Raw genomic sequence first — 60948 nt, forward strand, 5'->3', positions numbered from 1 at the left:
TATATAAAACAAACAATACTTTCAATGTGCAATATACCAGCTGTCAAAAGGCATTTAAATATTGTTCAATTCTGGCTTCAATGCAAGACCAAACTGTGCATTGCGTAGGATGTTGCATCCCTCAGCACCATGTTCACTCACTCCATGGTAAATTGGAGTGCCACTTCTTGCTCTGGCAGTGCTCCGGCTGGAGACTCAGCTGACCTGAGGACAATAAGCCCCACCACTCACACCTGCAGTGCCTACACACAGATTCACCAGGATGGGCAGCCAGGGGTTCACTGAGAAATCCCTAGGACTAGAGGGAAGGCAATGCCAGACTAGAGAGGACAGACAAGACAGGTCCAGAGCAAAGCAGGGGAACAAAGCCAAGCTATAACAAGACGGGGACGAGCCAAGTGCAACAGAAGCCAAGAAGCTCTGAGAAGCCACTCTGCTGCAGCCAGGATCAGCTGAAGCCCTCCAAAGGAGGCTTTGCTCCAGAAGTCCTGAGAGTGCTCTGCCATGCATGGGTAAGGACTGCTGCCCTTTCCCACTCTCTGGGAGGGGAGCTGCAGGTGAAGCTTGCAGTGACTCTGGTTTTGCCAAGCAGCCCGATATCAGCAGTGCCAGTGCTCCCAGGCTGTGTGAACAGACTTAGGGAAAAACATAAAGCACAGGTGCTCTCTGAGGGAATTTGGAAAAATAACATCAGAATCCCCTCTCCAGTTCACATTGAGCTTCTGTGCTGGCCTGTATCCTGGTCCCACGCAAAAGAGCATGATGCACTTCTCAGTGTGCAGCAGTTGCACACTTTCCAAGCCCTGGACAGGTTTGGGAAGCCACTCAGGCTCTCTATGGTGTTCCTCTACTTCCCCACTGTTTGTTACCATACCCAGAACTGCACTGGCAGAGCAGTAGTTTAATTTCTTCTCTCATCCACTTCCAGCAAAGTCACACCAGTTTAGTTAGAGAAGCGAGGTGACAGGCAGGCACTTTCTTCCAAATTCAGCTGAAGAGATTTTTGTCTTCAGATGTCCCATTCCCTTCCCAAGACAAGTTAGCACCCCATAGCCCATTGCTGGAATGGTTTGAGACAGTTAATAATTCATGTCAGACAAACTCCAATAATCTACAACCTAACTGAGACTTGTGAGTAGACACTGTCTTACAATAAAGGGGTAGAGTTGAGGATAAAAACCATCTCAGCTTTCAGGTACACAAGTCTGTCTTCATGCCTGAAACAAAAAGAGCAGTTTTCAAAGGCAACTACAAGGAAAAACCAAAACAGTCAGAGTTCAGTACGTCACAGAATGGGCCAAATATGTGTGTCCTAATCACTGTGCTTCACTTTAAGTAAAATAAGGCACACTCTCAGGAAGGAACTTGGCACTGCATGGAGCTTTCCTTCATAGTGATGCTGAGCAGTTGCTGGTGGCAGCATTTGGTACAGCTGGAACTGGCAAGGCTGCCTAGTCATACCCTTCTTCTCCTTTTTGTGCACTATCCATTTGACTTGCCAAGATAAAGCTATTTAGAGATACAATAGGTTAAGAATGGAGTGTCCAGGGAAGGAGGGGAAGAAACTAAACACTTTAATTGAAGAAAACAATACTCTTATGCAGGATAACAGAAAACTCAGCAATGAGATATAAACTGGTTTGGTGCAAGCACAGCACACATGTAATTCCTCATGACACACACCTTATTATAGCTGACAGAACTACAACATGCCTCAAGGTGGTCAGAGTGCAAACAACAAACAGAAAGGACTTCTATCATCTTTAATACACAAGCAAAGCCTACAGAGACCACAGTGTCCTGTCTCAATATAACTGGGTAAGTTACCACAGAGATATGTTCATATTGGAGACAAAAAACAGCTGCAAGTGTCTCTACAGCACTGTTGGCCAAATTTATCTTGTGGGTTACACTTGGTAAACTCTGATTTAAAAATCAAAGCAGGTACATTTCCCCCCCACTCTAATATTAAGTAATAGATTTATTGAATTGAGACATTACTGGCAATCCAGCAAGTGTGAAAAAAAGAGGGTACTCTTTTAAAAAAATACATAGAAGACAAATACATAAGACACAGGCCCCAAATTTCATCAGTACATTGGGGCATACATGCTTGCAACATGAATTCCATAAAGCTGTATTTTATACAGCTGCATTTTAAAAACTGCTGAACAGGTGACTCTCCTTGGTGGCCTCCAAGATTCAGTTCAGTAGATTGGCAGCTACACAGTCACACAGATTTCTCTTTTCCACCTGAAGAAGCAGAGTTTCTGTCTATAAGAGAGGGGAAAAAAAGCAACATCAAAAAACAAGTCTCAGCACTGTAAAACTAATTAGGTCCCAAAGAAAAGTCCATTTTACTTTCATTCTAAGATTTGAAACTGGTTGTATAAGATGAGGCTTGGGGTAAAAATCAGAGTTGTTGTTTACTGCTCTGCAAAATAATTTAGCTTTTGTGGGATTAATTGGCATACCAACATGGCAATACTTCTGTGACATGGAAAAATTCAGGGCAATACACATTCATGTTTTTCACATCAGTCCATTCAGTATGTGTCTGGGTGCTGTTATTTTTGCTTAAAGTTATTTTTCTTTCTTACAATCTTACTTCAACAGCACAAACTGAAGCATAAGCTCAGATGTTCATTAGAGGCTTAAAAAGATCCCAAAAACCTGTCAGAAATTTTCTTTTACTTAGAAACAGACTCAAACATTAAATTTAGAATATTACAGGCTGGACTCACTGTTGAAAGTTATATAAAAAAAGTAAGGCATACTTTAATTATAGAATATCTCAGGTTGAAGGGACCCATAAGGATCATAAAGTCCAACTCCCTGCTCCTCACAGGACTACCTAAAACTAAACTGTATGACTAAGAGCATTGCCCATCATCCAGCCTGAACTCTGTCAGGCTCGGTGCCATGACCACTTCCCTTGGGACCCTGTTCCAGTGACTGACCACCCTCTCAGTGAAGAGATTTACTTCTGCTTTAACTTCTCCTGCTTCCCCATTGTTACTGTTGATGTGCCCAAAACAGAGGAGAGGTGCCAAGCTGGCCTGCAGCCATCACAGCTCACACATGGGATGTATCTGAGAACCAGTCTGATCCAAGAGAGGACTTCCTCCTTATTGTCATGGGACACAGTAGCTGTGGGAAGTCCACTCCCCAAATTATTTCCTACTGGTGCAACCAGCTACGCAAGAAAAAGGGTATTATGGAGACTACCAGCTCTAAATGCCAATCAAATCCATCCTTAATCTTCCTGACTTGTGATTTTTGTATGAGATGGAATTGCCATGTGATAAAAGACTGTATTTTAAATCCTGTGTTATCCATTGACCCACATCAGCTAAAGGCACTTAGAGCAGAGACGGGCTGAAGCATCCTGCTTTCCACTTTCCTTCTTAGTGCAGAAAAAGCTATCTGCTGCTCAGGGGTTTTCCTCAGATGATAAATCACTAGACACAGCCCTGTGGTTCTATATTAAATCAGGACTAATTTTTTATCATTTCAGCTACCCTGCAAAGCTGGAAAGATCTGATCAGGCTTTGCTCATCATTGAAAAGACACTCAATCACCACCTTCTAACCACCTCTTTGACATCATTTGCAATGGTTTGAATAAGGGAGGTTGACAGCATGCCAACATCTTTGGAGCTGAGGCCCAAGGCTGCTTACCATCTTATATACCTTTAATAACATTTTCAAGCCTTTATTTTTATTTTCAGGGACACATCTAGCTTAATGTGCTTTAAACATTCCAATAACCATTGACAATTTAGAAAGCAATAAAGAACAAAATGAATGGCACTGAATACAGATTTGCTGACTGTTCTGAAAGCATGATCACAAAACTGTTTTCACAGAGTTTTGTTGTTATTCCCTGGTAGGTTAAGGCATGTTTAAAAAAAATAAAACTAAACCAAAATAAAAAAACCAACCAAACAAACAAACAAGAAAAAAAACCAATCCAAACCCACCAAAAAAGTCAAACAGGTTCCAGATTCTAAACCTACAAAAAAATCTGTTAAGTTGCAGCTAAAAATGCAGTTCCTGAGCTTTTCAAAGTTGTAATGCCATGTCCACTGGTTAACTCTGAAAAATGAGCTGGAGTTCTGAAAATAACTGTCTACAGGGCAGACTTAGAGTGAACTGTGCAGCCCATGGGCTGGATTTGTTTTCCAGGATTTGTTTTATGGCCGTCTCCCTGCTGGGCTCTGTCTTGAGCAGCTTTTAGTTGCTGTGGGGAGCTGGCTGTGAACTGGCTGAATGGTTGTGATGGCAGCAGCTTCCTCCCAGCAGTATGCGACCCCTCTCCCCAGTTCCTGATCAGAGCTGCACCTGCCACATACGGCACTTTGGCCAAGTGGTGAATCACAGATATCCCCAGAAAATGTTGCCAAAACAACTAATCCAGCCTGCAGCCTGCTCCAAGGGGCCAGCAGCAACGAAAGGGTGGAAAACAGTTACACAGAGGGGTAAACAGGTCTGGTATATGTATGGGTAGAAGCCAGACTCTCAAAGGTGGTCTGTGACCCTTCTCTTGCTGAGAGAGTAAAATCCAGCCAGCCTGACAATCAGTAAGGGATCTTCACATCAGTTTAGGTTACAAACACATCTAGTTTTGTAAAAGGAAGGAGATAAAGCCTATGGCCTCCCTAAAGGGGTGTGTGGGTGTGTGACACAGTTTGCTTTGTGAGACACCATGTAGATCAACACAGGGCCAAATTAAGTGTGAAAGCTCTTGAGCTGTGCAATAAAACTATATGGTTTCCCCTGTACAGAACTGCAGAATGAGATGTGCAGGAGGAATTAAATGAGAAATTCCTCTCTTTTGGCAATCCTTGTTCCTCCAACACAGTTAGAAGCTGCTTAGTCATCTTCTAACAATCTTGCCTGCAAACAAAAGAGGGTTTTTCAGAAAATTAGTGTATCCAGTGGGAATATTAACAAAGGGAATTGTATTTTCAGGGACAGAAATATTTGCCCCACAAAGCAACAAAACAGACTAAAATAGTCAAATGTGAAATATCTATGTAGCTGAAAGGAACAGTCTTAAAACTCTCAGTTTGCATCGAATTGGGCCACAGCTGAATAATAAAAGTAAGAATTAAAATACTCTAGAAGGCTGTTCCAAGAAGTCCTCAACTATTAAATGTTTCCATATCTTTTGAAGATGTAGGCAGAGCTCCTAGCTTAATGACTGGAATAGGCCTGTCCTAGTCCAGGGGAACTGAAGGAGCTCAATATGGATTCAACTCCTTAGATTTTAAAGTTATAAGAAAGTGAGAGGTTTGTTTTGGTGAGAATATATAATAGAGCCACATTTTCAGGCTTGCTGTCAAATCTACAACTGTGAAAGTTAATAGGACATTAATCTCAACTGACTTTTTTTCTATCCTCATTTTATCTCTTTTGCCTTCTTTTACTTCTATTTTTTGAAAAGTATTAAAATAGAGTTGCTATCTTTGGGGTTCTTATGGCTACTCCTACTTTGGATATCTGTGTTTCATGAAGTTTCTTTCTTATCTACAATCTGAAGGTTTTATAAAGGTCACTGCTATAGCCAGAGAGCCAGAGAAGATTTTAGGAGTTGAGATATTTTTGAATCAAGTTGAAGAAATCCTGGTGAAAAGTTCAAAGGTTTGTAAAGGAAGGAAAAGATGTACTAGACCCACTTTACAGCACAATCTGAACATCTTGTTTGGGCTGTATACAGTGTTCAGAAGATCTATTCATTAGCGAGATTTCTTCATGAAACCCAAAATATATTTGACCTGTAATTATTGAACAGATTTTGTTTAACTGTAAATGTGTTACATACCAATCTGGTTCTGCTGGAATGTTTGTTTATCTTTTTGTAGTATGTCACAATTCAAGGCATCTTCATTCCTGCCCTTACATTTTCACCTAAATGTCAGGGACCCTGCTCGAAGTTACCTCAAACTGTTCTTCAAAGATGCCAGTTCACAGGCTTTGAACTGTGAACAACCTTGACCATAGATTAGAAAAACAAAAAAGTTTGAGTGCCTTCTGTTGAAAAATCTGTGCAAGAGTGTAGATATAGCACTTCAGCTAAAGGGTACACAGGAGGTGGGGACAAAGCCACCCTCCTGGGACACCTCCATCTGACAGCAGCTGGGACACAGCCACGCACAGATTGCAGGTTGCAGCAGCAAGAGAAAAGATTCCACTTCTCTCACAGAAGGAAGATACCAACTTTGGCAAATTCTGCACACTGACTGCAAGCCAAACAAGTTTCATTCCCTATGCTCTTCTACTTTGTGGCGTTTTTCATCATTATGAAATCGGAGAAATGTAAAAACTATCTACGGATGATGTTTCCTTCCTTAGCCTCTCCCCAGGGGTAAAAGCATGTGCAGGGGAGTATTTTATTTTAGTAGACTTTTTGTTTGGCTCCCTCCTTTTGGGTAATAAATATAAATGATACTTTCACCTTATGCCCCCTAACATAAAAACAAAGGTGTGTGCTCAGCATTTGGAATGAGAAGAGCAGCACTAATGGCTGTAACTTTGCATGTGAAGGATAGAGGGCTGAGGATGGTCAGTTCACTCCTTCCTGTATTTCTTGGTGTCCTGGAACCCCCAGGCAGAAGAATTCCACAGATTATTTCATAGAGAGGTGAAATGGAAATGTAATTAACCATCCTCACCTTAGAAGACAGGACAGTACAGTTCACTGAGTGCTTGTGCAAAATCCATCCACCTTATCTACTTTTATGCACAGCATATTCTTCTATATAAAAAAAGAAGTAAAAAGAAAGAAATTTAATGTTTCCTTACCCGTGTGTCTAGGTTATATGCTGTCTTCTTTAAATCCTGCAGAGCCCTCTGCATGAACTCAAATGCATGGCAATCAACACAGGGACGGCCTAGGAGAGCATTTGGTAGACCATTTAGTAGAGAATCATGACTATATGGCATGAAAAGTTAACTAGAAGGATTAAACAGTGATTTTGAGTATCTGAAAGAGCTACAGGAAAAAATCCACAGAGTCTATACTGGTGTAGGTACCCTTGAACAATCTGGGTTATTGTAAATGGTCCATCAGGATGGTCCACCAAGTCTCTCAATAACAAAATAATTACTTCAACAAATTTGCACTAAAATTTTTCTTTCTCCTTTATTGCTGTGCCACTCTTCCTTGTCACAGTTCATAGTATGAAAACACTAACCCCATAACTTGAGTTTTTCATTTTGCTTCACTAACCTCAAACACATTTTCAACCTTATCTTCAGATTTTTCAGAAAAGACCTCTGAAGCCATGAACCTGTTCCCTGGAAAATCTTATCTCCTAATCTCACAAACTTGAGTTCTAAATAGAAAGCTAATGGAATAAAACTGTCTGCAATATCACAGACAGACCACTTAGCCTCTAACTTTGAATATGATACAGCTTAGTCTAAACAAATGCCCTGTCATTAGTGGGCATTGCTGATAAGCAGAACTGCTGCAATCTGGACTCACTGCACTGTTTAAGAGAGCATTCCCAGATCCAGACACCCAGACTGAAGGCCACATCATCATGTGGATCATCATGTAACACAAAACTGTGCCCCAACAGATAGCAGTACCAAGACAGAACAAATATAGACATGATGAAACGTCTTTGAATCATCAGGCTGTACATATGTTCTTATTTCCCTCTCAGTGGCTGAGCCTTGCTGACAACTTCACTGGAAATACTGTGCAAGTGAGAAATTCTGAGCGCGGGTTTAGTTTGCTCTCTGAGGTCTGGTAAGGAAGAAGGGATGAAACCTAGACTGATGCTGGAAAATCCTGCAGTGTCAGCCCATTTTGCAAACACTTGATGTTGGACTGATTACTACATGCCTCTAACAAGCTGGAGTATGAGCTTCCAGCTCATGATCTGTGTGCTAACCAGCAAACAGAAATTTTGCCTGCTGGAGGAAAGGAGCCTGCCAAATTCTTTAACCAGCTATGAAAAAAGAGAAAAAGAGATAGAAAAAAACCCATAGAGCAGTATTACAGACCTACTCTCTCATTGCTGTACCATCACCCAACTTTAGTGTTACTATATTCGCACTGGACAAAAGGAAAGAAGTCTTCACATCAACAATTTCAGCAGCTTTCACATCAACAACTTGATGCAAAGACTTGTCATTATGTTTATGATGTAAAATAAACTCAATACAAATCAGCAAAGGAGAATTAGGTGTTGAAGGCCACAAGGCTAGGTGTTTAAAAAATGTTTTCTTGGCATCTTCACTGTGGATTTTTTAAATAAAAATAATTACTTTAATATAGCAAACATTCTCAAGAATGAAATATAATGAACAACCAATGTCGGTTGAAAAAGAGCAAGTTCTCAATAATGTCTCTGAAAAGCAAACAAGGTGTTTCCTGGCATAGAAAGGGCTAACACATTGAAAGGGATATAAAAAAGAAAAAGTGAAGAACAGTGGTAGATTTCAGGTAGAAGCAAGACAGCAACAGGCAAAAGACAAGGATAAGACAGTGGAGAGCCTTGGATGCAAGAGCAAAACAGCACTGGTATGCTATCAAGCTGTGGTTTTAAAACAATATACACAAGACACATCCAAAATAGTTTGAATTATGTGGACAAGCTTCAGTGATGTGAAGTTCTGCAACATGGAAACTACAGTAGGGGCTGTAGGGGAGGGCTGCAGGGTGGTACATACTTTCAGCTGGTATGGCTGTTCCTGCTTCTTGATCAGCTCTAACAGGCTCCATGAAGAGTAGTACAACCACAAAAACTAAAGGAACTGTAAGGATGGCTCTTCTCAGAAGGCAGGGTGGCAGCATCTTGGGAGTGGGTGCTTCTCTGTTTATCAAGAGACATAAACAAGTTAGTGAGGAACACTGTGGATACAAGGGTTTTGTTACACAGAAATTAATGTTCCTGGTGGCTAAAGCATTGGCAGGCTTCCTCTGAAAGAAAACAAAATAGCAGATCTAGAGCATGGACAAAACTTTTCTGTACTTTTCCAGCAGTGCCAATAAATCCCAACTGGGAAAGAACATCCCTAGACATGAAGGAGAAGATCAGAAGTCCCTAGACAGTTTTTGGTTTCATTTGCAAGCCGGGATGCCAACAACTTTGCCTGCTCTGTGACTTTTTTCTAACTACACGGTCCTAGACTAGCTGGTCTGGAGAGCCAGACTAGCTAGGTTTGGAGACCAAAACTGCAGAGATTATAGAGCTGGCTGAAACAGACCAGAACCTGGAACTGAGCTCTTTACCCTCTGGCTTGCTTTACTGATGCACCATTTTTTCTCACAAATAAAATAACTAAAGGTAACCATTAGCATTACACACCACACTGATTATAAAAACTTACTCCTTTATAAAAGTAGATAAAGAAAAGCCTTTCGTTAAACCTCCACAAATTCACAGGTAGAACTTCTAACAGCAAACACATCAAAACTGTTTGACCTTCTGTTTCCCCTCCTAATCTGGGCTTCAGACTGTTATTTGCAGCCATCCGTTTGTTCCTGAACACCACAGCCAGGCCACACCATGCCCTGAAGCTGGCAGAATCTGTCTCAGCAACAGCTCCCCTTCACACAGAGGTAACTTTTTTTAAAAGTACACAGGTTTCAAATTAAGTAGTTTCTTGACCTGACAGGTAAACTGTTCAGATCAAGAGGGCCTGGCTCAAGCTGCAACAGTCTATTAGAGATTTCAATCCAAGCCTCAAGGATTCTGGCAAACTGCTAAAGAGGTCCTTAGGTACCTTTCATTCCTGTACATTCAAATGGAAGAAAGAAAGAATCAAATAAGACTTAAGTTATGGCAATACAATAAAAGTCACATGAAAAATATCTTCAGCTAAACGTCAGAAAGCAGGACAACGTTCTGCCTCTTTCTGATTTTTAAGCTGGTGCACACTAAGCAAAAGATGTTGCGTAAGAGCACCAAATCTGCATGTACTGAATGTGAGAGTACAGCACTCCCTAGAACAGATTGTATTTCACATTTAGAAAGGCAATAGAGGGAGGCAGGAAAGGAAAGGGTTTTCCCATCTTGCCACAAACACAGAACAGAAAAAGCTTGCTCTTCGATCTATGCGATCCACCTTTTCAGATGCAGCTACTCTGAAACTGTAAATTCTGCACAAACACTTGCAGCATGTGCAAACCAGCAATTCATCCAGGAAAGGAGCAGCCTTATACACATCTCCTTCCTGTGCACCTCAACCTAAACATAAGACAGGGAGTGGTTCAGAGGCAAGAGACAAACATGTACGTGTAGAGTCACAGATGTATTTGAGCACACAGAAAGAAAAAGATCTGGTAATGTAATTTCTATAACCTCATAACTGGGTTTCCTACCCCACCCACTATTTAAATCTGATGAGATCCTTTTTCTTATTTTTACAATCATTAAAATAAAGGGATTGAAATTATAACAAGTGGCTTGGGTTTTCTGTTTTAATTAATGGTGATCTGCAATCAAAACCAGTAGAACCAAAGTCTTTGCAACAGGATGCAGCAGTGTCTCCAAGTAACAGTAAACTAGGATAATACCAGCCTCTTTTGAAAGTACCTGATGAAGAAGCCTCCTGATCAGTAGGAGCGGAGGCTATTCTCATAGTTGACTGAGTACTACAAAGGTTCATCCAAACAAAGCAGGCATGCTGGTAAACTTTTTAGGGTACCTTTACACATCACCCACCCCAGAGTCAGCTCAGCTTTGTATGTGAGCCCCACAGCAAAACAATTGCTCCCCTAGTGCAGCAATCACCTTAAATCACATCTAACTCCTGCCTCTTAGTTATTCCACGAAAAATTGCAAGGAATAATCATGACAGGCTTCAAGGGTGGTCTCTCTCTGCAGTGCAACTGGGAACGGAGATAGATCTGTGCATGGACTACTGTGAAAGAGAAAAGTCATCCCCTCTAACAAATGAAAAAATATCAGTACCTGATCTTTCTCTTGTCTTTGTGATGGTTTCTTTGAAATGGCCGCTGCAAACTGCTAAGAGAACAAGTGCAGCATTTCTGAGCATGTGCACTGTCTCTTTTTAACCTTCCCTGAAAGAGGTTATTACTACGGGGAGATTTCTGCCATGGCAACAATGCAGAGCACTGCAGCACACAGTGCAGATTTAAAGAGCCACAGGCTGTGTCTCCCAGGTCTGGGGAAGGATGTTTCTGGTTTGACATGCAAGATCCAGTAGCGACCTACCTGCTCTGGGGAAGGTTTTTAGAGCCAAGCCATTTGATCCATCTCTGCTGAAGTCTGCTGAATGGCTTTCCTGAAGTCTGCGCAGCTGGATGTCGTGTCTGATTCAAGCAACTTGCTTCCCTAGAGCCTGAAAATAACCATGACAAACTACACCTGCTTTATGTGAAATGAGGACAAACCATGGGATTGCACTCAGGAATTGTTCGGTGCACTATCTGTTGTTTGAATGGTTCTGAGTTACAGGGGTCTTAAGCCCTCCTGCTTGCTTTCCTGGGAATTTCTGTGATTCCAGTCTCAGGGTTGTTAGGAGCACATGCAGGAGTGCAGGCACTTAAACTCTAAATGGGGACTTGAGTCTGAACTCAGAGTAAATTTCACCCCTATTTTCCAGCCTGCATCTCTGTTCCCCTTTCAATGCCCCATGAGCTGTGCTCCAGGACAACACTGATGGCACTTGAGCTGAATGCAAAAATATAATGAAGTGCAGATTATAAAAGTGCTTTTGTCTAAGCAAAGCTAAGTTCAGGAGTTGCATCACACCCCCTCCCAAAAAAAAAAAAAAACAAACACATTTCCCATCACAAATTAAACACTAGCAGTTCTTGTTACAGAGAGAATGAACCCAGCTGAGGGCAGGCACAGCACTGAGGAGCATGCACAGGACTTCAAAGGGACTGTGCACCGTGTTTGCTTTAGCAGGTTCAGTGGGGACTCAAATCTTCAATGCCATCACAGTGAAAGTTGAGGGCACTCCATGTCCAGGAAGGTCAGGCACACAACCTTTTTTCTTTCATGATCAGAAAGTCTTTCGGAGAATTATGACTAAATTGCTGGCTAACATTCTTCTTTTCAACATGCTTTATAACCTGTCTCTCCTGTACAGCCCTAGAGGAATGGTTTGCTCCCATTAACTCAAGTAAGTAAGAAGCTAAAATGTCAGGTTGTTCAGTGTGTAACTATGCTGCTATATGAAGTTACAGCATCCATGAGCAGAGTCAAGAGGGAATTAATTATAGTACTGGTATCCTTATACATCACAAAAAACAGAAGGCAGGGTAAAATAATTTTTAGAGACTGTTCTTTTGGGAAAACAAAATTTAGCATTGCTCTAGCAGAGATAACCATAAAGGATTTGGTCTGATTTAGTATCTGCCTATACACAAATTACAAGTGCAGAACTTTATTCATGATCATTCTCTGCCCTCTAATCTCACACCTTGGCCTCTCTTCCTGATAAATAACATAGATATTCATATAGACACCCCCCCTCAGACATGCACACCCCTCTCTCTCTATATATATGTCTTTTTGTAATGTGATCATTCCCAGTAAATCTTACTCTGTTCTCCTGAATCCTGTCCTTTTTCTATCACAACAGTAACACCAAGCAGTCAGCTTTGGTACCTCAGGTGTTATCATGGATTCATTCTTCTAGAAACGTGCAATGGGCTTCTGACTCCATTAGTTAAAATTATAAAAATCCATTTCTGCCATTCTCAGATGTCAAATTGCTTGCTCTAAGCATCTCATACAAGGTACCAGAATGTCCTTTCTTTAGCCTTGTCTTAAATCCTGCATGGAACAACTTCTATTTTAGTGTTTTAAAGACATTTCCTTTTCATTCACTTTTCTCCACTCTGCACTATGTTAAGCACTGGGTTTTTTCTCTTCACTGAAGTTAAAATTTTCTTAGCTGGAAAATATCAGTTCACCAAGGAGGAGGTCTTCCACAGAAGAGTTAGAGATCCCATTTTGGGATATTTTTCATACAATCATAGAATGTCCTGAGTTGGAAGAGACCCACAAGGATCATCTAAGTCCATCTCCTGGACCTGCACAGGACAACCCTGAGAATCCCATCACGTGCCTGAGAGCATTGTCCAAACACTCCTTGAACTCTGTCAGGTTTGGTGCTCTGACCACATCCCTGGGGAGCCTGTTCCAGTGCCCAGCCACCTTCTGGGTGAAGAACCTTCTCCTGATACTCAAACTAAACCTCCCCTGACACGACTTTGAGCCATTCCCTCAGGTCCTGTCACTGGTCACCACAGAGAAGAGATCAGTGCCTGCCCCTCCACTTCCCCTTGTCAGGCTGTCGAAGATCGCAGTGAAGTCTCCCTTCAGCTTCCTCTTCTCCAGGCTGAACAAGCCAAGTGACCTCAGCTGCTCCTCACACGGTTTTCCCTCCAGGCTCTTCACCATCCTCGTGGCCCTCCTTTGGACAATCTCTAACAGTTTCATATCCTTCTTATATGTGGTTCCCAAAACTGCTCACAATATTCAAGGTGAGGCCGCCCCAGTGCAGAGCAGAGTAGGACAATCCCCTCCCTCAACTGGCTCGTGATGCTGTGCCTGATGTCCCCTAGGACATGGTTGGCCCTCCTGGCTGCCAGGGTACACTGAAAATTTTATTTTGAAAATTTTGAAATTTTGAAAATTTTGAAATTTTTATTTGAAAAATTATTTGAAAAATATTATCTGGACAATTTTCAGATTGATAATTTCTGGCTTTCTGCTTGAGAATTATTTCCTTTTTAAACTAAGCTTAACAGAGTAAAATATATTACATAGTCTGTTCATGGGACTGCAGAGTGGGAGCAGCTCTTGTGTTAAAGATATTTAGGCACATCTCCAACAGAACATTACAACCCCAAAAAAATCTTTGCTTCTCTTATTTCCCTCAAGCACAAAGCATGGGTCATACAGATGCTAGCCCAAGGGCACCTGAAAACTGGAAGTACAGACCAGGACTGGGACTACACAGCACCTGCACAACAGCCTTCAGTGGTGATTTCACTGGTGTGCCCCAAGTTGCAGTGGTGGGTATGAGGAATCCATGGGATGAGCGTGAAAAGTGACATTTGGGCGAAAGCTGGAACATGCTGGCTCCCCAGCTGCCCTGGGGGACCATTCATGAGGAAAGCAGAAAGAATTTATAGCTTCTTTTCTATAATAAAGCTGAACACAATGGATTTTTTTTCAAGATTCCCACCAGCTAAAAAACATCAAAGCGCTGTTACTGAGATTTCATTTTTTCATCTTGATAGCACATGTTTTGATACTATAAATATTTCTGTGGGATTGGGAGAAAAGCTCAAGCCTTTACCTCTAAGCCTCTTCACTGCTTGGTATCTCCTTGGTTCTTAAATCTAATACTCTGTCACAGCAGAAAACTTTCTTCCCTCACTAAAGATAACAGATCCTGTCATTTCTCCTGGAGACACTTTTATGTTTTCTCACAGCCTGCCCTCTAAATCATGGTAAAAATCTCCCCGCAAGGTGCCATCTTGTCTTCCATCAAATCCTCTTTTATGCTTTACCTCTGCCACGAATCCCAGGAAGTGCCACTGGCCGGCAGAGCCTGGGGAGGAATCTGGCTGGGGCTTCGGGCGGCATGCAAATGTGTTTGTCACACCAGTATCTCCCTGCCTCACACCTCCGGATGAGTCCCCCCCTCCTGAGCCTGCAGTAATCCCAAGCTGAGATAGCTCGAGGGCAGGGGCTGTGTTTGCACTTGTTGGCACAGCACCACAAGGCTGGAGTGTTGATGGAGGCCTCCGGGCAGATGTGATGAATTAATAAAGACAAACTACCTAAAGCTGATCTCATTCTCCCCCCACTCTGATATATGAGCTATTCATAGAGCAAGCCTCTTATTCTTTTCCTCACAATGTAAAGCTCTTGGGACGTGTCAGAGTAACCAGATTAAGAAATGAAGTCTGCATTTGTTCCCTGAACAGGTCTCACCTACGTTGGTAGCAGCAAATAATCACAATTGTTCCTTCTTCCATTTTCCCCACCAGTAATTTTAGGAATAATTTCCTTGTCGGGAACTCCAAATCCTGCGGTTCCCATCTGTCAGGGTATGGATTGCCTGAAGTCATTTTAGAACCCAAAAATCTTGCATTTCAGCACAACACTAAGGCTCGGCTCACATCCAAGTCTGACTTTTCCATACAACTCTCAGGGAGATCTGCACTGTCAGAACTACTTACTGCTTTTTGGATGAGATGTTGAACCGGGGTCATATCTTTCCGCATCTCTGCAGGAGCTGAGTAGCATTTAAAAAATCCCATGGCGATATTCAGGAAGGGTTAGTGTTAGATGAGCTATCCTTGGCTTGCACTGTCCCTATCCACCCTCCTGCACACACAGCTTTGGGGAAAAAAGCTGCGTTCCAAGCTGTGCTTGAGCTATTTCAGGGTACACAAGAGTTGCAACTTTAACTAGTTTGGGAAGTCCACAGGGATGTCTTGAGTACTCTGCAGCAACCAGACAAATATATAGGCACACGAATGGGCTTTGAACTGGAGGGGAACAAACCACTACCTTCCCAAGCTTCCCAGTCTAGAACAGACTTTAGAGTCCAGGGGTCTCTTCTAACACAAGTGGCCTAGGAAGGTAAAGAGAAGATCTCTCAGCTGAGAAGCAATGCACTGTTAGCCAGGTTCCTGGCAAAGGCTGCTTGGAAAATAAAGGAAGTGAGATTGCTAACACTGGAAGTTTATTGTTGACCCTTTTTTTTCACCAAAAGATGTTTATTATCCAAAGTCTGTAGAAGGGCTCCCAAACTTCAGAAATCAGAAGACTCACATTCAGAGGGCTCCAGATCCATTCTCTGCTCTAGGAATCAACTCCTCCACAGCTAGGAGACTGATCCAGGATGACTTTTATGACACTGATACTTGGATCTCATTGATAATCAATATTCTGACATTATAATCTCTATGATTTAATGCTGTAAAGTTGGATCCACCTTCATATATTTATGTTTGAAAACTGCCTCTCTAACCTGGGATCATGTTTATGAGAGATTTGCGAGCTGACAGATATGACTTTTCCTTTTTGCAATTTTTTTCTCCTTTCTACAGTGACAGTGCTACAAATTGCAAACTGATTAGTGCAGTACTACCCTGATGCTGCACTAGCTGTGACTGCACGGTTTCCAGCTAAAAGCTTACTCATGTCTGCCTTCAAAATATCTTGTAAATTAATTCCTCATTTGTGATCAAGGGATGTTTTTAGACTGAGGCCAAAGACAAATAAGCAATTAATATTCCTTAAGTATCATTAGTGGCCATAGTCTTGGCTGAAATCCTGGAACACAGACCAGAACCACCACTGTTAAAATCATGACTAGAGTAGGAGTAACCGAGTCAAAAATCAGTGATCAGAGCTGGGACAGACTCCCACCCTTAGGAGGTCTATAACTTGATCTAGGCAGGGATCAATTCTAACACACACTCATGAACAGATTAGAATCCCCAAGTCCTCAAGCTCATCTGGCTTTCTAGAGGGATACACAGGGTAGAATGGGTTACCTGTTCCTTGGAGAACTTTTTTAACTGTGACCAAAAAAGTGTAAATCTACAACACTCAAACCTATGTTAGTCTTCTTATTTACTAAGTTACAGTTAGTAGTAGTAACTACTGTCAACCTGTGTTAGCACCCCTAATGCCTTGTAGGACACGTCCCACACAGGAGGTGATTGCCTTCCTATGCTCTGACATCCAGTCTCAGTTTCTAAGCAATGTGTCCTCTCATTTCTATCACCCAGGGAAATATCTTGGCTTTCTTCCACACTCATCCTCCTGGTTATGCTATTGTGTTTCATTGCACACTGTTGTAAATCACATGTGTGCAGAAAGATAGTGTCCAGGGTCGAGATACCCACCTGGTTTTAGGCAGACAAATGCAGGGTAGCTCTGCTTTAATGCTGTTCATTCCCTGTCCACTTCCAACAACTGCTAGAATACACAAGGCAGTTGAGTATCTCATGCCCCAGCAATATCAAACTCATCCTATAAAGCACAATGGAAGTTCTGCAGCTCTAAGATTATGCAGAATGCACTTTAAGAGAGCAGAGAACAGACCAATCCTGTTGAGGACATTTTTCTGCACAAGGAGCTTCAGAAGAAATATGGTGAATGCAGAGTCTGGCCAGAATTAGAAAATGCTGCAAAATCTTCCTCTCAATAAAAGCCTTTCAATAATGAGAAACCTCCCAGGAGGTTGAGATGCTGAAATGTTCCGCTGAAATGTTCCACTGAAATGCTTCTTTTTCTCCTGAATTTCTGATCTTCATATCCACCCACTTAAAAAGCAACAAAAATCCCTACCATGGGAGGAAAAAAAAGTGTATTCTAAGGGGGTGAGGATGTAGAAGGAAAACAAATATGCCACGGTGACAGGTGTATTAAAAAACTCTGAAACAGATGGCCTTTCAGTACCTAAAGGTACTTCTTAGCAGGACCTCCTGAGGCAGAAAAAAGGGGTTATGTTTTTAAACTAAAAGAGGGTAGAATTTGATTAAATATAAGGAAGAAATTTTTTTTATGAGGATGGTGAAACACTGGCAGAAGTTGTCCAGAGAGGTGGTAGATGCCTCATCCCTGGAAACATTCGAGGTCAGGTTGGACAGGCCTCTGAGCAAATTGATCTAGTGGAGGATGTCCCTGCTTATTGCAGGGAGGTTGGGATAGATGGCCTTTAAATGTCCCTTCCAACACTCTGATGCTATGATTCCATGAACTACGAAGTGTTGCTCACTTTGTCATGTCCCACTGCCATGACTTCTGTGGATTACTGGTTTAAGAAATTTAAACCTCAGCAAACCAAGAAAAACAGGATTTTCACTGTTATGTTGGAACCCAGAACAGTCAGGAAGTCATAAGCCTGTCTGAGAGGTGAATCTGCCTGCCAAAACAGATGAACACTTCCAAAATTCAGCACGGCCTGAGTGGGAGTTGGACAGGTGCTTATACAATTTTAATAGTTTGAAACAGTGCTTATGCTTAAAAGCAGGAGCAGGTTATTTGCAGTGCAGCCAAATTTTCAAGGTGAAGAGGAAGAGAACTCACAGAAGATATTTTACTAGGTGCTTAGAGATGCACATAGGACAGTGTGGCAGTTGAGATAAAGAGATATCTGTCAGCCAAGGTCTTCCTTTTCTTACTTTGCCTCTGGTCCTTTCTTATGCTGCTCTTTTCTCTTATACAACTTCTGCAGTAATTACTCATTCTCGCTTTTAGGTCTTTGTCCCCATTTGACATTTTTTGTTCTCTCAGCCCCTGATATTCCCCTGCAATCCAATGCTCAGCTGCAGTGTGTGAATGCTGACCCTGGTGTGGGCACTCAGCTCTCTGAGTACAGTTTAACAACCCTCCAAAGAAATAGTTCCTTGTGCACCTCTCCACTCCCTTATCCCTCTGCCAGGATGCTACTGTTCTGTAGGAAGATGGCTGGAACAAACACATTGGCTTCTCATCCCCTTGCAGTTGATAGTCTGGCATCCTATGCCACAGTGGATCACAGGGTGTGTTGTAAAGGGCACTGTGGAGTGTCACTGAATGACTGCACTTGTCCCATCTGCCAGAATTAGCATCAGCTCAGCTGGCTTGCTGCTCCAAACACAGCTAGTGCAGACTGTAAACAAAGATTGAGATGAATATAAAACAAAGAGAGACTCCTGTTTTTAAAAGTCATGTAACCACCCTGAGAGCTTCAGACGTGCATGGAAGTCTTTCAAAATATTGTAGAGATAAAGGGTATAACAGGTTCCCTGAGATAGTCAATAAATCAGTATGGGTACTGGGATTGTGATGAGTCAGTGTTTAACAGCTATTTGGGGACAGACATACACTTTTAAAAAGAGGAATATTACAGGCAAGGTGAGGGCTGAGAGAAAAAGCTGCCCAATCCATCTCCCGAAAAATAACAGCTGGCTTCAAGTTGAGCCCTCAGCCATCAGCAGGAGACTGTACAAGTGCTGTGAAGGCCTGACTAAAGGTTTTCCACCTTTTTTCACTCTGAAGCCCATTTTGCCTTTTCTAGGACTTTCTACATAATTTTAGGAATACGGGAAAGACAAGGCAGTAACCACCTAGTTATTTCTCTTCATTGCTTCTGGGTGAGGAGTCTGCACCTGGGACAACCACCCTATCCCCAGGAACGTGGGCAGTCCACAGTACCAGCCTGCATTATTTTAACTGCTTTGTTTGAATCTGTGATAATGCACTAACTACTTCTCATCTCCACATCCCAAAAAAAGCAAAGAGCAAGGCAGAGCTCTCAGTTGCATAAATATTTTTCTCTTGCCAAGGAATCTTCTCTGGGCAAGCATCCTGCATTTTTATCCAGGAAAGCAGCATCCTCTCTTCAGAAAACAGGTATGTTTCCCACTACATTCTGGAACTTGTATCAGGAGGGAGAAAAAGGAGATTATGTGAGAGTTGAAAGATCCAATTTTGCAAAGCATAAACTCCTGCAATTTCTATGCTAATGGTGCACCTGTGATAAGCTGATGTTGTTAACATGAACAACCTCTCAAGAGTTACTGTTTAACCTAATATGACCCTGAATCACTATGGGGCAGTGGGTTCACATCTAGGACATGTGGCTGTTATATGAAGAGATTTTTTAGTAAGCAATTTGAAATAAATATTTTTCAAGATTTAAAAAAATTCTAGTGGATTTGTATCAACTTTGAAATATAGTTGAGGCAAGTAAAGGTTTTCTAGTAACATTAGATGAAGTATCCTTTTGACAAAGAGGTACCAGGGTTTTCTAGAGTGTTTGAAAAAGCCTGCACTATGCACAGCAGATAAACGTGGCTGCAGCGTCCTGGGTTGTTAAAGCTGAATTACAACTTTTATTGTGATCCTCACTTAACCTCTCCAATTGCTAATTTTTTCCTACACTGTTCCAGAACAGAAGTTAATTTAGGCAAAGCACTTGAAACAGAATTTATGAACTGGTGTGAGAACAAAACAAGCCTACCATTCCCCATTGGCTCCAGTGGGTTTTTTTGAGCCTGAAATGCTCCCACTTGGCTCAGCTGTTTTTGTCTTTAAATTTGAATGGTTTTGAGTCAAAAGCAAAGAACATCTGTTTGGCTGTTTTAAAGCTAGAAGTATTTAACATTTTTCTCTTGATGTGCACAATTTGATTCACTGCCCTGCTGTGTGGATGTTACTGGAGGGGCTTTATGCATGATTTAGAAGCCAGATCGGTGATGCAGGACACCCAGGATGGCCAGTGGCAGACAAAATGATGTTGGGCTGGGGCAGGGCCAGGGCCAGGAGCCACAGCTCCCTCACAGAAGCATTTGGGGGAGGCAGTGGCTGTCGGCTCCCAGTTCAAATCGAGTTCTGAGCTCAGCAAGAGCTCCTGCCTTCCAGAGAGGCAAAGTACCACCCATTAGCCAACCAGGAGCAGCACCTTGTTTCCTTGAGAGACAGGTTCCAAGCCAGGTTTGTGCAGGAATACATACCCTCTTGTTGAGGACAGAAAAATGAAGCACTTCCAGACCAGTGGTGTAACCCTCTTTATCTTGAACTTCAGGAATGCCTCTCCTCATCATTATCACTTAGACCTGCAAAGCTGCTTTTCTGCTTCAGGCTTGCTGAAAAGCAAACAAACAAACAAATAAATAAAAGCATGTGCATATTCTGAAATCTAAAACTTCTGAAAGAGAAGAAAATTTTTGCTAAAATAGTCAACTATTTTATTTATTGGAGGAAGTGTCAAATGTATGCTTTTTAAAGGCTGTAATTAAGCAGAGTCAGGAGTTATTAGATTATTCAAAAAGTCTGCTACTTCCCATTAACTAATAGGAACTACCAAAACAAAGAGGGGTTTTTTTTATAGACCAGACCTAGATCTAAGTGTAAAACTATCTTGGAAAGCAAAGGCTCATACTATACTTAGAGATCTCACATTCATGCTATAGAATTCCCTACTTGGCTGTTAATTCTTCCAAGCTGGAGTTGAAAATTGCCTCTTTCCAAACACTGAAATTAACAGAGGATTAAATTGTCACCTTTTGCATAAAAATGGGCTTGGAAGATTGATTATGCCATGAGTCACATTTTATCTTGAGATCAGCTATTTAAATTTCGTGCAGGTTGCACTTTTTTTGCTAGCATTTTTTATCTAGGTGGAAAAGAGACTGGATATTGTGTAGGGGGTATTTCTGAATCAGTGAATTACGGCTCTTCTGTCTTCTAACCAGTGTTAAATTGCAAATGTCACTGGAGAAAAAGAGGAGGGTATAAAGTAGCAGAAATCTTAACTCTTCAGAATAAAGAAAATATTGTCTTTAGACCCCATGTTCATCTGAGACAGACAAATGTTAAAAAAATACCTTTATTGCACCAGCAAAAAAGAAAAAGCCGTAAGGAAATGTTTGGATGCTGTTCATGTCACACCATACTATGTTGGCATTTCCATTTGACACGCAGACTTGTCAGCTTTGAGCGTAGCTGTGAACTGCAGATGCTTTTAAAATACGGTATAGAGGAAAGTAGATTCCCATTCAAAATAGAACCTGTGCTGAGTGGCTATTCCAGGTCTGAAAAGGACTGAGATTTGCTAGTCATACAATTTTCCAGCTGTGCTAACACTGAAGGAGAGGGAGAATACTGAGGTGCTCTCTGTCCTTTATCTTTCAAGATGGTTTTGAAACCTCCAAAACAGAAGTGTTTCCTCTGTTTCTAGAGACCAGCTGTTCAACAAGAGGTGGGAAATGGAGGAAGCAACAGACAAGCAGCTTTGAAATCTGCTCATATTGGCATGGCTGAATTGCATTAACTCATCACATGGCTGAAAGCATTTAAAATATAAGACAATTCACACAGGGCTTTCCCACCTGTGCATTTTTAAGTACATAAAAGAATATTAATTACAGTATATTTTTTCTGTCTCTCTGATGATTGATAGACATAAACCCAAGTGTGATTAGTGAGGGGCATCTTTGATCTCTGAGTAACAGACTTCCAGTGGCTGGGGCTCACCAGAGAATCAGAGAATAGTCTAGGTTGGAAGTGACTTTAAAGTCACCACATCACAATCCGACAGCCTCCCTCAAAGGCACCTGTACTTACGACAGACTCAGACCACTGCCTGGAAATCCTCCTCCATATGTGCTTTTACATGTCCTCATTGCTAAGTGTATTTTAGTACCTTGCATTCACATGCTGGGCTAACATCACGTAAAATTTTCATATAAGCATTTTTATTCCTCCTCTACTCTTAAGAGGGGGAATGTGATGTTTGGGGAGCCTTTTTAGCTAAATGAATGATGTTTCTGTGTCAGAGAAATCAGGCCAAAACCGACCTTCCAGTTGGCTCTAAGCCACCTAAGCAACCTTCCCTGCATCTGCATCTTGCTCGTCAGCACCAGCTTCCACATCGTTCTCCTTAATCTTCCATCCAGCCCTGTCTACAAGTTGTCTTTCTCCATTAAGTCTGATCTCTAGTTATGGACAGAAAGACAGGAGGTGCAGTGCCACGTGGGATTGCTGCTCACCACTGTCCATATTCGTGAGCTGCAGTACCCTGATGTACCAAGTATATCATATAACTACAGAGGAGCTTCTGGACTCACACTGGATGTCTGCTGAGGCCTGTACTTAGCACACTTTGTTATAGCCATCTAATGAGTTGGAGATTGAAAGTGACCCTAAGTTTTCTCTAATTATCAGACTTGTTTTTATCCTTTCTGCACACCTGTTGTCCATCTGGGGCTAAGAGAAGTAAGTTCTCAGCTCTCTCGAGCTGAAAGACTTTGTTTACCCTTGTGGTAAAAAGCTCCACAGTGCCTCAGGAACAGTACTGTTAACTCCAGCCAACACCCCAGAGCAGTGGCACTTACAGCTCCCAGGCCAGGACAGGGAGCAGCTGGGAAATCATGACTGAGGCCTGGAGTTTGAGTATGGGAAGCCAGTGCTGAGAGCAAGAATCAGTTTGACATGCACGTGGGTGTTTTGAGTGGTTAAGGACACGCACTGCAGTGCTCTGTAGCCGCTGTGTTTCCTGAGGACCTGGGGCATTGTGCCAAGTATACAATAACCCTGTAGATCTGAGAGCAGGTTGTGTTTCAGAATGCTTTCCTCCATCTCCAGATCTCTTTACCAGCCAAAAGGGAAATGGGTATCTCTGGGCATCTTCCCAGAAGCCTCTGAGCTGACACCTTCATGCAGCAAAACTCCGTGGGTATATTCATGTCCTTTTCACCTTGGTATTTGCACTGCATTAAGTATTTGCCTCACCTTTGCTGATCCTTTGGATGCCCCTGGCCTTTTGTCTATTTACCAATGCAGGAAGTACCTAAGTAGGAACAAAACTGAGTTCAAGTCTGACACAGCAAAAGTATCTGGCAGATACTATTGGCTTTGGCTTTTTAACAGTCATTACTGTTAGTAAAAATGTTATGCTCTATAGGTATGTGTCCCTTCTGAATTTACACCTGAATTTAACCCTTCTTCACATTTCCAAAAGTCAGTCAGGCTGTTATTGAAACAATGGAATAAAATCACCAGACCTTGAACTATTCCTGTTTCTATTTAAAGGTGATAAAGAGTTGATTTTACATAAGATCCCATCAGCGTTCCTTAGTCAGCATGATTGTTCTGGACTTCCTGGCGTTCAGACAAACTGAGCAAATAAGGTTATTTAGGAGCTTAGAGCTGGGATGGATGGAAAGGGAAAGCAGACAATATGCTGCCACCTTTTGGTTAAAGAAATGAGAACAGTTATTATCTGGACAGATCTATCTAGTGGAAATTAAGACATCTATGCTTGTTTTCTGCAATAAAACCACCTGAAAGTCCATATGGTGCAAGATGTGTCCCTTCATGTTCTGAGCTGTTGCTATGAGCTTAGCTCACATATTTCACATTTGTTCAGTCTTGTTCGAGCTAATTAATAATTATCAATCAATAATTAATAACTTATCTCATTTAAAACATACAGGGTTGAGTTTTCTCTCCTAAAACTACTGCTTTGCATCACTAAACTGGTTTGAGGAACAGAGCTGCAGAAATAAAAGGTACAAAATCTCATGTATTAGTAGCTTGTAAAGGTAAGTGACTGCATGTTGTATCTCCTGTTGGGCTGTTTATATGGACACAGGTAATTAAAGCAGCCTGACACTTTTCATTACTAGGTTTGTTATCATTACTTTACAATTCTAGCCTTAACTGTTTGAATAAGATTTTCTGTGCTTGCTGACTGCTTGTTTAATAAAATATTGGTTCAGCTGCCTATGAGAATAAAAGATGGAAGAATGCCTATCCTAATAAAAGGAATGCAAGATTTCTCTGTTAAAAAGTTTGTGAATCTTCTAGTTTGATGCAGAGCCTCAAACTCTAACAGAGGAACTATCTGTATCAGAGACGTGCTTCTCACTGCTCCTGTGAGTCACAGCACAAATTTGGGCCAAGTGATAAGCCTTTGAAAATCCCAGTTTAAATATGTTCTGTAAAAACTTATGGGAGCTTTTGAGTTGAGGTTCATGAATGTTCTGTAACTCTCTGCTCCCATGAGCCAGAGGATCTTTAGATTTACTGCACATACAGATTCACTGAGTGTTCCCCATGCTCATGCACAAAAATCCATCAAACACTTGATTTCCTGTTTCTCAGTGTTGGCACTGAGTTCTCAGTCAGTTCTCCTGACATAAGGGTAATGTAAACGGGGCTCCTGTCTGCCTATACTGCAGAAGGGACAGGAATTCTCTAACCACCATCAAAGCTGTGTTGGTAGGCCTGTAATACCCTATTCCAGCAACACATGGGTTCTTGAGACCCGAAGCCCTTGATAGTCAGCAAGATCTTGCTTTGGGAGCTGAGGGTGCTGAGGATCCCTGGAGTGGAACACCAGGACAATATAATCTAAGGGTGTCTGCAGGTGAGATCACCTTACAGGACACTGCTCATGCAGCACTTGGGTGCAGCTCCCACCTGCAGTGGCCACAGTCACCCAGCCATGAGCAAAGCTGTGCAGCAGACCTGAACCTGGCCCTGGTGCCACACCTGCCACACCACACCATTGTGACACTTCACACATGGGTGCTTATGCAAAATGTCCCTGTCTCAGGAAAGACTCACAGACCTGTAATATATCAATGGTGTCACCCTACACTGTGTGCTGCACCACACTCCACTGCACCTTCAGGAGTTCTAGGCTCTCCTGCCAGTTGGAAAAGTATCCAGATGACCACAGACACGAAAAAAACCCTAGGAAACATCTTGCTGATGCACTCATCACTCACTGACAGTCCCAGCAGAGGCACTCAACAGCTCCACAGACACTGCCATATAAAAATCAAGAAGCTGAAGGAGACCTGCAAGAAGGCTGTTGGTAGAGATTTTGAGGCAAAACAACCCCTCCCCTATGTGTTATCACTTCTTCAAGGAGTTTAGCTTCATGACCCATCAGGAAAAGGAAGAGAGGAACTGATTTTATCTTTCTCTTTTTAAGGAGGGAAGTGGTACATTGATTTACAGTGCTTAGCCTCTCAGGGTGAGGGGCATCCTGTTACCTTTCACAGGTAACAATCTGCACCAGTGGTGGGAAACAGCAAGACACATCCTTCCAGAGCTAAATGAGGCCTCCTTTTCCTACCCGTAAATTTCCCTAAGCCCCTTGGCAACCAGAATTCCTTCCCTCCATCTCAGCACTCATAGTCCACACACCTCATAAACTGTTTTTAACCCATCTTTCAAAGGAAGTTTTTTTTATCCCTTTACCCTACAGGCTCAGCACCAGCACAGACACACAGCTGTACAAAGCAGTTACTGAAGCCACATCAGTTTAGACATAGAGGCATACCAGGACCACTGGGCCTGCTAGAAATACTTGCAGGGACAGCCTTTTTCTTTTTTTTTTTTTTTTGCTTTTCTCTTCTGCTGCCACTTTTCCATCATTTTTAGGGAAGTGTATCCAGTTTGTTCATATAGAGCTGTATGTAGCTCACAGTGCACAGAACGGACCGTGGTATGGAGATGAGTCAGGATTGTGTGATGAATCAGATCTTGTCCAGAGAATCCTGGCTCTTTTGTTGCAGAAAGTGAACACAATGACTGCAGGAGGAAAAAAGTGGTTGCAGACGAAGGCATTTGTATGCGGCTCAGAAGGACTGGATTCTATTTTTGTCTTTCTCACAGACTACTAAATTAGCCACTTAAAAACCCATTTTTCATGGCTGACCATGAACTGGGTGCAGGGTTTTGCTGAAAGCCTAAATTCTAATCTTGTGCTTTTATGGCTAAAAATGTAGCTTCAATATAATGCAATTAGCTGTAATGCTATTTTCTGCTTACATAATGACAATGTTATCAAAATACATTGAATTGTTTGTGAAACTCTCAGCTCCTACACTGTTTTGTACTGCTGAAGAGTGCATAACAAAATTGGTAAGTCTGCCTTCACAGCAGGATTTGAACAGTAAGTAGCAAGGCATGGAGTCCACACCAAGGATCAAAAAAGAACAAAATATTGAATAGCTCATTAAGTGACTACCATCCTTTCTGTCCACTGAATGGGCTTCTGTCATTAATTACTACCTTGCAATCAAATACAAGGGAAGGCAAAGTTCTGCAAACAACACAAATTCTGGCATTTTCTAACTTCAGAATGCTTGACTTTGCAGCCTTAAAAGCTTTTATATGATTTTTTTGTGTGGAATTTAAAGATAGGTTATGCAAAACAAAGCACTAAGAATGTAAGAGGAATCCTTGTAGATTAAAAGTGCATTAAGACCCTGATTATTGTGGATTAGTTTAAATCTATGCAAGCTACATCATAATACTGGAATTCTAAAAAGGTTTACAGAATTTTGAACTAGTTGAACCAAGCTGTAGCAAGGAAGTGCAACTACACTACAGTCAAACTGTAGCAAGGAAGTGCAACTCTGTGTACAAACAGACTTAAGGTAACAATGTGAGAGACATTTAAAGAGATAAAGTATGAATTAATATAGGGTTTTTTGCTATTTTAGCTAATTATTCCCTCTAGGACACTACACTGATGAAATCACACCTGTAGCTAACAGGTTTGACTGTGTCCCACACTTCTGCATATAAAGCTGACTTGGCCCTGGGTCTGTGATGCTGCAGTAGGTTGGTCTTGCAGCTTCTGCTCCATTTTCATCAGAACACGGGTTTTTGAGCTGTCAGTAACAGATCCTGCCTCTTCAATTCAAGCTGTAGGGGGTAAAACACAATCCCAGTACATCAGCTGAGAGGATCACACCTGTAAATCAGCTATCAGAACACTAGGAATTTTCAAGTTTATGGTTTTACACAGCAGATCCTTCCCTATGCCCTTGTTCATCCATCTTCATACCTCATGCAGCTGCCAGATACAGGCTTTCCAAAGAACTTTAAGTGAATTCACTTGATGCAATAATCCTGTCATCTCTGCACATGTGACTGAATTGCCCTCCCTGGATTCCTGCAAGCACTTCTGAAAAGCTGGTTCTGGAATCAATTTTGTAAAGGTTTGTATGTGAATGATCAGGACCTTTATAATTTCATCTGTGAACACTTTAACAGTGGAAAGACAAATAGCAAATGTTAGTAAAACAAGAAAAACTTAAATCCACCAGTTTTCGGGTTCAGCACCACCTCATTCTTGGCTGGGATCAGCTTTCCCTTTGCTTGCTCATTTCCTGTTCTGCATTTTCCCACCATGTTGTCAAATGTTCAATGAACTGTTTTATCTCTGCCCCACCAGCATCAGCATTTTAAAATGTTATTCCCCCAATTACTGTGGAAAGATTCTGTGTAGCCTGAAGGTTAGGAGGGTTAGGACTGGGATGTTTCTATTTAATTTTCAAGGCTTGCGTTTTAAGTGCTAGGATTAAACAGATCTTTGCATGGTACCTGGCAGCTTTGCATTGGCAGTTTCCAAAGAAGCTGGGTACCCAGTTCAGTGCTGGAGTTGCTTTCCTTGCTCTGTAGCACTTGATAAGTAATTAAGGTACAATTGCACTACCAAGCTCTTCACATGTTGGGGTACAATGTACTCCATTTAGTCACAGTAAACGACACACTCATCGTTACCTTATGAAACAGCACAGAATCAATGAGTCTGTTATCCCTGATGGTCAGACTGCTCCATGTTCAGTGCCTCCCTACTATGCCTGATCTCCTTCCCATTAAATTCAATGATGGTCTCCTAAGTAGGTTTTGAAGATATTTTAAGAAATAATGTGAAAAATTGCCATAATTACTTTTTCCAAAACATTTACTGAAATTATTCTTTTGTGTTCTGGGGATTTTGTTTTAATTTTTCTCCTTGTTCTGTCTTTCCTCTTTTTACTCTTCTCACTGCCCTCCTCCATCAATTTGAAAACCTAAGTCCATAATGTTGCCTTTAAAAAGGGCTTTGAGAGCTGTAGATCAAAAAATCCTCTATGAAAGTGTCAATACAACCCATTTCAGAACATCTTCCTTCAACCTAATTTACATCGCCCAACAGCAAGAAAGGGATTAACAGACTAAGCTGATTTAAACATCCCCTTCATTAATGCAACTGTAAATTGGGAAGAGTGCAACATTATTTTTATCTCCAGGTTTCTCCTCCTTGGTTTAGCCCAGTTAAATTTCAGAAGAGTTCAGTTAAATTCCAGAGGGTGGAATTGGAACAGGCTGCCCAGAGAAATTGTGGATGCCCTATCCCTGGAAGTGTTCAAGGCAAAGTTGGACAGGGCTCTGAACAACCTGGTCTACTGGAAGGTGTCCCTACCCATGGCAGGGGGGTGGAACTACATGATTTTGAATGTCCCTTCCAACCCAAACCATTCTATGATTCTGTGATTCTTTGAAGAGGGAAAAATATAGAGTAAAAATCACCAGTGAGATGCTGGAGAATCGAGTTAAAGACCTGCCTTGTCTAGTTTTCTTACCTGGCCCTAAGCATAGAATTCCATCTATCCTAGTCCTTAGCTGCCTCTTTGTTAAACAGGGTAACATATGTATGAATCTCACAAAATGGTGAGAATCCTTTTTATCAGGGATTGGGTCCATACAATCCAATGGCAATTAGAACCACACCAACTGATACAAGTAGCACATGTAAACCAGATTTATGCCTTTTGAGGCTCCCTGAAAATCTGTCCATCAGGACATCACCTCAGTTACTAGAAGACAGTAAAAGTCTTGCTAAAGTTATAATAATTTTTTAAAAAAAAAATAGAGCAAATACTCAGCACATCATAGTAATCCAAAATTAATGAAAAAGAAAAAATTTTTAATGAGTTAATTTGCTGGGTCTACAATGGATATGCAATATCAGTTTGCACAGAGAGTAGCAACATCTCAATAATTCATAAACAATCACATACAAATACTGTAAGTTTGCCTGCAAAACCTGCAGCTTTGTAAGTTCTTACTACAGTTCTGGAGGAAATCTAGCCATGCTGAGAAAAGAAAGTTTGGAAGGAGAGGTAATATGTTTTATTAGATGAAATCAGACCAAATACAAGGACTGTAATCATGAAAGCTTGTTTATTTTTTCAATTATATCTGATAAAATATAATTGTTTTTCTACAAGCCCAACCTTTCTTATAGATTACAGAAGTATTACTTTAAAAGTAAAGCATTTACAAGAAACACTTGTACAGCAAAGCCAATAAAGCCTAAGATAATTTACAAGTGAAAAAAATTAGAAGATTTATACTAATCTACACCGCACTCTACATAGCTCTAAAACTGTGTAGTGCACCAGTAATTTTCCCCTGCTTATTTGGATTTTTCTCACAGCAATTAAAATAGCAAAAATAAATTTTGAAGTGTCATTGTAAGAACATAAAAATGGGTTGAGAGAATTCACTGGCATAAAAAAACTTGAAAGGCTTCCAGTTAATTTTAAGAGACTATAGTTCAAGTTCACAGTATCCCTTAAACTAAGAGAAATGTTTTGATTTCAGCCAGACTCCTCAGTTATGTAAATCTTGTCATGGTCTTTAGAGGTCTCAGTAATTTTTTTCCTGCTGTAAACTGTGATTTTCAAAAAATACTCCAGTCCTTAAAGCCGTGTCTGAACTAATACCAGAGATCTCAACTTCCAGGCACTAACTGACATTCACACTTAATTTGGCCATTTGGCAGCATATGGGCATTTGGAATTTATTGTGGGTGAAATTGTATAATTTTTTGATTAATGATTTCCATCAAATGATATTGTGTGAATTCTCTGTATTTATGTTCAGAACTTAGGCAAATACTGCCATAAACAATCTCCCTTTTAATTATGAGAATAAGAAATACATCAGCAGTAACTCTGGAAAGCTCACTGTGTCAAGAGCTACCACTAAAAGCAGAAAATTTTGCCTGTGAGAGTTACTAACTTCTAAATTCAAGTACTTTTATCTTGTGTTGCTACCTATGTTGATACTAACCAGGACACAGAGCAAGCAGAGATGGGCTGTGAAATTCAGGTTCTCCGCTGATTCATAAATATGGAGTTTCATGCCCAGATACCTACAGCTCCTAAATCACACCTAGAACATCCAGCTGTATCACACACGGAGTATCTCAAACAGTGGAATAAGGCATATAACACATAATATTATAACACATAATACAACTATATGGTAAGACTTGGATACCACAATTCCCATCCAGATATTTTACTGTCCTTTCTGTGTCCCCTGGGCTTTTAAATCTTCTCAAGTGCTCAGTGCGGGATTTATGCCAAAAAAAATTCAGTTATCTTCTATTTTAATTTGTACAGTGACACAAAAAAATGGTCTTTTTTGAGAAAGCATGGGCTGGGCTGCCAGTCTGTCAGATGGTTTGAAAATTTGAGGATTAGGCCAACAAATACCTCAGGCTCAAGAACTCCAGGCATCAAGACAAGTGGGAACTGGCTGAGCATCAGCCCAGGAGAAGGACCAAGGAGTCATGGTCATGCCAGGCCACGCACAAGCCCATTTAGGCCAACAGTGCATTCTCACTGCAAATAAAGCCAACTGTACCTGGACTCCATCGAGAGAGGGGCACCAGGGAAGGTATTATCCCACAGTCATCAAAACAGAGAAATTAGGAGCAAAGAATTTTCACAGAGGCCAACAAATTCTACTCTAAGTGTTCATCCAGTTTGCACAGAAAGGAGAACCTTTTCATAAAAAGGGGTGTAGTCTAGCTGGGAAATTAGAAGGTAGCAATCCTTGCCAGAGCAATGAGCTTCTGGAATACTTTTCTACCTTCAGAAGCAGGATAAAACAATCAAGCCAGTTGCAACATGGAGCTTAATTGCTTATAGAAAGACTGATGTAATAACGTGGCACGTGACAGCAACTGGTCATGTAGGACATCTCATCCAATCCAACATTCCTGAATTCCACATGCATGTAGAGTGATAAAAAATGTAGGAAAATAAAAGAACGGTTTCTGAAACATAATAAAGAGGGAGAGAAAAGAGGAAAGAAACATGTGAGTGCTGGCAAACAAAGTCCCTGGAGGTAATGAAGAGGGAAGGAATCTTCCTTGAAAACTTGGTGACTTCCTTGTCAGAGATCCCAACATTGTCTCAACACGACCTGATGTCTTAACCTTTAATACCCCTCATTTCACAGCACAATTTCATTGTGATGGCTGCTGAAAGCATTATGCTTCTCTCAAAACAACAATATGATGTTTTATACAGTACATGCATGAGATGTCAAGTAACAGATGATCCTGAGTTAATTCCCTTGAATCCCTTACCTACAAAGCAAGGTCTTTCTAACATTTGGCCATATTATCATAAGCAGAGACAATTCAAAGCACCATGCATGAATAAATACACACCACAGCCGACACAAGAGGTTGCCACAAACAAGCTTTCCATTTGACAGGAGGAAGTGGGATAATCTGGTTTAGTTTGAGTAAATTCTCAGCCATTGTTTCCTTTCAGATCACATTCCTACAGCAAAGTTTTAAAATGGGTCAAATAAACTCCCACACAAAATGATACACCCACACAAATGCATGAACTCATAATAAGCAGCGGTTTAGGAATTGAATTAGTATAAAAATGTATAATTGTATAAATGTATTGACAGATGTTAACACTGACAGTAAATACCATTTTATAAAACCAACTACTGCTTAATGATTACTAATAATGTACCTTAGACCCAGTGACAAACCTCTGTTATCAGTTAACACAAAGGATATTAGCCTGTTACTACTACCAGTTATTCCATCAGTGCCCCTGACAGCTCTGAAGGTTTAACCCCACAGACAACTTATGTGCCAACTCGATACCACAGGATAAAATTTATCCTCTTATTACACTTTGAAAACCTAGGAAACTACACTTTAATATCATGTTGAATGTATTAAGGAGAGGTGGTGTTTAGAACACCAGCTACAAACATGAAAGTAAAAACAAAACTGCAGAAAAGCTCAGTTATTCAATCTTGATGGCAATGCTGGGGGGGCAGGAGGGTACATTATACAGAAATACACAATCTACTGCTTTGTCTGCCTTCCTGGGCTGGCCCCTGCCATCGTGGCATGAATCACAGCCTAAAGCCTTGCTGGCTCAGGCACTGCCACAGTTTCCATTGCAGGATGAGACACCAGTGGGAACTCAGTGCCACTGCTAATGCCAACGTTGTGTTCATTGCACAGGCCTCAGTGCTTCCCAAAATTCAGTAGAGCAGCTTCTTGTTCACTGAGAGCACAATGCCAACACAAATCTGAGACCTCTGCCTCTCAGTGTCCTACTCCTCGTTGTGGGTGCCCAGCTGAGATGCCATCCTGCTTTCCCCCAAACCAGGACAGCTCCATGCTCTACCCCTGGAATGTCCTCCTGACTACACACGATTATCCTGAATCTGAGATGTGACAGGACTAATTCACCCCAGCGTACACAGGTACATCTTTCAAAAGGTAATGAGGTAAAACTGCAGGCCAGAAATTCATGGAACACTGGGTTTGGTGTGAGACAAAGTTGCACCTTTCTTAAAACAATTATAAAACTGGAATCAAAGAAATGAATCCTTGCCCATGTCTGGCTTTTATTCGAATACTGCTACAACTAAGTGAATCTAAGGTGTCTCCCCCTCATCTATTTTGTAGCTCCAACTCTTCTCAACAATTTAATGTTCAACATCGCCAACTTTGAGAAAGGGACCTGCAACTTAAGGGAGAAAACATCTGCAAATAGTTACATCTGCAAATAGTTATCTGTGAAAAGCAACATCCTCTGGGATATAAGGCATTCCAGAGAAATCAAGTATGCCTTTTCCAGCTCCAAGAATCCCTGAGGAATGAGAACTTTTTTATTACTCTGAAAATCACTACACAAGCTAAACAAAATCTAAATTAAAAAAAAAAAAAAAAGCTTTATTCTTTTCAAACAGAAAGTTAAGGTACAAGTAACTGTCAGGATACAAGCTCTTACAGCACTTTGTCTTATTCTGCACAGTGTCTGAAGCCCCTTCAGTTAACAGCTGATAGGGACAAATTTGCAGGTGATAGGACTGGAGCCAAATTGACAATGCAAAGCCTTCTATTCCAGATACATATCACAGAATAGGCTCCCCTTGCAAGTCACACTTCAGATAAGAGCACAGAAGTGATCAAAGTAGCTCAGATTGTGCACAGTACAGTGTTTTAACACTTGACAGTGTCCAAAAATAGATACCTCGAGGAAAGCACAGGAACAAAGAAAACATGTAATAACCCTTCCTCAGTTTCCATCAGCATTTGGCACTGCCTGGAAAAGCCAGTGCCTAATCCCACACAAACTTTACTGAAACAGAGCTACCCTGTCCAAAACGTCCAGTCCACCTGAACTGGTGGAGTTTGTGCCATCTCACAAACCAGGTTAAATCTCTTTTAGCTACTGCTTGAAGACAACCAGCTGAGCAAACATGTTCTCTGATTTACCTCCCTCAACTCGCCTATAAAAGGAGGTGGTTACTTTTCTCCTCACATTAGAAGGGGAGAATATCATTAGTTTTCCTTGTTTAATTAGATTTTTTTTTTAATTACCCTATATCATGGATTATACATTTTCAAAAGTAGCTGACAGCAGAAGGCAGAGCTAAGGGTGGAATATTAAACTGTGTCTCACCAATAAGTTTGGGTTGGTTTTGGTTTGTTTTTTTTTTCCACAATTGTGCCACTTTGCACTTTTTATATTTCAGAATGCTTTCTCACAGCAGAGTCCATACTCTTAAGTAAAATCAGACCTAAGTCTATGAGGGACCATGGAAGGTACAAGAACATACACTCTCTACCACGGGTAATTCAAAGCTCACTCTCCTGCCATGAAACAAATAGTTCCAGTGAACTCAGTGGGATTTTGCACTACAGTTAAGCACATACCCACGTGTTACCTGTATTGGTGCCTATTGTAAAAGGCTGGGTAAAGGTTATAAGTGATACTTACATGTTAACTGTATGTCTAAACTAATACAGTTCCTTTACAGCTATTTTTTAAACCTTTTGCTTTAACTAATTTCCTGTTTTGTTTTTAATTTAATCATTTATCGCAGTCGCTTAGTTACAAATTTTTTTCTGTATAAAATAACAGATAAATAGCTACTTGTGGATAAATAATTCCCCCACAGCTACGTACTGAATTAACATACCAAGATAGAGGTCAACTGAAATTCTGGATGTTTATGTGCTGCACAAACTGCTTCAACTTCGATTTTGCTGTTCTAAAATGTCAGCTCACTTCATACAAAAGGTTTGTCTTAAATCAGATTTCAGTATACATCGATAGTTCCAACTAAATGCATGATTAGCTGCGGAAAAAATTCCCAGTGTACTAATATATAGTTTATTCACACAGAAACCCTTTGCTTTAAAACACTTCCACACTGACAGAAGTCATAAGCACCTAAGAGCTGCAGACACTCAGCATTTTGGACATTACTTAAAAGTCAAAACAAGTACAAAATATAACACTCCACGATGCCATATTTGGATTTGATATTAGGAAAACTCTCTTCACTGAAAGAGTGGTTAAGCATCAGAACAGGCTGTCCAGGGAAGTGGTGGAATCACCATCCCTGGAAGTGTCCAAAAAACGTGTAGATGTGGCACTTATGGACACGGTTTAGTGGTGGGGTTGGCAGCGCTGGGTTAGTGGTTGGACTCGATGATCTCAAGAGATCTTTTTCAACCTTAAGGATTCTGTGATTCTTTATTGAAGAAAAATAAAGCACCTCGGCAACAACTAGTCTGCTCTCAGAGAATCAGGTTGTAGGTGACATCCTTGAAACGAAGAATGTTGTAAAGAAAATGTTTTCATTCAAAAATTTAGGGAAAGAGAGAAGGTGAATTTGCTACGCACTCCTACAACTCCTGTACTTTGATTTCAACCAGAAAGACACCAAATTGAAACGTTTATGCTGCACTTGAAAAACTCCGAGTCTTCCGGGATTTAGGCAATTGATTTTCATATTTAAATAACAATGAATCGAATCGCTGGGGAATACGACTGTATGCACACCAACCCTAATTTCTGAGTGCCTACCCCTAGTGCCGCAGACACTGAGGTAACCTCCTACATCGCTGAAGCACCCAGCACACAAAACTCTGGGGAAAATCGTGAGGGAGACAGCTTCTGTCAAATCGCAGCACCACGGTGGGGCTTCCCCGCCTGGCCGGAGCTGGGCTTGGCGAGCGGGGCTGACGGCGCCCGAAGCGCACATGGTGGCGGTCTGAGGCACTTTAAGGGGCCCTTAACGCTAATGAGCTACCGGCGGTGCTGGGTGGGAACACGGTCCGGCCATAGGAAGGGCAGGAGGGCGCTAAGGGAGCGGGTGACCCGCCCTCGGGGCCATGTGGGAAGGAGACGTGGTGCTCCGCCAAAAGCTGTGCTGGGAGGCGCGGTGGCCGGCCCGGCTCCGTGGGGGAAGCCCTGCCTCCGAGCCCCGCTGTCCGGCCCCGCGGTGGTTCGGCGTCCCGCTCCCGGTTCTCGACCCTTTCTGGCCCTGGAGAGCCCCGGAGGAGTCGGGGCGGGCTGTGAGGGACAATGAGAGGCTGACAGAAGAGCTTCTCTGCGGTGAGGCGGCGCCATCTTGCAGTACGGAAGAAAAGCCGCGGCGGGCGCCATTTTGCATCTGCCCGAGGGATGAGAGGAGCCTCGCTATTTTCCGCCTGGTGGGCGCCGCCATTTTAGGTTACGGCAGAGCCTCCGCCTTTCGTAGCGCAACCTCATTGGGCGCCGCCATTTTGGCTTACGAACAGGACGGCGACCCGCAGGGGTCCTCACCCCCTCCCTTCCTCCCTTTAGGTGCCTTCATAAAATGCCCGTCGAGAATCCCCTCTTTTTTCGCCCCGCTCCCAAGATGGCGTCGATGCGGGAGAGCGACACCGGCCTGTGGCTGCACAACAAACTGGGCTCCACGGACGAGCTGTGGGCGCCGCCGAGCATCGCCTCGCTGCTCACGGCCTCGGTCATCGACAACATCCGCCTCTGCTTCCACGGCCTCTCCTCGGCCGTCAAGCTCAAGTTGCTCCTGGGGATGCTGCACCTGCCCCGGCGGGCGGTGGATGAGGTGAGAGCCGGGCGGGAGCCGCAGCGAAGCGCGGCGCGGGTGTGTGTGAGGAGGAAAAGAGATCGCAGATGGCATGAAGAGGCAGCGGCGCCAGCACCGCTTCCCCCGCCCGCCCTTTTCTGTCCACACGGAGGCTGCGGGGAGGGGACACCCCGGGCTCCCCCACAGACCCTGGGGGACGAAGCCGAGCGGCCGCTGCCCCTCACGGGCAGGGCTGTGTGGTGGGACTGGTCCCCACAGCCATCCCCGCCTCTCCCCTGCAGACTTTCTTGGACGAGGAGGGGGAGGACTCGGTGTGAGGGGAAGCGCTGAGATTGCCCGTGATAAAGGAGAGAGTGGAGTGGGAGCTTTGCTGCTGCTCCTCCTCCTCTTCCTGCGCTTTGGGGACTCCCTGGCTGGCATTAGTCTTTTAGAAGCAGTTTGGACGTGCGAGCCATCCTGTGCCCCCACAGGGCTGTGTTTTAGGACACTTTTGGGTGCTTTTTGGGGGAGAGAGCTGTTCTGAGGCAGTGGTTGTTGTAGGGCTAGGACAGAAAGGCGAGATCGTTTAGGAGCTTCCTTCACTCCTTCCTTAGCACTGGCAGCTGTGTAGGTGTCACAAGTCGAACATCTCGGCTTTAGGAAGGACAGCAGCAAGTGCTGAAACTTTGAGAGTGGAAGATCTGGGGTCTGCCCTGAACTGGGCTCTTCCCCACCCTCTTGGAGCCAGGGTTTTCTTGAAGAAAATTGCCATGCTTTTTATTTGCTTCCTTTCTGGGAACAGCTGGTGCTTTTACACTCCCACCCCAGCTAATAAACTGGCTGGCTCGAGTCTGAGCTGGCTCTGCAACCTTATTCCCTTGGCCCTGGACCATACCTGGCTTATTCTTACCTATTGATGTTTGGTGCAATATCTGGAGAACGATTAGAAATCTTAAGTTTCTTCAGCTACATTCGAGGAATTCCTCTCCTACTTCCATTGTGTAAGGTGTTAGTTCCTGGTAACAACCATGGAAGTGGTGTGTAGTTAGTCCTCCCCTTGTGCAAGGTATTCTCAGCTGTGCTTGCACCAGTCTCTTTCTTGGCTAGGACACAGCTGCTGCTTAGGCTTAATACACATATATACTAGACAGGGTGTGGTATCTAAGTTGGATTATTGTATGCTCAGCTTTTGTGCACTTCTAAGCTGAAAGTGGACAAGCATCACCTTTAAGCAATAATTTAGTGTACGTCGGTGCTTGTCTTGCCACGTGCATCTGAGTGGTTGTTCACTTTGTTACACTGGTGTCAACTTAAAAAAATTCTTGTTTGGCACGTAAATGCTGATTTTTTATTTTCTTTTTTTAAACATGATATTAATGTCCAGTGCATAAGCTGTCACCCTTGTGTGTGACAAATGAGGCTGTATTTTGGACAAACAAAATAACCAAGGCCAGAAAGGGGGGATGGGAGGTCGTGTGAACTCGTGAGTTAGCAAAATTGTTCTGAAGTAAGTGTGAAAATCCAAGTAGCCTGGAAGAAATGAGTAATGCAGTATTTAGAAAAGGCTATCAAATTAGTTGTGGTTTTAGATTGAAAAGGGCTTCAAAAAGCTTAGGGACCTTCATAAATAACACTCATGCCAGTTGTTTGAGGGAGCAGCATTCAAGCAAACTGAAATAATTTGTTGAAATGCTACAAGAGTGTTCACTCGGTGGGTAAAAAACCCCCATGTTTTAAACCAATTCTGAGGAGGATGGATCTGTGCTTTTGTTAGCTGTGGAGATAAGGTGTGTGTAGTTGCTGTGCCTTTTAGTGTGTCCTTTAAGTGATCAGAATGTTCCAAATACAAAGCTCTTGTTACTGCTGTAACAAAATATTGTGGAATTTTTCAGTTTGGTAGAGTTCACAAATTCAGTAACAAATTTCATCCTTCGTTGTAAACAGATCATGCTTGATTGAGATCTACCTGTAGCATCTTAATTATTTCAGGGATGTGACTTCCTTTTTTTTCTTCTTAAACTGGAAGGAAAGGCTTTAAAAAGTGGTTAAAAATGGAAAAACTCATGAGTCAGAAACCCTTAACATTGCTAGTAGGCCTGCTATTATCATTATAGACTTCCTTCTATAGGTGGTAAAAATAGCTGATGTAACAAACTGCTGACAGAAAGGGATGTTGTCTTATCAGACACTCATCATTTGTGGTGAATTTGCTAAAATAGTTGCATTTGTGGAGATTCATTACATAACTTACTGTTAAGATTTTTTGATATCTTAACTGGCATTGAGTGTCTTGCCTGTGATACCCAGAAAACAGAGAGATAGGTTTGTGTTCAGTGTGGATCTGCAGCAGCCCCTACTCAGTGTCTTGTGGAGTGCTGGACGTGGTGTCTTCCTGCCAGCAGAAGTGCACCAGGACAGGGTACCTGTAGCTGCCTGTAAATTAATTTAGGCATTTGGAAATCACTCCCATATCTGAAAGTGATAAAACTTAACTGTGAGAGTACTTAATGAGTCTCTTTGGAAAGTCACATGTGCCTTCCATGCCATGTGCCAGTGTGTATCGATCATGTGCAAGAAGCACTAAGCTGGCATTTGGAAGCTTAATTGTATTGGAAAGTATATTGCATCAGCTTTATAAAGCTTTGGGAACCTCGACAGTGGGTACAGAATATGTTAAATGTTCCCCTCTCTAGATAACAGATTCGACTCGGTTGTTTCTCCTTAAACTCTTTATGGAGTTTGTTTGTTTTCTTTATGATAGCAGTTTCACCAAGGCTTAGGATAACATGGAAACCATTTGGGAGAAGACATTTGAGTAGAAAGTGATGTGGAAATCAAGGAAACTGTGGTGGTATTTGGTTTAGAAGGGATTTAATTCCTGCTGGTCCTTTCTAAATCTCTGTGAAAGCTTCAGTCTAGACAAGTGAATCTTCAATGAGCTCTCTTGAAAGCTCAGTCCTTCACTTAAGTGGTTTTTTTCCTCATATGTAATATCTCTCGATTTTCATAATGTTTTCATTCAACACTACAAATATTATATGGATATAAGTGACTTAATCCTCGTAATACTCCTGTGGGATAGGTAATAAACCTCATTTTTTTTATCATGCTGGGAACCTCATTACTGTGCGTTTGTTCCTGCTGACTAGTAAGAATAATTGGCTCTCATTTTCATCCTAAGCTGTGTTTTGTAGGCAGTTATCAAAAATACCCTTTCCCACTGTAATTCTCTGGGCAGAACTTGGGAACTCCTGAATCTCACAGCCTCCCAGCTTTTCAGCTGCTAAATTTTTTTCTAGATAATTGCACTTATTTGAAATGATGCCTAAAGCTCAGTCTAGTGCTGACCAGAGTTTCAGTTGTGAATTTGGCAGAACAGTTACTTCTGTTTATTTTGTATATTATAGTGTTGTTAACCTGATTCACAATGGCAAATGCAAGTTTTTTCTTTCTGTGCCAGTGTTTAATTTATTTGTTCAGGGTTAGACTGTGATGTTACAACCAAGTTTGGAATCAGGACTGTGCTTCTGTGCTTTCTGAATTATCCTGAGAGGAAGATCCTACCCCAGCAGGGGCCTGCCCTTTTAGTACAGTAGCTGCAAGAGAGCAAAAGTCAAAACTGTTTATTCCTTCTGGCTTATGTGAACCAGGAGTCATCCACTCATGGAAGTGGGAATTGTGGAGTACTGGTGCAAAGGAGTCAGAGGGCACATGACACTTGCCTTTCCCTGGGTTCAGAACAGACAGGCTGCTCTGCATCCTTTTGGCCTGCACTTACTGTTCTTAATTATTCTGTGATGTAATATAGTATATTTTAATCTAATAGCACTCTTGGCCACTTCTACTCTTTTTCATGATTAAAATGCAAACCAAAGACCATAGTGATACTCGATCCATCCTTGTTTTGTACTGTGTAAATATTAATACTGTACTTTCAATCCAATGCTTTTAGTTTAATGAAAATGCTCTATAATAATAATACAGATACCTATTAAATATCACCTCTATGGCCCCTGAAAGATTAAAACTTGATTTTGTTGATTAGCCACCTGTTGATGCAGTTGTCTAGATGTATAGTCCCATATATTAATTTGGGCATAATATAAAGCAAATGAAAGGGAATTCTTTGCAAGAAGTCATATCAGAACCATCATGTTATGCCTTACTAGTAACATTTCCTTTTTTACTCCTTCCCACAGTCCTGTTTGTGTATTCTTCCTGCACAGCCATTATTAATCTACCTTTGTTCCCAGACATTTTCCATCCTACCTGATCCTTTTTTGCTAGGTATTTCGAGTCCTGCCCTTTGCTTTTTCTTGTGTGCCAGCAAGCTGAGAAAAATACTTGAGATGCTTAAGTTTCAGATGAGAAAAATGCCAGAACATGTTGCATCAGATCTTGACATTCATGCTTAACAAGATGCTGGTTGGAGCTAAAGGGAGTTTTACTGACCCAGTGTTGCAATCTTAGACAATTAAGAATTTGGGATTATGGCTGTGCTCTATAAAGTGACCCAAAAACTGTCTGTAGGATTCCCTGTTATTTTAAGTTTCATTTCAGGCATTCTCAAACCACAAATGAAGTATATTTTTTTCAGCTACCAGTTGAACAGTGAAGTGGGAACATGTATTTAAGTTGACATTTGAAGACAAACCTGAGTCAAAACTTGAATCCAGGCTTGCTAAATGCAAACCCCTATTCAGGCAAGGTCTCTGGTTAGCTCACAGTACGAGTTAATGTGCTTTGCTTCCTTGTGCGTGACAGTGACTGTTCTTCCATCACATTCTTTCTGCCTTGAGGCCTTGTGATAATGTTATTTGCCCAGTGCAAGGAAAACAAGTTGTTTCTGGGCTCCTTTCTTGAAGGAACCAAAGGCTTGTATAGTGGTGGGTTGTGGCATAAATAGGTTGCCTGAACTTTAATCCTGAGAACAGTGGGGATGCAACATGCCCAGACAAGAGCTCTTAGGAACTTACACGGTATAGGCATGTAGCTCTGTGAATTTTTGGTATGAAGAGGAGTTTTGTGAAGCAGGTATGAAGGGTAAATTCTGAGGATACAGGAGACATCTTTCTTCTAGCTATTGCCTGAGTTTGCTTTGATGGAGCAAATCACATTCTGTGCACTTACCTGCATTAGTGGTTTCCAGATAAAAACTTATAAAAGCTATAAATGCTTTTATAAGCATTATAGCTCTCATGGCATGTTTTAGGTTTTCGGGTGTTTTGTATAAATCACTCCCTTGATTCCTGAAGGATGGATAGGAGAATAAAAGACTTTGTTCTGATAGTGTTCACAGCCATCCTTCTCCTCTGTAGAAGTGACTTTCGATGAGCAGTTTAGGTTAGAGAGAATGAGAAGTCCGTGTGGAGGTTATGGTAGGCTTACATTTACTGAAAAAGAAATGAACAATGGAGGATAGTGAAGACTAGGACCTCAGAGATGGATTCTTTCCACTGGGTGTGCATCAGTTAAATTGGACAACGCATTAAACAGTGTGTGGTCCTGGTTATGTGCTCAGTTTAACCCAAAGCAAATCAGTGGCAACTGGCTCATGTTGAGTCTCCTTCCTGCTCCACTGTTTTTGTGGCTCTGGTGTTTGTGTGTCTGCAGTCAGTCACACCAATGAACTGGTTGAGCATAAAGCTGGAGAGATACTGGTTTTCTGTCAGATGAACTAATGCAGTTCCTTTCACAAGCACGTTACTATGAGCCTTGGAACATGCAGGGGGTGAAGGACAAACAGGCTCTATAGTGGACTTGTAAACCCTTCCAAAGTGAGAGGCCAATAACATTGTGTGGGTGAAAGGAATTGAGAAATGTCAGTGTTTGTTCACTTCTGAGTTTAAAAGTGGATGGGGGTATGGGGATCAGAGGTTTAACTTTTTCTTCAAGTTGTATGAGTAGAGTAAGCTTATTTGATTAAATGTTCTCATGTAAAAAAAAGACTGGCTTTAAGTAAAGGAAAAGGAACACAGCATAAAGGTGAAGATGAGTTTCTTGTCCTCCTGTGTTCAGAAGCATGTACACTGTAACTAAGCTGTATGTGCCACAATGGGTTGTGAAAAATAAAAATTCACATATTTCCTTATACTTGCTTGTACATTCTTCAGTGTTAATATCATACAGATAGAGTATGTTTAACTACTTTATGTAATTTTACCATTATGTTTTGTGGCTTGATAGACATGCAGTACATCTTGAACATCTTAGTTCTCTGATGCTAATGCTGTAATGCTTACATGAAAATGTGCTTAGTTAAAAAAGCAAGTGTTCAGTCTTTAGGGGTTTCAGCTTACCTGTGAATGAAGTGAACCACTCATTTAAGAGATTCACTGTGTAAACCCTGACTGTAGTCACCTTGATATTAATTTCATAGTGCCAACAGACATGTCGATTAGTAATTAAAAAAACTATTGTGACAATGAGACTTTTTAAATTCATCTTAGGCATTACTTAGCATTTTTCAAGATAGGTGCATAAAGAAAATTAACTTTTCTGATTATAGAAACTCTGGGTAGATGGAAAATCTTTGTACTTGTGACATAATAGAGTCCTGTGTTTATTTATGTAATACATAATTTTTGTCAAACAGTGCAGTTTTGATTAGTCTGAAACACATTATTTTGAGTGCTTAATTATGATGCAGATACGGTCTGTCTGCTTAATTATACTGTAGCTCAGCAAGGAGCACATCTTCATTTAGATGCCTGTTTAAATAACTTGTATTCTGGGTGATATTCTTATCACTGAATAGAAGGTGTGGGTACACTGGGAGTATGAGTGTAGAACATAAGGAGACTGTAATTTAAGAATTTGACCTGCTGCTTTTAGTAAAAATGTTCAGTGCTAAACAAAGCTTTGTGCTGCCAAAAGCTCAAAACAAACTGGAGTAAGATTGGCTGAAAGCACTAGAAAAAAATTACTTTGATTCATTCTTTACTTAATTGTAGAGTTAATGTATAACTTTGTGGAAACAATCTCCCTCTTCCCTTCCCCAGTAGTAAAACATTGTGCATGTTTATGCTAGTGTCTTTTTAAAATAAATCCAACTATAACCTGTTTAAAACTGTTTCCAATTGGTTGATTTTCTTTTTCTTTTTTTGTTAGATGAAAGGGGCACTGACTGAAATTATCCAGCTCGCTACCTTGGATTCAGACCCCTGGGTCTTAATGGTAGCTGATATTTTAAAATCCTTTCCAGATACTGGCTCCCTTAACCTTGATCTTGAAGAACAGAATCCCAATGTTCAAGATATTTTAGGAGAGCTTAGAGAGAAAGGTAAGCCCTTCCTGTTGGTGAAAATTGCAGAAATATGGTGCCTTTTTTCAAGAACAACCTGTCATTTCATCTACAGTCTTGCTATCTTAACAGTAGAGGTACCAGGACAAGCAGTATGTCTTGTCTCTGAACTACCACAGTTTATGACATGGAATGTTACTGGACTGGGAACTGTGATATTTGAGGAATGGTAACTTCCTAAAATGTCTTTTCACACATCATCAGAATTTACATGTCAGGTATTACCCTGGGTCTTAGTGCAAGGCAACACACAAATTAATGTGGATTCATTAGTGTCAGACAGGCTGTGTGTGCACTGATGGGTAACGACTGAGTGACTGCAATAATTAGAGGGTTTTCTATTTTGCTGTCTCGTCCTAGTACTGAAGAAGACAGTAAGTCCCTGTTTTTCTTGTGTGGACAGCGTCGTGTGTGTGGAAGGACCCTGTTGCACTAGGCAGGTGGGCTGCCTCTGCTGGAAGTCCTGTGGGCAACAGGTGATAGGTGCTGGAGGGGAGACTGACCTCAGGAAGAGTTATGCTGCCAGTGTCCAAATAGCTGCAGATTGCCCAGCAGCTGAAAATGTGGGTCCAGGCACTTGCACAGTTGCTGCTTCAAGCAGTGGAGTAAATGGTGATGCAAAACTACTCATACTTCAGTGGGTTTATTTCAGCACACTGCCTAGAAAAAGCCCTCAGGCATAAATGGGCAGACATGATTTTGGATTTGGGATTGCAGCAGAACAATAATAAAATGACTTGGAGGTGGAAACATTTTCTTATTTTAAACAAACAGTCATTTGTCTGTTCACGCTTGATTTGGACTTTATTCAGTAGTTTCCTTTTCATGTGTAATTTTTAAGGACTCTGAGATGCAGTAATTTTATCTTTTTTGACAATAGTAGAATATGTAAGATTCCTGTGATTTGCCTAGTTATAGTTAGCATGGAAGCTTTTATGAAGCTAATGTGAAAAACAAACATCCTAATAACTGGTTACACACTGTGTAATAATTGGAACTAAATTACTCTTGGTATTTAAACAAGTAATCTAAAATTTAAAACCACCTGTACAGTCTAGTTGTAAAATGTTTTGTAATTAGCTGTCAAGAGGTGCTAATACCCATGTACTGTGTTAACTCTTTATGCAGTAAGTGAATGTGAAACTTCAGCTATGTTGCCGTTGGAATGCCAATACTTAAACAAAAATGCCTTGACAACACTAGCTGGGCCACTTACTCCCCCAGTGAAACACTTCCAGCTGAAAAGGAAACCTAAAAGTGCCACTCTCAGAGCTGAACTCTTGCAGAAGTGTAAGTAGTATTAAGATTGTGTAGCAAATTGAATGGTGAAAGGAAAATTTATATTCAGTCTTATTCTCCAACATGGTGATATACATTAAAAATTTCTGTTACAAGAGTTTTGGTCAAATTTTTCTTTTCTGGACTGATGTGTGGAAGAGCAGGTGCAAGTCATCTCGGCCATGATTACATTAAAATTCTAATCTTAATTTAAATGCTGTTCAGATTTCAAGGCATACAAAGAGCTGTGGCTTTTTAAAGCACGGATGAGTTCTCTCAGGGGTATATTTAACATGTGAGGACTTGTGAGGGACAGCGTTGGTTAAAGCTTCTGAAACAAAAGTGAAATGAGAACCCAGTTTTATTTTGCCGTGTGTTTTTGCAACAGGGAGCAAGAGCTGCTAATTAATGTTTTCCTTTTGCTCAGTATTGGCTATATAGGGTGTGAAAGCCAAGCAGGTTTTCACTAAAAAAGGCAGCATATGTGTACATGGACGTATTGGTAGCTGGTTGAACTGAGTGATCTTAAAATAGCTCACTGTAGCTGCTGTTCTGTTGCAGCAGCTTGCTACTTTCTTGCGTGTGACTTGAGTAGTTGATCTGGTTAAATACAAGATTTGTAACTTTTTATGATGTTATATGTAACTTAGACAATTAACTCAATAGAGGTTGAAATTATTTTATTTTGGTAATCTCTTTTAGCTTAGTTCACCTTGTCAGTTGCATAGTCATTGATTTTGCATTTTCTCCAAATACTGTGTTAACTTCACATAAATGACCTGGATTTTAATTAAAGTATAATTCTTTCTTTGTTGCTATTCCCCTCTCTTTATGTATTAGTTAACGTTTTTATAAGAAGCAATGTGTTTTTTTCAGCACAGGTTCTGTAATAACTAAAGCTTTTTTCTTTTTAGCAACAGAAACTGCACAACAGCTCAAGAAGACTGCAGGAGTGCCTTTCCATGCCAAAGGCAGAGGACTGGTCAAAAAGATAGATACAACAAGTATGACTCACTTCCATCACTTTTCAGAAAGAAAATCTGATAAAATGGCCTTGATGAAGAATAAAATTACCATCTGTTTTTTTACAAAAACTTAATTATTTTTGAAGCAAAGAATTTCTCCCTTTCTGCCTCCCTCTCTCCTGATGTTTAAATATTTCTGACATGTCTTGTCAGAAAGAACAAGAGTGTGGAGGTTTTTTTAAATGGCAAGTATATCTGCCATACTTCTAAAATGTATGCAGCCAGATCATGCCTGTAGACTTTGGTAGGAATTTAATTTGCATCACTCCAGGAATAACTCCTGACTAAGCCATGTTGCTCCAAAAGGGAGCTGAGTGGATCACAGTAGTCTGCTGTGCTCTTTGAAATGCTGTGAACTAGACTGAAACTATATTGCATTTGTATAATTCTGTCTGGAGAAAGAAGGGGGACAGTGTGTTCTCTGCAACCAAGGATGTGCAATGACTTCTATTTAATGGACATGACAGACATTTGTAATGATTCTTCAGCTTTATATTAAGAGATTTCAACTGTTTGCTGAAGTTTCCCAACTCCTGAATTTTTCGAATAAGTTTTTGACTAGAAGCAAGAGGAGAACTCAAAATTAGTTACATACTTTAAATCACTGCACAGGCCACCACATCACTTTTCTGGCCACCAATGTGATGCTGAGGTGTGAAACTTTGAGTGATTTCTTGGTTTTGTGGGTAGAAGCTATGAAGTACTTTGTGTCGATGCTATTTAAGATGTGGCTTTGAGGACCAAAGTTTGGCCTCATGTTCATGCAGGAAATGCAAAAAGTCTGGTTGTCATTTGAACTAAAAGTTGTCCCAGTATAGAAAATGACCATTAGTTCTTGGCATCCTGTTTAGCTGTTGAACTGATAAAGCCAGGTTTTAGACATGGCCTTTGGAGCCAGGTGGTCTCTAGAAATAGGAGTTGGGCACCAGCTGAGGTTTGCTCTGCTCTGCTGGAATGTACTCACATGAGTCAGAGGGTTGTCCTGTGGTGAAAGGGTTTTCAGTACAACATGTAGAGGGATACAGAGTCTCTAACATCAAACTAAGGTTCTGTGTTTATCGTCAACTTAAAGGGTATGATGAGATTTTCAGGAGGCTCAAAGACCTGATAGATAATATATATGTGTCCCTAATTTTTTGGTAGGTAAAAGAATGCTGTATTTCGCAGTAGCATTAAGTGTGAGGTAAAGGGCAGCAGTGTAGAGTTGGGGGAAAACAGCTGCTTACAAGGGTAGCTGATTCTGCTGAGACTGATTGAGACAGCAGGTGTTCTCTTTGCACTGGAGACCCAAATTGGGTCCTCACTTCTTGTGCAAACAGCAGCTCTAGAATTTCAAAGCCCTGTGTGAAGCAGTCGTTTACCTTTTCAGTAGATATGAGCCCTTAGCCCTGCAGAAGCTTGGCTGAGAATCTTTGATTAAATACAGTTTTACCAAGTAACGGGATCGTGAAATTCAAAGAGCAATTTTGGCAATAATTGGATTCAAAACATTTATGTCCTATACCATTTTATGTGTTCAGAGTTTATTTTTTACAAGTAAAGAAAGCATCAATGAGTGTAGGAAAAGTCGATTTTGCTATGAGTGCACCCATTTGAATACTTCAAGTAAAAAAGGGGTGCAAGCATTAGCCTAGAGATTGGCTCTTATTCCTTCTTTGAAGGGTAAAACCTAATCTGACCTCTGAGGGACATGCAGTGTGTTACAGACAGTTCCACATTATAAACATTTGAAGTTAAAGGGGAGGTAGGGAATGCATTAAGAAGGGAAAAAGCTGAAAAACTCGAATATGGTTTTTGTAACTAAATGTGTGTATCAGTTGTTGCTTTTTTTGATCTTCCCTAAGCACCACTCAAAGGAATACCAAAACAAGCTCCATTCAGGAGTACTTCAGCACCAAGTGTATTTAGTCCTTCTGGAAACAGAACTCCTATTCCTCCTTCAAGAACACCTTTGCGCAAAGAAAGGGGAGTAAAGGTGGGTGTGCTCATTCTTGGGCTCTTGTTTTTTTTTTACTCAGTTCTCCTTCCTCGTCTAAAGTGAGTTTCTGGTGCTGTTTTGAATTAAATATCAATATATTAAAGGAAAAGAGCTAAGGACGATATTTAAACTACATACATTTAACAGTGGTTATTGAGTTCTTTATAGTCTTTCTTTTTAGCTTCTAGATATCTCTGAGCTGGATATGGTTGGTGCTGGCCGTGAAGCAAAGAGAAGAAGAAAGACATTAGGTTGGTGCAGCATTCTTCTTACAAAGGCTGTCAATATGCCTGCAAACAGGATCTAGATTTGCAGTACCATTTTGTTCTCAATTTGGTAAAACTTAGCCTAAGCTAAACTTTAAAGACCAGGAGGATGATGTGAACCAACCCAGAAATGTTTTAGGAGAAGATTTTCACTTGTTTTATTTCAGTGCTCCCATTTCTCTTGCCTTGTGCCCAGTAACTCAGTCATGGAAAGGATTGAGCTAGTCATCCATTGTGCTTTGGGCAGCCCAGAGGTGTGTGAGTGGCTTCAGTACTATAATTGTTCTGAGATATTCTGCTTACTTCTACTGACTGTAGAAGTAAATTAATTGAAAGTAACATTGAAAAAACTTGGAGCACTCTTCAAAATTCTGGCTGAGAGATCTTAGCAAGTGAACAGTATCCAATATCATGCTTTTAAGTCAAGTGGCAGTGCAGTGCTCTACTTAACCATATCAAGAAGATGCACTAGTCAGTATATCTGTTCCAAAACAACCTTTTTGTATTTTTCACAAAAAAAAAAAAACAACTCAGCAAAACCATATTTGGAATTAAGTTGTTGCTTGGGCTTTCATGCTTTCTAATGTCAAAAAATTAGCCAGTTCTGCCTAATCACTCAGTTACTGTATCTGGTACACTGTGGTTCAGTACACTATTGGTTTGATTATAAAATTGTATATGGAGATTATCTATTTCAGCATATACCTCTTTAATTGTGTTTTAGCAGACTTTGAGAAATGCATTTTTATATCTTTGTTTAAAAAGTATATTTAATTCAGTATTTCAGAAAACTTTCTTGAACTGACTTCTGTTTTTTTTATGCAATAGATACAGAAGTTGTGGAAAAACAAGCCAAAGAAGAAACAGTAGTAGAAAATGCTACCCCAGATTATGCTGCTGGCCTTGTGTCTACACAGGTAAAACCAAGCAATCAAACAAAAACCAACTAGTAAAAAAAAAAACAAAACCAAACCACGATGCATGCTACTCTAAAACAGCTAAACACTGTAAAGATATTTTACTCACTTTTTTTAAACGTACCTCTTTATATAAAAATCTTTACATAATTTCTTCACCCAAAAAAGCAAACCTGTTGCTAGAAGTAGTTCAGTAAGGGAGGGAGGAGTTGTGTGTAAGCTGTTTTCCTCCTGTTTCAGGTATGGTACGGTATAGAAACTGTCATGCAGCTTTCTCTCTGTCAGGACATAGGTTTTAAAAGAATTCTGTGTCCTACCTCCACTTCTGAGTTAGAAATTGTTTGCTTGGCATGTTACACATGCCAAAAAACAATATACAGGCAGATATCGCTAGGCCAGAGTCAGCAGTGAAGGTCATTGCCTGTCTTTCTGCAGAATGCTCAGAGTATCTTTCTTTTAGCAAGCTCCACATTTTGCAGAATGCCCATCATTTATCCAGTAAGGCTACCTTAAATTATCTGTGTGCTAGACATGTTCCCCCAAAACTTCTTTCCTCTTTCACCCCCTTTTGTTTATAAGGCTGGATTGGACAGTGAAGATCCTGATAGAGATACTGTACTATATATGCAGTGTCATGTATAGTTAAGTACAAAGTGTGGCTTTCTTTGGCTTTATATTACATGGCATCTGTTGTGTTGCTCTTCACTGCCTTTCTCCGTGGGAACAAGGTTTTTTACCTGAGCTGTTCACTGCTGCCTTCTGCTTGCTTATGTCCCAGAGGCCTTTGTGTTCTCTTGGTGATACTCTAGTAGGTCTTCTGCCCATGGATGAACACAGATTTCTGCTTACTAGTAGTGAAGAGCATGTTTGCCCAGGCAGAAGGTCACTTAATTCTATAGAGTAATTCTTCACAGAGTACCATCTGCACAAATTTCCAGTGTCTGAAGTAGAAAGTTAGCATTGAACAGGTCGTTAGGTAGGACTCCTAACAGAGGAGGCAGTAATTGAGTTCCCAAAAGGAATACTGTAATAAAACTAATGTTGAAATTGTGTTTAAAATTCAGAAACAGCACGCAAAATATATAGTGTGGCTTTAACACTTTATTTCCTTTCTTTTTGTAGAAACTTGGCTCATTGAACAATGAGCCTGCACTACCTTCTACAAGTTATTTACCTGCTACCCCCAGCGTGGTGCCATCTTCCTCCTATATCCCAAGCTCTGAAACACAGCCAGGTAACAGACACATTTTTGCTCTTTGGACCTACTACCTCCAACTCTGTACAGTTTTGCTGTCTAGCTGCTATTTTATTTATAAACCTACTGTCCCTCTAGCGAAACTCCACCTTAGCAGTATAAAAATCCATTGGAAGAACCCAACCTTTGGGTTTGAAGTAGCCAGACATGTCATTTAACCTAAGTAAAGAATGTAATTGTTGGCTTTAAGTCTTAAAATGACTGCTAGTTAAGTAAGTAAAATGATTTACTGATTTGGTTTTTTTCTTACTCTGTAATAGAAAATCCAGCTTTTTTAATCCCTAAAGAGACAGCAGTAATAAAGTCTGGAGTATATATTCCACACAAACATTCATATGCTAGCACTTACAGAACAGTTGCTTTCAAGAGTCAGATTTATTTCTAGAGGCAAGTGCACGTTAGCTTTCACACAGTCTAGGATTAAGCCATCCATTTTCCTTTTGCCTTTGTGGAACAGTCTGATGGATAATAGCTGTGATATTATCTGTGAGCTCCTGCATATTTTGAAAAAGTGCTATGTTACTTTCAATTCTAGGAAATTGCCGATAGTAAAAAACAGTTTGTACAAATCCTTTATTTCTACACCTCTTATTTTTAACCCACTTGGTTTTACTCTTCCGTCCCTGCTGTGTGTAAAGTCTTAAAGGAGTGTATTAATTTGCACTCGCAGATGTGCATGACTGAGATTCATTACCAGGTCTGGTTGTTAACAGAGAACAAACATTTCAGTTTAATACATTAATTTTACTTTTGCTTGTGAGCTGTGGGATGTTGGTCGCTGCAGAAAAATGTGTATGCAAACCCCAGTCATTTCACTTGGCCTCTGAACAGTTTAGAATCTCTCTGAAGGTCCATGCACATCTTTCTCTGGCAGAAAATTGGCATCTCTAGGAGGAACACAGCCAAGAGCACATCAGTGTGTCAGCAGCTAGTACTATTTTCCAGAGTGTTGGCATTGTGTTCAACAGCAGGAAAAGTCTAGTTTAAAATTCCTTGTTGTCTGTTCTCTATTTTTTTTTTAGGAGTATAGAGTATTTAGCTTTTCTTATGGACAAGGAATATAAAACTGCTCCCTTGATATAAGGTGCACACAGAAGATCCACAGATTTGGTCTCATATAATCTGAGGCTCCATAATTAAGCCCTGTTACTTTATGCAAGTCAGTTATTATGACAAGAGAAGAAGCTGGTAATCAAACAGTACAAAATTAAGGAGTAACTAATTGGTACAAATGTTTGTCCTCTCAGTTGTTCACTGTCCCCTTTCACATCCACTGGATAATAGTCATACTGTTAAAGCAATGCTGTGTCTGTGCTGAGATGGAGAACTGTAAACCTCTCATTCTCTGAAATCTGATCTGAAGGGTGTCAGCAGAGCTCTGATCGATACCTGCCTTAGAGTCTGCTGTGAACACAGTGTGAACAGGTCAGATTAAACCCCATGGGGTTTGGGACGGGTGCTTAAGCAGCTGTGCCTGTGTCTAAGAGCTGCAAAAGAATGCAACTGGTGAGTGTCCACTGGATAGTTACCACTGGCTGTGATCAAGCTACTGAGATTTCCTAAGTTCCCTCTACCTGCACCAGGTTTGGAATAGTAACTTCCTTAGTGCAGGTGAATGGATCAACTTTGAGAAAGAACGGAGTTAAGACTTGTCAATATTGTGGGGTTTTAATGCTCTTAGCAGTTAGTGTTTAAATAATGAGTGATTTGTAAAGACTACATTTAATTCTGGCATCTCTTTATATTTGTATTTTCAGTGTCTGTTAGTGGCTGAGACTTAGTTACTGTTCCTTTGACAGCTGTTGCTACATTAGATAAAAACTGCTGGAATATTTTTGGTTTTGCTTCTACATAACAGTACAGCAATAGTCCTGGTAGGATCAGAGTACAGTTGTTACAGCAATATAAGCTAAGCAGTAAATAAAGCAGTTTCAATTTAATAAGTCTGATATCCATTAAACATAAAATTTGATACTAAATATAGTGTAATCCATATTGGACAGCTAATTACTCTGTTGTCTAATTATTGCTAAAGGTAATTGAGTGGAAAAAGCATTAGCTCTTAAATTCTTCATGTGGATATTAGCATATTGAATCGTGGTGCTAAAATGGAATAATCAGAATTTTTAGGGTTTTTTTAAAGGCCATTGGTAATGCTAATCCCTATTTGTGGATTATGTTTTTAATTCTCCTGATTGGTTTTCCAGCTGGCTCTTCACGAGAGGCCTTGCAGACTAACAGACAGACTGAAGAGCCTGCAGCTCCCAATGCTACTACAACTCTTCCTGCACAGTTCAAGCAAAGAACACCCATGTACAACAGTAACTCTAATCCACCTGCAGCTACACCTACCTCACCCCTCACACCCACCACGCCTCCTGCCATCTCCCCTGCAGCACAAGCACCACAAGTGGCCCCCCAAACTCAGCAACAGCCACCACCGAAGAAAAGCCTCTCTCTCACAGTAAGTAAAACCAGGTTCTTTTTGACTGATGCTTTTGATGTAGGTTGGAAAATGCCAATTTTTATTATTGATCTCATTTACTATGTTGGCAGTTCCTGGTCTTTGGATCATGGAGTGGTTGAGGCTGCTTTTTTATTACCAAAGATAATGTGAATGTTTTGTGGGGTTTTTTTTTTAGCATCGCTGTTTTAATGTTAATCACAACATTTTTAGTTGTATAGTGTTAATGTCGCAGTAAGATGTTTTTATTTACTTCTATTTGTAATGGAAAATAATGTTGTTTTACTCATTAAAAAGAATTTTGGGAGAAAGGTGTATTTCCAGGAGAGCTGTTGCCCAGCCAGTTTTACATAATGTAAGCTGCTTAAAAGGATCCTGTCACTGCTGTGTAGGAGAAAATATATCACTAGATTATTCTAAGATGAAAACCTTTGTTTCTGTTCTCGTCACTCCCCATCACAAATTTTTCAAAGCCTGAGGGTGGGGAGGAAACTAAACTCAACAGCAATTATATGTCCTGAGGCATCTTATTCCTGGTATGTGGATATATATTGTATGCATGCTTGAAGGTCAGTAGGTAACTAATTCAAGATGGAACTGATCTGAAGACTTTGCTAAGCACATCCGTAAGCTTGGCTTGCAAGGTCTGAACTTTAAGAAGCTGGGTGAATTTTTTTTTTACAGTATCTCTACTTCATTTATTAAAGAAAAAAGAAAATTCTCTGAAATGACTGCAAGCCTGGGTTTGTTGGACCACAGAGGAAGCATTGTGTTTTTTTTCTTTTTTCCTATGCCATAAAGGACACAAAATTGATAATGTAAACATTAAGTCTCTCACATGTTTCTGTAACTATTTATAGGTGGGTTTTTTCTTTCCACTTTCAGAATTCAGTTGTCACTGCTGGAAGTATTAGGGGCAAGTATTAAAAAAGAGGAGGAAGCCTTGATGTTAAGGGGCTTTTTTTTTTGTTTACTTTTTATAGGTCCTACCAACTTCACCATATTCTTTTATGCTTATTAATGTGGTCCCTGTTGGCAGTGTCTCTCCACTGGAATTGACATTTGTTGTATCTGTTGCAGAGGGAGCAAATGTATGCTGCACAGGAAATGTTCAAGACTGCAAACAAAGTTACAAGGCCAGAAAAGGCTCTTATACTTGGATTCATGGCAGGATCCAGAGGTATGTACTGAGACTAATTTAGCTTGCTTCTGAATACCCAAATCTGCAATGCACTCACACATGCACATTTAGAAATGCTATGCTGTAAGACTTTGCTTTAGGTTTGCCTGTATATGCTGGACTCCTTCCTTTACTGTGGACTGGACATAGTTTTATGGATTATAGTTCTAGCTACCTGGAAGTGGATCTTTTAGGGTCTATTTCCCATAAGTCAAACAGTTTGTCAGAACAGCTGCTGAACACGATATATACAGAACTGAACATATTGTAAAATCACAACTTGGGGTTGAAGGGGAAACAAAGCAGCTGGTCAACCTTGAACAGCCTGGTTGGGTCCTGCTACACTGTCTAGAAGAGCAGTGAATGTAAATTCTTCTGTGGCAAGTCCAGGTACAAGCTGGGAATACAGAACCTCTTGGCTAGCTCCTTGTTTTAGAAGCTAGCAACTGCTGTCTCAGACTTTAGATAACCACTGGGGCTGTGGGAGATAAGCTGTCTCATAGCTGGATCCTGTTATATATTGGCCTTGATAGACCAAAGCTGTTTTACCTACAAGATTATCGGATGTAAAATGAGAAGGGGCTTAAGAGTCCTTAAGTGAACTCCATCATCTGCACTAGCTCTGGTTTCTAATTTGGTATTTGAGGGTTCTTATCACTGGAGCCCTGGAGCCTAAATGTGACTCATACATTTAGATTAATGCAATAATCCAAATTAACAAAGATGAACAGGGTAGAGTTACTGTGGTGATCCTTGGACTTTAAGTTTGGTGTATCTTGCATTAATGATGGTGTTTTTAGTATTAGATGCTACTTCAAATTGCAGTAGGAGAGTGTACTTTAATAGCTACATGAACAGCTTTTTGTAATGTAAGATAAAGTAGTATTTTTGGAAGAGTGTGTGTGTGATATATTCACGCATACAGAAAAGAATATATCAATATGAATTTCTAAGGTAATAACGTCAGCACCTTCTGAAGGTTGGGTAAATAACTACCAACTGATATTCTTGAACACCATTTGAATACCTTGGAGTGTAACATTTAATATTCTACTGGCATGGAACTGAGTCTGGGGCAAGTGGTTTCAGTGAAGCTGTTTTGGCTTTCTGAACAGCTAAAAGTTGTTGAGGCATTTAATTACAAAATGTATCCTAAATAAAATAAGTCTGGTAGTTCAGGTTTACCAACTCCTATTCAAATATAAACTTCTCTTCTGACTCTCAAGGCAGAGAGAAATGACACTGGCATGTTTTACTCCCTCTTCTGTTATTCTTCCATTTACTTTAGCCTTGGGCTTCATCTTTAGGGGTCTGACTTTGTTATCCTTAAAGCTCAGTCTGTGGACTATAGAGGGAGGGAGATCTTTGGCTTTATGTTTTGCTCAGTTTGGGGTTTGAGGTTTGTTTTTTGTGTATTGGGTTTTTTAAGCATAAGAACCCCTTTAAGTGCTCTTTAACTTGTCTAATACAGTGTCAAAATGTATAATTTGTTTCTGTTCTTGTTTCTGCAGAGAATCCTTGCCAAGAGCAAGGTGACATCATCCAAATTAAACTCAGTGAGCATACAGAAGATTTACCAAAGGCAGATGGCACGGGCAGCACCACTATGTTGGTTGATACGGTCTTTGAAATGAACTATGCTACTGGTGAATGGACCAGATTCAAGAAGTACAAACCTATAACTAATGTTTCCTAAGAGATGCAGCAACAGCAGACTGGACCAAATCAAGCTTAGAGTCAACCAGCTCATAGTGTATGTCAACTGTACAAAATGGCATTCGTGTGTACATTTCTTATTACCCTCCAGAATAGAAGCTGTGGCTCTTCAACCAAACTGGGCTCAGTGAACACAGAAGATGGGGTCAAACTCACTCTTTTTTTTTTTTTTTTTAATTAATCTTGGGAGAGGGAAAGATGATCTTGATGGGGAGACGTTGTGGTTTGTTTTCCTACAGTTCAAGATGCTGAAAAAGATTACAGATGGGAGCAGTTCACTGCCTAGTGCTGGAAGAGAAGACGACTGCACAGTCCTTCATGGTTTACCATTAACTGAGGGCACAGATCTTTATTGTAAAAACATTTTCTTTGGCTACATGGGTTCTGTCATAAGAACAGACATTTGAAGCACCACAAGTCAGTGCTTGATTACTTTGTATTTCAGCTGCAGTATAACTATTGCGGGTGGTATGTCAGTGTCTAAAGGTACCCACTGTATGTTTAGCTTATTTGTGCTTGGGTCATAGGATGAGATTGAGCAGCTTTGCTAACTCGCTGTATTGTCAGTGTACATGCTCAGCATGTGTTAATCTGTATTTGGCATTATTCGAGATAGAGAGAAACTAAGTATCATAACTTTCTGAAGGAAAAAAACTGTCGAAATTAAAGAAGTAGTGGTGGCTTGTCACTGCCTGGAAGTGACAGCTCTTTGCCATGGAAGTCTTGGGGTTGAAGTCCATCTGAAGCTCTTGCATAGCAAACCCTTTGCACAGCATAACTTGGATGGGAGGAAGGGAAACCACTCATCTCTAGACCAATTGAAACTTAATTTAGAAATGGCCCTAGAAATGGTTGAGACATACATCTGAGAAGAAGCAGTAGTTTTATTGTCCTGAGGCAGTGTTAGTTTATGTTTGGTTGAGCAGTCATAATGTGTTTGATCACCATGCCCTGACCCCGGAAGTTTTGAATGACTGTAGCTGTGGTTCTTACCAGTGTAGTTTTATCAGTATAATCGCTAATGTGGCCACAATTATACTGGCATATAAATGTGCCTTATACTTGTCCCCTGCTAGTAGAAGCACATTTTTATCTTTATAACTGTGTTCACACCACTGGTGTAATCTGGCTTTAATAGTACAAACAAAGCTGGCATTTATTGAGAGGACTTGTGTACATAAATCAGGATTGCTCCTTGGGAGACTTGGCTTCATCATTTGAAGGAGACTTGGATTCAGCGTCTAGTTTCTGCCAGTAGTTGTGTGTGGAGCTGTGCTTGGTTGGGAATGCTGCTTAGAAGGAAGAAATACAAAGATGAGTAGCAGAGTGGTGATGTGGTGCTGAGAAGGTACCTTGGGGCTGACTTAGGGGTTCATGTTGAAGTGGAACTCTTAGGACAAAATGAGGCTTTTTTTCTTTTTTTTTTTTTTTTCTCTGAAAAGAAAGCAGACCAAATCCCATAGAACATTTGTATACTAACAGACATCTAGATGATTTGATTAGAGTCTTGTTTTTTATTGGGGAATTTTTATTGCATTTTAATTTTAGTTTTTCAAGCAAACTATCCAACAGGACAGGGCAAGTATAAATAATAAAAGAACCCCTGTATTCTACAGTGTTTTAAGATGTGACCAAAAGTGTAGATTTCTTAACTTTATTTAAGCAAATATACAGAATGTTGTAGCTCCTGTGATGGCCAGTTATGTGATGGTAGCTGCTGCCATTAAGGAGTGTTGTGCATGTTTTAGTGTGAAAGTTAATCACATATAACTGTCACATCGGGGCTGTCCTCCACGTAATTACCCCATTTCAGAAACAATGTAGATTGTAATTTTGATTGCAACTTTTCTTTATAAACAGCTAGAAACCAGCCTGACAAGTGAGGATGAGTAGTGAGTTTTAGTTTTTAGGAGTTCAGTAGAATGCTTTATCATGGTTATAACTTATTTGATTTTAGCGTGTTACATGGTAAGGGCTAAGGATAGAATATGAAAATATTCATCTTTTAAAAAGAAAGGTTTAAAGAAAAGTGACATTCCTTTTCTTGTCTGCATTCAGATTTTGAAGTTTTCTTGTGAAGACCAGTTTTCTGTAAACATATATGATACTTGTCTGTCTTGCAGCTTATTTAGCAAGCAGGAACAGTTATCAAATACAGTTTTTAAGAAGGAGCATTTAGGAAATTGGCTCGAGGGGCATGTACTGTCACTGTAAACTGTTGATGAAAGACTTGTGCAGCTGTGTCGTAGTCAGGAGCTGCTGTGTGGTGGCTCTTTTGGCTTCCTTGAGAGTAATTGTAGTCCCTCACTAAACTTCCTTGGTGTACAGAAGTCTGTATTTCAGACCTAGGGGTGGAGGCAGTTGCCACTCTCCTCTTCAAGAAGCCCTTCTAGAATGCAGTGGAGTCATTTGAGTGCAGTAGTATGTAGGAAGCTTAACCATGCTGCTGTTTGTATTTGCTGCATAACCCAGTTGGTCTCCAGACCTGTTTGTCTAAAGTCAGTCATATGCAATAAATGGAAATTTTAAATAGAATTATAGTATATTTTTAATTCTGTTCAGTCATTAGAACAAGACAACACTGCAAAAATAAATTATTTTTTAAAGTGACTTTATGACCCTCAATATCAGAGCATTACTTCAACTTGATCTGTGAATCTAGAAAGTGTTTTTAAATGCCTAAACAAAGGGAAGGTTTTGCAACATTGTTAAAATGACACAGTAAGGAGTAAAACTACATAGAACTCTTCAGTTCAGCAAATTCAGTCTTCAAATCAGTGTTCTGAAAGTAGGAGTGGTGCCAGACAAATCAGAAAGGGCAACATCAACATTGAAATTCCAGTGTACTGGACTTGTTGCATACAGAACAAAATCTGACCCTGGAACTTGATATTTTTTGTCTTGAACACTCAGTCACTCGGATGTGTTCTCTGGAGCTGAGGCTTAGTGTGTGCTGTAGGTTAAACCAAACGCTCGTTGACTCTGGAATGACTCGCAGATGCACCCAGAAGTTGACCACAGAAGTAGTTCTTCAAGCTTTGCTTGTGTCCTTTCCTCTTCCCTTTATCCCAGCATGAAGCTTTAGGAAATAGCAAGCCCAGACTGTTGAGGTTTGAGCTTGAACTGCTCCTCAGCAAGGAGGATGTCCCAGTTTCTTTTGCCCTTACTTGTAGAGAAGCCCCTGTCTGTGCAAGCCTAGACATGATATGAATTAGCTTGTTCGATTTTTAGAGTGTGGAATACTGGAGAAGAAGGCAATGAAAGTGGCTTGTGTTTTCCCTATCCTGGCCAAACTTGGTCTTAGGGGAGAAAGAGCACATATGTGCTTGCCCAGGCTGCTTTAACAACTCCTACAGTTGAAGTGCTGGGTTTCTGTTGGCTCCACTTTCGTTCACGAGTGCTGTGAGGACCAGAAAGAGTAAATGAGTGTAACAAAGAAGCTGAGCCCAAGAAGGATGCTGAGCAAGAGTTCTGATCACACACAGATTCCATCTTGTCACTAGAACATATTTTTGCTCTCTAGTGCTCTGTAGTTATCTCCATAGAAACCAGTCTAGGCTTAGTACAGTTAACATTGGTATTGGGCCTGTATTTTGTGGGTTAACCTGATTTTGGCTGTTAGCTTTGCCATTTAATCTTTCAGTTCAATACCATAGGGGAGGAGCCTTTGGTAGTTACTTGACATCTCCATGTGGAATTGGTCACTTCTCTCGCTGAGTTGTGTCACAGTGCAGACCACTTGTCCAGATGAAAGAAATCTTGAGACTTTGACATTACACAGTTTAAGGGTGAATCACGTTTTCATAGTAAGATCTGACTGGAAAAAAAAAAAGACCTAAAAAATGTTAAGCCAGAGCCCTCTGGGAATCTGGTGCCTTTAACAAAAACTGTCATTTTGTAAAATGTCACATCTATAGCATAGCCCGTATGTTTTCTATTTTTTTTTTTTTTGTACAGTTGTAAATTCAAAATATTCTGTCTTTGGGTACGTATTTTCAGTGTAATACAGTATGTATAATAAAAAATTTAGATTTTCTAAGGAAATGGACTGACACTCGTCTTAATCAAGTTGTTTATTGTATTGACAGTTGAGTTGTTATACCACCAACCTGAGACCAAACGGCCAAATTGCACAGTAATGTGTGTCCTTTTTAGATTTATGTTGCCATTGCCTCTGTAGATGCATTTCAGAGTTGCTATTTCAAAGCTGACCTGTGCTGGTTTTGCTGGTTTAGGATATTTTTGAGTAGGAGATCTACTGAAATGCCGTCTCTTGCTCTCCGTGTGGCTTCACTGAAAGCTGATGAACTTTGGGTGGTGTGTCTGTGGTTGGGTACTGTGCTGGGGCACTTGAGCCACAGCCAAGACCTGATGGTTCAAGGAAGAGAATCCATGCACAGGTTCTGTGGATTGCCCACGTGGTGTGGAAGTGTGGAATAAACTCTGGGTTTTTTTGACACTGCCTTTATCTGAATTAGAGCAAGGGTGGCCTCTGTTTCAGAGTGCTGCAGGAGGTGGGTGTCTCTTGGAGTTGGTGGTTTTTGGGGGGGGTTGTTGTGGGTTTTTTTAGAAACTGTTTTCATGCTCAGATACCATCCCTAGAGTCTAGTTTATCCTGTGATGAGCATGAAGGTTTGTCTTGCAATGTTGAGTTACGTGGATGTGTGTGGCTGGCCTTACTCCAGTTTCCTTATGCACAACTGTGTGACATGGCTGTGTTCCGCTTCCCTGCGCTGGGGCAGTGCCAGACAGTCTGAGCTCACTCTTTATTGTGTCAGATCGACCTTATCAAATAGCTGGGAAGGGAATTCTGTTCCAGGTCAGCTGCTTTGGTAGAGCTTGGGACAAAGCTTTGGGATAGATTGAGATGCGCTTTTTGTGATTTCATAGGGCACTTGTTCAATCAAGTTTTGCAGTATCCAGCTGTGTCACTGATACACCTACATGAATAGGTTATGTGCCAGTTCACCTGCCTGCTGAGACTGACCTGTGCCAAACTGGACCCAATTTTTTTGCCACTGAACACTCTGGGCAGTCTTAGCTGGTACAAGCACAGGGCTTTTAATGTTTAGGATGTTGCTCTAATGCTAACCCTCAAGTCTGATCAAT

At 40.9% G+C, this 60948-nt stretch overlaps 2 protein-coding genes across 4 annotated transcripts; one reads left to right on the plus strand and one right to left on the minus strand.

Annotated features, from left to right (window-relative positions):
• Positions 1-1748: 1748 nt before the first annotated feature.
• LOC127476136 (neuropeptide-like protein C4orf48 homolog) lies at positions 1749-11454 on the minus strand. Of its 2 annotated transcripts, XM_051798661.1 has the most exons (5): positions 11198-11321; positions 10934-10987; positions 8688-8830; positions 6807-6895; positions 1749-2274 (listed from the first exon to the last, which is right to left on the minus strand). In XM_051798661.1, the coding sequence occupies exons 3-5, from the start codon at positions 8809-8811 to the stop codon at positions 2203-2205; spliced, it is 285 nt and encodes a 94-aa protein (XP_051654621.1). In that variant the 5' UTR covers positions 8812-8830; positions 10934-10987; positions 11198-11321; the 3' UTR covers positions 1749-2202. The 2 variants fall into 2 exon arrangements, with proteins under 2 accessions (XP_051654621.1, XP_051654620.1); XM_051798660.1 differs by lacking the exon at positions 10934-10987 and having other exon boundaries at positions 11198-11454.
• A 24161-nt stretch (positions 11455-35615) lies between these two features.
• On the plus strand, positions 35616-59883 carry NELFA (negative elongation factor complex member A). Of its 2 annotated transcripts, XM_051798590.1 has the most exons (12): positions 35616-36117; positions 36232-36496; positions 43568-43739; positions 44889-45050; positions 45953-46042; positions 47908-48038; positions 48223-48292; positions 49136-49224; positions 50347-50458; positions 52687-52943; positions 54024-54123; positions 55635-59883. In XM_051798590.1, the coding sequence occupies exons 2-12, from the start codon at positions 36245-36247 to the stop codon at positions 55817-55819; spliced, it is 1620 nt and encodes a 539-aa protein (XP_051654550.1). In that variant the 5' UTR covers positions 35616-36117; positions 36232-36244; the 3' UTR covers positions 55820-59883. The 2 variants fall into 2 exon arrangements, with proteins under 2 accessions (XP_051654550.1, XP_051654548.1); XM_051798588.1 differs by having other exon boundaries at positions 35617-36496.
• The last annotated feature ends 1065 nt before the right edge of the window (positions 59884-60948 follow it).

Source organism: Manacus candei, unplaced genomic scaffold, assembly GCF_025592945.1.
Source record: "Manacus candei isolate 608988 ecotype Guabito, Panama unplaced genomic scaffold, ASM2559294v1 h1tg000048l, whole genome shotgun sequence".
Taxonomy (NCBI): Eukaryota; Metazoa; Chordata; class Aves; order Passeriformes; family Pipridae; genus Manacus; species Manacus candei.

Coding starts and splice junctions, on each gene's coding strand:
- LOC127476136 (XM_051798660.1), bottom strand. CDS start 8,811: ATGCTGCCACCCTGCCTTCTGAGAAGAGCCATCCTTACAGTTCCTTTA. Junction 6,896..8,687: donor AACAGCCATACCAGCTGAAA/GTATGTACCACC, acceptor ATGCTCTCCTAG/GCCGTCCCTGTGTTGATTGC. Junction 2,275..6,806: donor CATATAACCTAGACACACGG/GTAAGGAAACAT, acceptor CCTCTCTTATAG/ACAGAAACTCTGCTTCTTCA.
- NELFA (XM_051798590.1), top strand. CDS start 36,245: ATGCCCGTCGAGAATCCCCTCTTTTTTCGCCCCGCTCCCAAGATGGCG. Junction 36,497..43,567: donor CCCGGCGGGCGGTGGATGAG/GTGAGAGCCGGG, acceptor TTTTTTTGTTAG/ATGAAAGGGGCACTGACTGA. Junction 54,124..55,634: donor ATTCATGGCAGGATCCAGAG/GTATGTACTGAG, acceptor TTGTTTCTGCAG/AGAATCCTTGCCAAGAGCAA.